General features: G+C 41.9%; 2 protein-coding genes across 2 annotated transcripts; both read left to right on the forward strand.

The window, feature by feature from the left end:
* Window positions 1-5,722: 5,722 nt before the first annotated feature.
* Window positions 5,723-58,788, forward strand: tafa3a (TAFA chemokine like family member 3a; the record flags this gene model as incomplete). Its single annotated transcript, XM_080727308.1, has 4 exons — window positions 5,723-5,834; window positions 41,082-41,231; window positions 42,544-42,668; window positions 58,670-58,788. 4 exons carry the CDS (start codon window positions 5,723-5,725, stop codon window positions 58,679-58,681), a joined length of 399 nt encoding a protein of 132 aa, XP_080583434.1. The 3' UTR covers window positions 58,682-58,788.
* Window positions 12,358-12,594, forward strand: LOC308286344 (COX assembly mitochondrial protein 2 homolog; the record flags this gene model as incomplete). The annotated part of the gene is made up of 1 exon (XM_080727341.1): window positions 12,358-12,594. The coding sequence occupies one exon, from the start codon at window positions 12,358-12,360 to the stop codon at window positions 12,592-12,594; it is 237 nt and encodes a 78-aa protein (XP_080583467.1).
* Window positions 58,789-72,089: the final 13,301 nt, after the last annotated feature.

The following is a 72,089-nucleotide window of genomic DNA, read 5'->3' on the forward strand; positions in this document are numbered from 1 at the left end:
CTTTTACCCAGATAGGCCTATTGAAGACCTGCTACTCCCTCTGTTATTCAGAGCTATAGTTTGTTGCCATGACCCAGAAAAAATTGTTGTATTCAGGTCTACACTTGTGATTGCAAACACCCTTTGTTAATGTTTAATTGGGGTGGGTAATAATATGATGGTGATGGGGTGTGCCTTTGGGGATTTGGATAGTTTTTGCAGCCAGTGGGCTGAATGACTGATGAGTGATGATCTACACACTGTGGGTGTAGCCTTTGAATGTCTGGTGCTTCTTGTGCCTTGTATGTTTGTCCTGATTTTGCAAGTTCCAGACAGTGTCCTGGACCTCTTTATTTGATTTGACATCAAAGATCCTTTCTTTCTTTCTTTCTTTCTTTCTTTCTTTCTTTCTTTCTTTCTTTCTTTTTTCCTTCCTTCCTTCCTTCCTTCCTTCCTTCCTTCCTTCCTTCCTTCCACCCACCCACCCACCGTGGTTCTTGTTCCTTCATCCGGAGTGAGTAGATTATTTAAAACAGTGTCATGTATCGCAGCATGTGCGTTATTAGTCATGACAGCGTTTGCTTGTGACCTCGTATGCAAATACCGTGGTGCCAAAGGAAAGAGAAAACACAAACACGTGAATGATTATGCAAGGATGCATAATAACATTTGTGTTTTGTCAGTGGGCACTAAATCAACAAATGTGTTTTTTCTTTGAAGAAAGCTCTGTTGTCTTCTTACCCAACATTTGAATTTCCAAGTAGTGAGCAGTGGTGGAAAAATAACTGTACTTAAGTAGCCTACACTTTTGAGTTACATTTACTTTACTTAAAGGAGTAGTTCACCACTTTTCAACCTGTCTTCATATAATAGGTCCTCACTAATGGTCATGATAAAATATCACAATTTTTTTCTACTTAGTCCAAGTCTCCTAGGAGAGCTATGGGAAGTTCAGAATCCATAGTCTTGTGACATCATCATTTTCCCCAAAAAAAATTGTATCAATATTTTTGGAAAAAAAAAATAGATTTTTATTATCGCGAGAACAATGGCTTCCACTTTAAAATTGCAACTTTTCAGGAATAGAAAGCCTGCAGTTTCTATAAGCTGGATTGGCAATCGATGATGTCACAAGACTATGGGTTTCTGACCTGCCCACAGCCCTCCTCTGAAAAAAAAAAAAAAAAAAAAAAGCTATTTTTGAGTGAGGATCAATTATATGAACATAGGTTGAAAAGTGGTGGAGTGCCCCTTTAAGGATTAAACAAATAATCATAATAATACTTACTGGTCTTAATCCAGAGCGACAAAGGTAATAAATATGCCAATACATGGCAATAGTAATCTAGGATCATAGGTAAACCAAGAATCCAAATCTACAGGTACCCGTGTTTGACGGGTGAAAACGGGCAGAATATATACCATTATAAATGTGCGGGTACGGGGACGGGCGGTGTGCGACTAAACACGGGCGGGTGACATTTTATTGTGAAAATCAGTCGACTGTTTCTGCCTAAACAACGTCACTGGAGCGCACACAGTGAGCAGCAGGACAGAACCACCACGGCATGCATACAGCACTGTTTCCGCCTAAACGTCAAGTCACACTCACAGGAGCGGCTGGAGTGCACTGCACACAGTCAGTCACAGACTCAGTGAGCAGCAGCCTGCTGCTGGCAGGACACACACAGCACGCATTAGCACGTTAGCCCATGTTCTCATCATAGCAAGGGTGGTTTAAAAGGCTATCTAAAATAATTAAGAGTGGCAGCCGACCTGGCGTTTATGTAAATGGACATTTACATTTGAGTGCGATGCCATTTGGAAGAACGTACACGGCTGTAGGCTATTTACTTTACTACATGTAACTCACGGGTAGCGGGGCGGGTCTAGTTTAGACTTTTATATAATGACGGGTAACGGGTCGGTCCACAGATCTGATTAATGACTGGTGGGGCGGGCGCGGTTGTCAAAATCGGACCCGTGCAGGACTGGTGTGTGCATGCATGCATGTGCATTTCAAGGCTGCTCAACAGCAACTATCTGGTCACCCAGCGATATTGCAGGCCAGGCTCCAGGCTACAGACACACATAGACGCATAGACACATAGCTACACACACGGTCACGCTAAGGAGACGGTGTGACCACCAATAAAAAAAATAAAAAAAAATAAATAACATAATGATGATTATGTCTAGTGGCGGTTTTAGAGGGGTGCTTTGGCCGCTTAAGCACCACTATTTTCTGAACTAGCACCAGTAGTTTTCGGGACTAGCAAAATCGGGAGAGACACGGTCAGACGGAGAAAAGTGTGATACCCAAGCGCAGTACTACTCCTAAACAACGGCACTTCTCTCTCTCTCTGTTTCTCAATGTCTGTCTCTCTCTCTCTCTCTCTCTCTCTCTCTCTCTCTCTCTCTCTCTCTCTCTCTCACCCACCCTCATCACTCTCTCTCCCATGCACGTTTGGTTGCACAAAAACACACAGGTTAAGCTACACTTTTTCCTGTTAATAATAACCTGCGTGAAATAAGCTGAATTGGGAGGTAAACGGGAGACACTTTATTGTGAAAGTAAGACAGGAAACGATAGTTGTTGCTGGGTTGGCCCTAGTTGTCGGTTTGTTATGTTAAGCTGCACTGGTTTGCAATAGCCTACTAGCGCGCAGTTTAAGTTATACATGATGAATGAATGGAGAGCCAAAACAATTTGTATTATCAGAACAGTTTAGCATACACATTAATTTGCGAACGGGGGCGGGGGGGAGAGAGAATACAGTCTGCAGTCCATTTCAGCGTCATCTTGCAATGCGCACTGACTGGTCCATGGGAAGTATGAAAATAGCCGATCTACATGCTCACAACGCCAAGAAGGCACGCAGGAGGACAACTTACAACCCATATAAAAGAAACATTATACACTCAATTGAAGTTCTTTATGAGGAGATGTTATGGAAACTGTACAAGATCACCACCAAAGCCTTTACAACTTTCCCAAAGTTGCATGTAAGAGATAGGGGCTTTTCATCAATCTTTTTCCAAAAACTGGGACTGGATAAACAGGATAAAATATGCTGCTCTGCTGTTGATTGTTGGTGAGTACACTTGACTGCTGCTGCAGCTTGCCTATGCCGAACTCTTTTATGGAGGGCAAAAGTTGTCCGCTGAGACAAATGTTAATTAAATCGAAAATAGCAGATCTAGAAGTTCACAACGCAGCGCGAAGCGACTCGTTGTGAGCTTGTAGATTGGCTATTTTCACTTCTTTTGTTTGGGTTTAGTTTCTCTTGGTTCACGACACGGGCTAAAACGTTTGGGAAGCAATACCATATCATGCTTGCTGTAGTAGACAGAGTGGTGTAAAATTAAGTGGATGAACTGAAAAGCTTTTGGAACTGAATGATTATATGACACTGGTGTTGTCTGTCTGTTGGAGTGTTGGTACCTAGCTTTTGGAACTGAATGATTATATGACACTGGTGTTGTCTGTCTGTTGGAGTGTTGGTACCTAGAATTCCATCTACTGGCTGGTGCATGTGGAGAGAGGCAAAGGGAAAGTGTTGTGTGCCGTTCCTGATTGTTTAGCAAAAAAATAAACCGCGGAAACCTTTATTGTTTATGTCGGACTTCTGCGTTGTTTGCGGCGTGAGTTTCGGTGCTATAATCAAATGGTTTGCGGATTCGGAATCACAAGAATTTTCGGCCACGGGCGCAAAAAGCTCCCTGCAGCACCCCCTGCTGCTCAGGGCTAGAACCGCGCCTGATTATGTCACTGTAAGGCCTAACAGTGGTAGGCAGGTTTCTGAAGTGTCCACATAGCCCTCCTCTGAGATTTCATCTTGAGCATTAGTTAGGAACAATTATATGAAGATCGGTTGAAAATGTGTTTAGTGGTCCTTTAAATAAAATATCTCAGTACACCACTGTTAGCGAGCAGCTATATTTGGTACATGTTGGGGGACCATGTTGTGCACGGCACACAGTGGGCTAATCTTTGACATGGCAGAGGAGGCCTGTTGTTCTAAAGCTTTTTAAATCCCTACTTTGTGATTTCGAGAGTTTACTCTAATTGACTTCCAACCATGGAATGCTTGGACAGCTTGTTGGCGTCAGCCCAAGTGCGGCAGCCTGTACATTGTAGCGTTGCAGTGTTTCTGTCGCACAAGCACCAAGACCACTTTGTTTTAATTCTCTGCAGAGCTTTAGGCCAATACATGCGCCTTCCGATGTCGTAAAAAAAAGAAAAAAGGTCCGGTTCGGACAGGCTTTCTGAACTATTTCGGAAAGTCAGGACATCCGGAGGTGCACGAGTTCTAAGGCAAAGTTTTGAGACCTCCCATCAATTTGTAGTTTAAAGCTATACTGTGTAAGTTGCTCAACTAGTGGTCAGTAGCGGTATAGCAAACCGCGGTCGCGTCTGCTTTTTTCGGCCGTTTTTCGCCGCAGACCGGGCCGTCAGACCACCACATCCGCCTCGCCTCGCCTCGCCTCGCCGAGACCTATCCATAGAGGTCTTTCGTGTCCCTCTACGAGCAGCGGTTGGGGACTTACATGCTAAACTACTAGACCAGTGTAAACACTGCAGTGTACTTCCTGAAGAGCTCGGCAGTGTATGATCTGGGCTGTGATTGGCCGGTAGGGAGACACGTGTACAGAATGATGCATATGCCGGGTGTTCTAAAACTTTAGCGATTTAATAATTAGGACAATTTTAAGATTTATTTTATTAAAAAAGTTACATAGTATAGCTTTAAATCACCTCCTTTTCCGAACAGATGTTCAGACGTCGGAAGAAGGAGCATGTTGAGCGCAGTCAGCTCATGGTTCCGCCGCTTGGAACATCATATAGCTATAAGAGACTGTCCTACATTTACATCATTTAAGCATCAACTTAAAATATGGCTGCTGTAGAATCAAACCAGTGATCACTCACTTTTTTGTACATAGACTTAACATTATTTAGCACTTTACCAATCTCTTTGATTTATTTAAATGCAACTTTTATTTTAGACTGTTTTAAACAGATGCAGAGTTTGTTTTTATTTTTATATATGTACATTTATGTTGTTGTATTGTTTCCATTTTTTGTTTGTTTGTTACATTTCAGGGACAGTATCTGTTTCTTTTTGTGAAGTCTGGTGTTGTTGTTACATTACTACGGATGAGAATCTCATTCTGACTAGAATGAGAATTCTTGCCAACTATATTCATATTGCATCCTCAACTCTACCGTATACTGATTGTGTATGTGAAACTTTGGGTACCAAACTCTGGGCTTCTTTTCTATCATAAATTATGCGTCGCAACACAGATTTAGTCTCTAAAGAGAGACTAAATCTGGCTTAACACTCATTTGAGACACAGCACACAAACAACTTTTTTCACATGCTATGTATTATTCCACATGACACATAAAACATATAGTGAGCTCTATTTTTGCCCTATGCCTAAACCTTCTCGTCATTTTTTACTATTTAGAAAAACATTTTTTGAATATTTCAAATAGCTGATCTACAAGCTCACAACGTGTCGATGTAGATCGGCTATTTGAAGTATTTCAAAATGTTTTTCAAAATAGTAAAAAAAAGGCAAAGAAGTTTATGGATAAGGGGTAAGGCATGGACAAAATGTGGGTCTAAATTCAGCAAACATTGAGGTGCCCATAGTGTTTGGGTAATCGTTCTTGGTGTATCTGTATTAAGGCGCTTGCCCATGGCCATTTTGTTTTGCCTTTTCCCCCAGAATGCGGGAGAGGGACCTGCGGAGCATGTGCAGACGGATGCTGCTGGTGACAGTCTGCTTGGTGACTCTGTGGGGCCAGCTGACCAACGCATCGTCACACAGAAGTCACATAGGTAGGATGGATGCATGAATGATTTTATTATCCTCTGTTTGTCCAGGGAACTTTGCTGAGCCTGATTTCTCTACCTTATTCACATAGATGTGCTTACAAGAGCCACAGTTCATTTTGTTGCTGTCTGGAGATTTATTCCCCCATATTTTAGCTTTCATCTTTCATGTTTATTTCATAAATGAATGCCCTGTTCTCTTCTTTGTCCTATGACATTGTCACACCAGATTAGCGAAAATAGCTGATCAACAAGGGATTGTAGACCTGCCATTTTTAGCTGTTTTTGAAAATGTGTGAACCAATAGGGGTGCCACTTTGAAAGTGAATTAAGTGTGTGTGTGTGTGTGTGTGTGTGTGTGTGTGTGTGTGTGTGTGTGTGTGTGTGTGTGTGTGTGTGTGTGTGTGTGTGTGTGTGTGTGTGTGTGTGTGTGTGTGTGTGTGTGTGTGTGTGGTTCATACTGTATATATTTAACCAGTGAAAAGCTTCTTCTAATAACAACAGCTCATTGCAGTATTGCCTCTTAAACCGATTTGTTTTATTCTTATACTGTTATATAGGGAAAGAAACTGGTTTCCTGTAATGTAATAAGAACTACAGTAGCCTATGCTGCACACATAGCCTAAAATAAACATAAGTGGGCTATCATGAATTCAATTAAGAACTTATTTATAATATTAATTCACAATATATATAGGCCTATATATGCACAGGCAAGCCATATGAATGAGTTACAGGTTGGATTCTACAGACCTCATTGGTACATCAGGACAGGAGTGTCCAAACCTTTTTCAAAGGGGGCCACTTTAGAAAATATTAAAACACCCAAGGGCCGACTATACTGTATCTCCTGACAAAATGTACTTTTGGTCAGACCATAACAAAGTCACATATACATATACATCGCAATTACAATATTTTATTTAACTATCATCATCAATCTTTAATATAAGACCTATCATATCTGCTGACCACAGTATGTTGCTCTTTCTGAACCTTGGTGAAGAATCTGCCACCATTAGCAAGCATTCATAAAGGTTCTCTCCACCAAACAGACGAATGAAGTCGGGAGATCAGTCGGTTGGAAGGTGTGGGAAAAAAAGGTTGCTGACACCGACAGACAGCTACTATGGTGCTAAGAATAGCTTATAGCTTGATGTCTTTTTCAACAACAAGCCCGCTGCTATCCGAAGGTCTACACTTCCCTACAACTTTGTGGACCCCAGGAAGAGTAGCTGCTGCTAAGGCAGTAGCTAATGGGGATCCAAATAAACAATAAACAATAAACTTGCGACCCGAGTCCCGACTCGACAGTGTGCCCACCACCAATTCAACAGCAGATTTTCGGTAAAAGACACTTTCCAACACTTACCGTCGCCGACTGCAGTGCGGTGGAGAGCTACCTTTAGTCAAAGGGCTCTGCAATCAGTGTTGTGGGAGTGTTAAGTCAAAGGTGGGCTGACCTTGACTTTCGTGCCAGGGGATTTTTTAACAGTTTACTGTGAAGAGTCAACAAAGCCACCCAGGTCTACTGGGTATGTGTGCATGTATACTAGTGTGTGTGTTTGTGCATGCATGGGATAAAGTGTGTGTGTGTTTGTGTGTGTGAGTGTGTGTGTGTGTGTGTGTGTGTGTGTGTGTGTGTGTGTGTGTGTGTGTGTGTGTGTGTGTGTGTGTGTGTGTGTGTGTGTGTGTGTGTGTGTGTGTGTGTGTGTGTGTGCGTTTGATGCATGCGTGTAGTGTATGTGTGAATGATAGAGGGAGAGAGATGGCACTCGTGCATACATGTTTGCGTGCCGTGCATGCGTGTGTGTGTGTGTGTGTGTATGTGTGTGTGAAAGTGTGCTTGCTGTGTTTGTGTGTTTCTAACTCACACATGCACACACACACACACACACACACACACACACACACACACACACACACACACACACACACACACACACACACACACACACACACACAACCCCTGTTGATGCCTACAGGGGGTAAAACCTTTCGGATAGACTTCCTCTGATGGCGAGATTATCACCAAGCATGATGGGACAGTAGAAGCTGTGACTACACATCAAAATAATGAGCCTTATTCCTCTGGGAGGCTATACAGCACACTCACTAACAGTACTGGAAAGGACTATGTGTAGGTACACAAGTACAATGTACTTAAGTACTTCTACCCCACTGCATCTCAGAGGCATATCGTCACTGTAGGGCAGAAACCTTGTATCTCGAAGTTTCAAATTTGTAAGTTTTTTCCGTAAAGTAAAGCCCTGGTTCATCACACAAGACTATTGCACAAAACTAGTGAAAATAGCTGATCTACAAGCACACACCGCGAGGCGTTGTGTGCTTGTAGATCGGCTATTTTCACTAGTTTAGATCATTTTTTAAACGATAAATACTAAACGAATGGTTTTGGACATACAAGGTTTCCACCCGACAACGACAATATTTAAAAAAATTTACTCAACTGCAATTATTCAAAAACTTTAATTACTAGTTACTTCAGATTTGTAACATGTATACAAACCCCCTATTGAATGTAAGCTAGTAGAAAATAGCACATCTATAAGCTCACAACGTGCCGTGATGCGTAACAGAATGTGAGCTGTAACAGAATATTTCTACATCTAGGTATTGCGAAATCTACTTCAGTAAAAGAAAATCCGAGGCCTGGACAGCTGGTGCAGGGGTCCAGGCACCTATAGGCTCAATTTAGCTTGTGTCGCGGGTTTGAGTCCCGATCCTGACGGCCTATGCTGCATGTCACTCCCCCATCTCTCTCTCCCCCATTTCCTGTCAGCCTACTGTCTATCCCTATCAATAAAGGCATAAAAGCCAAAAAAAAGAAAATATCTAAAAAAGAAAAATGAAAATCCGAGTACTTCTCCAGCACTGCTGACAGTTGGCTTGGGGCAGATGTCTCAACGTTAACAACAAAAACATGAACAGCAAAGGAACTTTGATAAGATATCAAAACCCAAGGCTTCAGAGACAAGCATAGGGAGAGGATAGACATCAGCCTGTGCGTCATTGCTGTCGGACGGCGGAAACCTTGTATATTACTTTTGAGGAAATGGATTATTATTCTTTTTTTCTCCCCTGTAGTTATTATTTAGTCACAAACCCATGTTGTTGATACTTTTCAATATTTATAAAACCCACAGACACACTTAACCACTATCCCTTTCCAAATGTTTTAATAATTACGAAAAGACACAATCTACAAGCACATGACGCGCCTCATCGTGCTTGTAGAATGGCTATTTTCACTACTTCTCAGCGACACTGGTACAACAAAGTAATGTTGAAATACGGAGATACAAGTTTTCTGCCTGACGACAACAATGTAGCAGGTTGTGTTGTCTTCTGGGGATGTTTCCCACCAAGGGACAAACAGAAGGTTAAAGGAAGACAGGGGGGAAGAGTAGCAGAATTCATTCAATCAACATCAAAACATTTTTTTTATTACTTTTTTTGTTTACTGCCAGCACAAATGGAAGACCTTTGCTTCACACTGCGGGCTACTTTTCTTCATGTGGGAATAACATGGATGTGTTGAATATTTTCTGTTTTTCAATTTGTACTTAGGCAGCAATGAAAACACGATGGCTGCACAATGCGAGGCATGAAACTAACACACATTTTTATAACAATTATTTTCATAATTGTTTTTTTGCTTTTGTGATTATTATTATTAGATTAATCTGTGATTAATATAGTCCATATAGTTATTGCAAACTACGGTAAGGACTCATCACAACTTATCTGAACCCAAACAGACATCTTAAAAATATTCAGTAGACAAAAACCTGCTAATATTAATATACTATAATAGTAATATTAAGACAACAACATTTTCGTACATGGTAATTGAACGATACATAACTAAATTAATTACTTCTCCTTAATTAATTATCCTGATGATTAATTGAAAAAGTTCATGGTTTTGCCCTTATATTGTAGGTAGGCCTACATCATTCTAACTTGAATCTGCTTTCTCTATGGTTACTGTATATTCTTCCACCATCAATTGTGCAACAATGATAGCCCAGGGGTCTTCAACGTTTTCAGGCCAAGGACCCCTTAGTTGAGAAATAGATGAAGCAGGGACTCCCACAATCTGTTCATAGATTCCATATAGTTTCATCGTTTGACAACACAATTATCAGTGTATGTTGGATTCATGTCAGTTTGTGTTTTCAGATATTTAACCATTTGAACCGTCAATACTTAATAAACTTGACCTTTCACTCTGTACTTAGTCTGCTCTTTTTCCCCAACACACCAAAGCTCAGAATATGGACACACTAGGGTTCAAGTGGTTAATATAAAAATATGTATATATATATATCACTCAAAGATTTGGAGGACCCCCTTTAGTAACTCTTAGGACCCCCTAGGGTCCCCTGTTGAAGGCCACTGATATTGGTGGAGAAAGCAGGAGACATCCAATCAGTCAGCCTAGAGGGCCAGCATTTCGTCGTTGTCGGGTGGAAACCTTGTATCTCCAAGTTTCAAATTTGTACGTTCTTTCGCAAAGTAAAGCCCTGCTTCATCATACAAGGCCGTCGCACAAAAGTAGTGAAAAGAGCAGATGATAAATGCAAAAGGAACGGTTTTGGACATAGAAGGTTTTTGCAACGATTTGTTGCCCGGTTGTAGTCTCCCTGGACTGGGCCAACACTTAGGCAATCATGCAGCCTGTCCCCGAGCTACGGAGGTCAAGTCAAGGTGGGTCCAGTAAACAAACCTCTTTAGCCCCTCTGTTTATCGAGGTGGGGGCCCTGGCCAGTGCAATTGAACCTTTCACCGTACGCTGATGAGAGCACACTGAGTGCCCAGCACACACATAACCCCCTGTAATAAGACTACTGCGTCCCCCAGAGCTCCATTCACATTCATTAGCTATTCATGACAGAGTGTGGAGAGTGGGAATGGGGAGGGGTTCTGGTCTGAAGAGAAAGAGTTAGAAAAGGAGTTTGACAAAGAGAGGTAGATAACGGGAACAATTAGTTGTGTTACCAGTGATTTAGACCAGTGGTTCTCAACCTTTTCAGGCCGCGACCCCCAAAATAATCATATTTTAACTGGGGACCCCTCACCCTGACGAGCACTACGAGTTGAGGCAATACATTTTGTACAACACGGTTCTATTATGAAAATAGCCGATCTTGCGAGGCGTTGTGACCATGTAGATCGGCTATTTTCACAGTTTCTGCCTCTAATATTTGACAATTTGTCCAATGTTTAATTTGTCATTTTAGCTGTATTAAAAAGTCCTTAAAATGAACTTTAGAAATGTACACATACCCTCTATACACTTTAACTTTATGTTGGTTTGTTTACTGTTAAGTGAGAAAACAATGTTGCACATTAAGGTAATCATCTGGGGACCCCTCAAAATAATGTGTGGACACCCCTGTTGGTCCCAACCCACAGGTCGAGAACCACTGATTTAGACTGATGATGCAGCACATCAGAATGTGTCCAACTGGACACATATACTGGACTATATTTTAGCATCCCAGGCTGTTACTCACTGAGGAAGATTTCCCAGTACTGTATGTGTCTGCTGAGTTGAGTCCAATATTTTTGACCTTTTACACAGTAGACACGGGCCATCTCACACTGTCTAATTTAAGAAGAAACAAGTAAAATCTCTCAGTGGCTGCAAGGCTAAAAGTTTGACTTATTGGTATTTAATGCTGAAATGCAGGAGGGGATCCTAGGTGTGAAACACACATAGCCCATTCAGGCTGCAGGCTGAAACATAACAACAACACTGTTTTCTTGAGATGAAAACGCTCTAAGCCAATAGTTATCTTTTTTTGGCTCCAGTACTCCTTTTCCCTGATGGAATCCATGTGCCTACTCCTCTTTACACGATTACAATATTTTGCTTAGAACCACACAGACCCTTTTCGGTGACCGTAAGCGTGTTGCGTCATTTTCTGTGTTGCGTTGAGATCCTCAAACGCTAACGTTAATCTTATTGCACAAGGAGCATTATTTGCGAGGTAACTGATATTAACATCAGTCAATCATAAGGATGAGCAGGTAGTCCTAATAATGTATTCACAGAGCAGAGGTGCAACGCTTATGTTGTAGATTTTTATTTTTGTACTGCATTCTTGTACTATGGCTATACGGCCCTCACACCTACATGGCACCGCCGATCCGACTGATATGCGACTGATATGATCTCTGTATCCCTCAGTTCTTGTCCCTTTTCTGCCCATATATGGAGCTGATTTGTTTGCTTTGTATGCCATGATGACATGTTGAGGTTAGACAACACACTTCATATTTGGGCGTAGCTGCATTGGAAACTCTCTTATGGTCATGGTGACATGAGCATGGCGTCAGAGGTCTGCCTGCTGACCTATCCTATATACTGTATTAGAAATGCCTTAAGCCAATTTGAATACGGTAGTTAGTGGTGTAAAGTAAGAACGTATATTTACTCAAGTACTGTCAGTCATCAATCTGTATTGCAGGAGTGGTACTGTAAACCCTTTGACTCGACATGCACCCTGACTTGTCACCTCACCTGCACACTGAAGAGTGCAATGAACTGATAACTCTTCTAAAGCAGTGCCACCAGGAGCATAATGTCATGAAGTTCTTTGGCACATGTAACGCCATGGACCGCGCTATGCGGCAGTGCCTGACGATAGAGAGACGGGCAAAGAGGGAGGTCAGTAAGCAGCATGCCCTAGACATGAGGAAGAGGCTGAAGGAGGGACCTAAAGATCCCTTCTGAGGGACATTTACAGTGGTGTAAAGCAGTGTTTCTCAAAGTTTCACATTTCAAGGTCTCTCCTCAACTCTGGCAGTGTACAATAAATGGAAACCAAATGGACCCGTAAGGGTTAATTTGGTTCCATTTGTACACTGTCAGAGTTAGAAACACTGGTTCAATTCAATCCAATTTTCTATACTTTTACTTCTACTCCACTACATCTCAAAGGCAAATATTGTAGCCTACTTTTGTGTAGTAAAAGTACAATTATTTGAATTATTTTTAGTTACTAGTTACTTTGTAGATTTTGATTATTATTACATAACCACTTCAGACCTACAGTATGTACTGTATATACTTTGGCGATTCGAAATTACAAGTTCCCAACCTGCCATTTGTGATGCGTTGTGGGCTTTTAGATCTTATCTTCAAACATTTTATACACTAGATAACCCCCCGGCTCCACCGAGCGCGTCGAGCGTCGCGTCAACGTCAACGCAGGGAACGCTCCCGTTTTAATCAATGAAGGGTGCTCCACTGCCGACGTCAACGTCCGCGTCGGACGCTCAAATTCGCCCCGGTTCATTTTTTGACGGCGTCCGACGCCGGCACGACGCCGTCATTTTGGTGGAGCCCTAGCCTAAGGGATCCTGACTAGTCCTCATGTGAAGCTTCACCAATCCTCAAGCTTGAATACGGGCATATCGGACATATGCCCGTTTATGCCCCTCTGATTGGCTACGGGCATAAACAGCTCCTCTCTAATTGGCTACAGACAAACAGAGATTTGGCTAATTTATAGATAGATAGATAGATAGATAGATAGATAGATAGATAGATGTGAAAACCTTTGAAATGGGACCTTTTACTTCTGATGCCAAAAGCTACTTTTGTACTTTTCAGACTATTTCTACAATGGGGTTGTTATTACATACCCAAGCAGAAAATAAATCCCACTCGGCAGCCATGAGCCACATACTGTATCATGTTCAACATTTTATTCAATAACACAATAACAAAGTTTGACAATGTTTTATCATTAAACATAACAGTGAAATCCACGTGTTCTCACGCACCCACTGTAGTACCTCTGTGTACCCCTAAGGTATACCCCCATTTGAGAAGCACTGCTCCAGCCGGTGGACTGTGTCCTGGAGAGATTGGAAGAAGAAGTACTTCATAGTTAGAATGTGTTTAAAACAAGATCCTGTTCTATTCTCTCTCTCTCACACGCACGCACGCACGCACGCACGCACGCACGCACGCACGCACGCACGCACGCACGCACGCACGCACGCACGCACGCACGCACGCACACACACACACACACACACACACACACACACACACACACACACACACACACACACACACTCTGTGCTGCTTTGTTAATAAGTAAAAATTGTGCACAGCCTTTATTTGAATTCTGTTGGATATTTCCATATTTACTTTCATGCCTCTGGGGATTCTTTTTTCTCTCTTTCTTTCTTTGTATTCTATGCAAATGGAATAGATTTTACACAGTGGCCGAAGGCCAAGCTGTCTAGAACTGGTTGTACTCAAAAGTAGACCAGTCACAACTCGTACCAGTTTAGGCAAAAAAATACTGTTACTGTTGGTTATTAACTTTATTTTAACCAACATTAAGGAGATGGGCAAACACACAATTCAATTCAATTCAAAGGAGCTTTATTGGCATGAGAAAACATACGTTTACATTTCCAAAATGGGGAACATACCGGTATATACAGTTGGAGGGGGTACAGCATTGTGTAAACAGAGCTATGTCGCATTGTGACATTTTATATATATACAGGGTACAAATAGCAGCATTATTTTCCTCAAAATGCATTTAAAGGTATCAGCTCTGTTTCATACTGCAGACCTACTGCAGTAGGTCTAGATGTCAATCCATGGTTTGTAGTCCTATAGGGTGGTTGTGTTTCTAGCCTTCTTTTGTCTCAACAGTTCACAACACAATAACTATTTTTATCGTGATGTGTTGTGACTCTGTATATTGGCTACTTTCGGCGAACAACATTGTCATAGTCTTCCTCTTCTTCATGTGGCTAATTAATTCCTATCAAGGGCCACCACAGCAGATCTGCTTCTGTTCTCTGTGTCCTCCTCAGTCACTCCAGACACCTCAGCGCAGCCATAAAGCTCTTTGGTCTCCCTCTTCTCATCTTGCCTGGCAGCCCCATCTTCAGCATTCTCATCCCTCCTCTGCAGTCTGCACATGTCCAAACAATCTCAACCTTTCTCTTCTTCTAACCTGGGCTGTTCCTCTAATTTAGTGATTTCTGATGTTGTCCCTCCTCATCGCATTCTCAATTCTGACACCTCCATCTCATCCATCTGCATGCATTTGGTGCATCCCTCTGTTGTGTATTCGGTGCGTCTCCATAGTTGAATTTGATGTTCCTCCCATTTTAGCCTCAACTTCCTGGTGTTGGAATCCTTTGGAGTAAAAACCAGCCACACTCTTTAGAGCAGGGTTTCCCAAAGTGGGTGCCGTGGAACCCTAGGGTGCCATGATGCCAGTCCAGGGGTGCCACAGAATTATCTGATAACATTTGGAATTCATCAATATCACTACATCAATATCACTTCACTATGCTTAGTAAAACAGACCTGATTTGCACTGTACTTGATGAGTTCTTTTTCCATCTACGGCCAACTCTCTTCACCCAAAATAGCAGATCTACAAACTCACATTTCGTCAAAATGTGACGCATTGTGAGCTTGTAGATCGGCTATTTTTGGTGAACCTTCCCCCCAGAATAGGGATGCTGTGGTTCAAATGGTTAAACGTCAAGTTTAAAGTTATTTTCAGTCAGTTCTGATGGAAACTGATATTTCTCCAAGATGATGTAAGAGTCAAAAACTTAGCAGTGTAATTCAGGGGTGCCGTGGATGAAAAGCTTATTTCAGCCGTGCCCAGAGTCAAAAAAGTTTGAAAAAGCTAATGGTAGCCTACAGTATAGTACATGCTGCAGTCAGGACAAGTTAATGTTGTTTACTACTAGTCGTATATGCGGTGATGCTTCTGTTGCCTATTACAGTATGTCCATTTTGCTGCACTAGGAGGAAGATTGACAGCTCAGGCAATTGGTACCGACATAAAGCACCAAAATCTGCGTTGCCATTCGGCCTGGTAGGCAGTGGTGTAAAATAACTAAGTACATTTACTTAAGTACAGTTTTGAGGTACTTTTACTATGCTGGAGTATTTAACATTTTCAATACTTTTACTTATAGTCTACTCCACTACATATTGTACTTTTACTCCACCACAATTATATGAAACCTTTAGTTACTAGTTACTTTGTAGATTTGGATTATTATTACAAAACATACATTAACCACTAAAGTCCTATATACATTTCGGCCATTTGAAACTAGCAGATCTACAAGCTCACAATGCGTCGCGATGCAATGCAACTTAGTGTGAGTTTGTAGATCTGCTATTTTCAAAAGATCTTTATGCATTTTGAACGTGTGAAATGGGACATTCTTCACAATGATTACTTTTACTTTTGGTACTTTATGTACATGTTTGTACCAATACCTTTGTACTTTTACTTTGAATTCCAGACCTTTGCTTATAAAGGAGTACTTCTACAATGCAGTATTGATACTTTTTCTTAACTCATCTAGTGCCATTTGCGTGATGTCACGCAATAAGTACTAGAGTACGTATAGTGCCAAATGCGCGATGTCGCGCGAAAAGTAATATATTACTGTAACGGCGAGTAAAAATACCTAGTACAATGGCCGACGCTCCGGAGACGAAATCCGCGCTGATTTGTCATCATCACGGCTCCACGAGCACACAATAGTCATCCCATAACATTGAGGTGGACGGGCCGCCTCATCTTTAATGTCCATTATCTCAAAACTACACTTTAGAAGCGAAGATGGAGGCAGATGCTCGCTTATAAAACACATGTATAAACGCTACGAGCCGATCCAGCATGGCTCCACATAAACAATGATCGGTTCAGTCGAAGGATCCGATGACGTCAGACCGGAAGTACTTCCGGTGGCCTTCAAAATAAGACAAAATAAGAGAACGGCCGTGAATGGGGGGGGGTGGGAGGCACTCTGGATATTATAATCCGTTAATGTCTGAGGCTTTTAATGAGTTAAGTAAAGAATGTGAATGCTTTTTCCACCACTGCTAGTAGGTACTGTGCCAGTGCCATAGTGGAATATAATTACAGTAGCCAACCCTAGTATTCATGGTAGAGATTTTCTTCTCATTAGGCTCATCTTTAGCAAACAAATGTACCAATTCCACTTCTGTGTGTCAAACCTGCGAACCCATCAATTATGCTACCGAAAAACATGAATGTTTTCTGCCCCAAGCCCAGTTGAAATACGGTGTTGTCCAACAACAGGCACAGGGCATTAGGCAGAGTAGGAGTGGAAAACAAAGTGAGAAATTGTGGCGAGCAGTCACAGAATACATGGAAGGACACAAACCAATGGAGAGGTTGCACTTGGCCTCTTCCGTGGGTCAGCCTTGAGCCTCATTTGTCAATTCACCTATATCATTTAAGCTGATGAAACCTAAATAAAGGAGCAGGGCATTTTGTGTTAAAACATTCCATTCCAGTTTATTCAAGCCACTGCCTGTGAATTTTCCAGCCCATTATTTCCCATAAGTAGCAGACTTGGAGCCGGTGACAGCAGATCCTTCTGGTTTACTGGTTTATGTGGTACTCTATGTACACAGGGTTCAAGGTCGAATGTATTATCCCTACTGGGACTTTCTGTTTGTCCACGGCAGTGGAAAAAAATACAGGACAGATACATTATTAATAGCAAATAACAAATGATTTAGTAATAAAATAATATACATAGCGCTAGCACGCACTCGCACACACGTTCAAAAGTCATGCATTCAAAGAGTCTAGTATTTTCCCTCACTGGGACCACCTTGGTCCATATTTCTACTCTATAGTAATGTTGGTACACATTCACACACCACAGCAGGTCATCTTCAGAGGCCGTGTCCAGGAATGTATGACATTATACTGGGCAGCAGCAGAGCGGGTCACCCTCTCCTTGGGATGGGGGGGGGGGGGGCTGATGGATATGGCTGTGAAGCATTTTGTCTGACATTTGGAGAGCAGGTAAATGACACTATGGTGCATGGCGATATAGAGAGACCAGAGGGAGATGGAGATGGAGATGTCATTGCTGCTGTTTGAGATGCACTGCAGGGATGACAGGGGTCAGCCCGCCCCATCATCCCGATGGCAGCCTCGGAGATTAGAAAACCGTCAAACGTCCTGTGCTATACACGTCTGAATGGCAGCTGTATGGACGCGAGGTGCCCCGACGATCACCGCACGCCGCTGTGTGGAGAAGACGGTCAACTGTGTACAATCTGCCAGAATGCCATTACTTTAACAAGCGGTGGCTTTGCATGCTCGTAGGAAATTAGGTTTTGTAAATGACCCGCCGGGTCTCTTACTGAAGAGCTCGTTATTAATGTATTTTTATTCATATACCACGCCGTTTTTTAAACATCATTATCAGCGCTCAGCTAGCATTGAGAGTCAAGTGGCGTCGCGTCCATGTGTTCAAGTGCACAGTCATTAGGCTAGTGGTTTGAGGGAAACCTCTCTAAATGTTCCATTGTGGCAGCGGACCCCTGCTGCTTTCCAGAGAATCAGATACCTTCCAAGTCTTCCATCTCCATTCTAACTCTAATTACGGTGCCAATGTAAACCCATTATCCCTCGCCACATTATGAGTTACCCCTAGCTGTACCGAAGCACCGAGAAACCGAGGGATTTTGGGATTTTGATAGAAATCGAAGGAGAGCCTTGGTGATAATGATTTGAGCTGATGATTGCAATTAGTGGAGGAGTTGCTAACAGCACAGCTGTAATTGGGTCTTGCACACAGAAGGCCTGCCCTTACCCAGCGATTAGAACAAAACCTCCTTTAAAGTTTGTTGTTAACGGTCTATGCTCGGTTGGAGCTCGAAGAGAGGTGTCACAGTGTTAGATTGCTACTGCTCTGTAGCTGCACTCATCATTCAATGCTGGTTTCAAGGCTCCATTAAATACTTAATGTGTTGAAGAAGTTTGAAGACATTAAGTTACAGATGATTGCCATTACATCCTCTTAAGCATATATTATAGAACAGTGTTTCCCAAACATTGTAAGCCGTTTTTATCGGTTGCAGGTACAGTACTGTAAATATCCAGTTGTCTTCTTCTTTTCAAAATGTTTCCCTGAATTTTTTGTTTCTCTCAAACTTTATATATATATTGTCATGCAATGCCGCCCTGTTTCATCGGCTATCTTCACTATTTTAAAATGCTAGGGTTCATCCTAGAGGTCTTCACGAGGGCCCGACCCCGAAATTACCCGAGGACCCGAGAGACCCGTATCTGGTTCGGTCAGTGTTTTATCATAGTCACTCGGAGCCGGGTTGGAAACGGTCGCATTTCCCTCGGAACACGGGACCGTAATCATCATGTGTATAACCCGAGAGGACCCGATAGGACCCGTACTGTGTGTGTGAGTAGGAATAGGGTTTAACCTGTGATGTGATGAAAAAAAGTGATGACTAATCAAAAGAAGTGATGACTTATCACTTTTCACAGTTTTGTGGGGTCATTTTTAGCCCAAGGAATGTTTTTCGTGCAAAACAAATGCTTGCAATGAATTCAGAATCATGAAAAACCTCTAGTTTGACCCCTCGCATGCTACTTAAAGCAGATTCTTTCTTTTTTTTAATATTTTTTTTCCTGTGTACTGAAGTCAATGGGACAGTGAATATACAAATGGCCATAACTTTTCGTGATGTTTCCAGCAGAGCAGGCCTTCTGTGGACCTTAATTACCAAACTAATATATAAAACAGAAATAAAAAGTACGGCATGATGACATCACAGGTCATCTCACATTGTGGGTGACTGGATCCTCGTCTACAAGGACTCTTCGACATTAACTCTGGGGAGCCTGGGATCATTTCGGGAACCCTCTGTGTTCCTATGGCTCAGGGGTAGACTGCTAAAACAAGGGACCCTCCCAGTAATCTTGCAAAACGGCCCCACCCGCTGGTGGACAGTCTCAGTCAGCACACAGACTGAAATGTTGCTACAATATATCTTTACAGAGGTGACTTTTTGTCCAGCCACACACAGTTTTCTTTTTACCCTCAATTTAATTTCTACTGTAATTGCAGAGGCTTGCTATAAAGCTCAGTAAAGTGCTGGTGTGCCATGGGATCAAACTCATGGTTGCATTTATTTACATTTATTTAAATTAGCTTACATTTTTCGTTCTTGGTCAGGGGAGCAGTAGCAGAGCTCAGAGCTCAGCAGAGTGCAGTCTTGTTTTTTGCCTAGATTTTGAAAAATATTTCTTGCATAGCCTACATTCACATATTAGAAGCAATAGGCTACAGGAAAGTGAATGATGTGAATGCTTAGTTAACTGTACAGGAAGTGGTATTCACATTTATAGTTTTGTACAAATATTCCTGTATGAGTATTTGTTAGGTTGGTATGTAACAAATTCATAGTACCAAAAGTAAAAATACAAAATGTTTGAAAAATAAACCCACAACCGCAACGCTTGTAGATCTGCTATTTCCACATAGCCATGGTATAAAATAGGCTAAAGTGATTCATGTATGTTTTATAATATTATATCTGCCAAGTAACTTGTAACCAAAGTTTTCAAATAAATGTAGTACAGAGTAAAATTACAATATTTGGATCCGAAATGTAGTGGAATGGAAGTAAAAGTATTGGAAATTGGAAATACTCAAGTAAAGTACAAATACCTAAAACTGTGCTTAAGTATTAGTACTTGAGTAAATGCACTTAGTTACTTTACACCACTGAGAGGCACTTACAGTATACAGTAAGGGGCCAGGGGCTCAATGTTTCTGTCAAGGGGACTTCATGTAGGTCACATGGCTGTTGATTGATGGGCTCTAACTCCTGACCCTTTGGGTACAGTTCTCTGTAACCTCTGGATCACATTGCTACAGTGTTAACCAGTCATACACGCACGTAGTACATACTGTACTCACAATGCGTTGCGAGCTTGTCAATCGGCTATTTTCCTGCAAAAGCTTTTCCCACAACGACAAAAAACAGAAATGCCTTCAGGGCTTTAAACCTAGTATAAAGCCTTGAGGGACTCCGGTCAACTATACAGGGTTTTTTAAGTGGTTAATTTCACAATCACACATGGCTGATTTAGAGGGGGGTGATTTCCCCGGTGTTCAGTGAAAGGACATTGCTCTCAGTTGGACTCACAGGATATTTTGATCAGGCTGTGATGATCACAGGATCCTTCATGGGCCGCTAACAAGTGTTGCAGCCATGCCTTCATTAACGCCAGTGGGAAAGCTACCAGCAGGGTGCTAGTAGGGTGGCTTGTCTCCCTCTGATACGGCAAAGTCCTGTGCAAGATGGCTCAGAATATGTCAGGAAGGTTTAATGTCCTCTCTAAACACTAATTCCATGTACTTATTACTATTACAGATTGGCAGTCCCCTAATCGTAAATTAAACACATTTGCTTTAATAACTGTCCCCTGAAACCGTGTACAGGCGCAGTTAGATAATATAAATCCTAGCAGACATTTATGAGAGCTCATCTGTAACCGGGCAATGTGGGGAAGGAGGTAGGAGAGATACTCAACAGTCACACAGCCTTGGGTAGTCCCCCCTTTTCTTTTCTCTTAAAGTAATGCTACGCTATAGCCCAGTAGTTTTTCACCAGAGGCTGAATGCTGACTGAATAAAGTGAAATATAAGCTTCTAAAATGCAGTCCATCAATCGCCTCCGCGTTTCCTTGCCTTGCGGCTCACGTCTCGTCAGGAATGAAGTGCCATGCCGAGTGTCCACATCGGACCGTAAAAACAGCAACCAAGGCTGAGCATCAAGTTTATGTGAATGGACTGGAGCATAAAATGTAATGGGAGGAACTGTTGGAGTTGTCCCGAAATGGCTTTTTTAAAAGGTTTGTCGACATATTTTTCAGCTGGATGGTCTATTAGAGAGAGCTGCATTTATATTGAGTTGTCAGCGGGCGGACAGGTCAGGCACTCCTTTAATAGCGTCCTCAGGTGACCAGCCATTCACAGTTGATGAGTCTTGGCTGCTGTCGCCCCGCTTGCCAAATAATTTCATTGTCCAGGGCAAAAGTGTGATTTAGAGACCCAATACAGATATCTATTATGTGTCAATTAGAGTAAGGGCTAACAGAAACCTATTTGTTTAGTTGTGACTAATTGTCCATTTGTTTCTGCCTTTTTTGCTCATTGCTGCACTTTTAATGGAGTCTGTGTGTTATGAAGAGATATCTGTCTGCTTTTAGATAATTATGGTTCTCCCATCTTTGCATGGTTATGAACAGTGTGGCACTACTGGTGAAAAGAGGACCGGTCTCGCCCTGAAGCTGCGCCACTGCTGCCTGTCACTCAACTCCCACTTTTAAAGGCATTAGTGGAATCTGCTTAAGATGAAAACATGGGTACTGTAGCAGCCGACGTGGCAGCCATTTAGAGAAGACCTTTTGACAGACACACGTACAGCAATGTGCATGTCATGAAATCTTTCCTGCTTCTCTGTCTGACTTTCGGTCAGCCTCTCTGGAAGCTTGTCATAAGTAGCTGAGCATGGACCGCTGCTGTAGACAAGACTTTGAGAGCATGTGCTGGAAGTTATGCAATAAACTCGTTATAAGTTGGACCGCTCGCATAAACCTGCCATATGGGGGTGCACAAAATCTGTTGTCTTCTCCCGTCCAAGCCGTGAAATGACCTCACCTCTCTGTCAGGACTGCAGACTCTCTCCCCATTTCTGAATTCTCTATTTCTGTTTTTGACAGATGCTAGTTACTTTGTAGCACATTTGTTTTTCTTGCATTCTACTTACGTGACCATTTGCGTGACAACCGTTTGTTGAATATGGTTCATGTTGTAAAAGTGGATAAGAGCATCTGCTTATTCTGCTATGTCCCTAAATTGTAATAGTGATTTAACTCTGAAATGGACAAAATAAATGGACCATTAAGGGTTAGCATGATAGAGAGGACTCACTAGCAGGTAATTGGTCCTTTGCTCTTGTGAACCAGTGACTGAAATATGGCAGGTATCATAACAATTATTGCCCGCTACTGCGGAACTGTCCCTCAGACCTTACTGATGAAATGCCTAGAAGCATAGAAGCCAGGTATTCTTGTGTGTGGCATTACAGTACTGCACATTAAAAGTAATTGTGTGGTGTTTTTTTTTTCTTTTTACAGCAGCACAACAGAAGTGCTTTAAGTCCCCCCCTCCAGTGGGGAAAAAAACAAACAAAAAACAAAACAATGACTGATCAACTTCCATTCCTTTGTGAATCTTAAAGGAGTAGTTCACCATCAAAATTACTTTTTTTCTATCAATTACTCAACCCCATGGAGACTTTGAGTTCAATAATATTGTGGGGGTTTTGTCAAATTCCTAAGACAATAATTGGATTATAATTAATGTACCCCCATTGATTCCGGATGGGGACCCAAATGCATTTGGGTACTCATCCGGAATCAATGGGGGTAAATTTATTATAATCCAATTATTGTCTTAGGAATGCAACAACAACAACAAAATATCCATGAATTCAAGTGTCCATGGGGTGAGTAATCGATAGCAAAAAAAGTTATTTTGGGGGTGAACTACTCCTTTAATTCCTACAGACTAGAGCTAATATCTCCACACTGCATAATCCAGTGTCAATTCAACTCTGAGTGTCAAGAGGTCCAATTTTACAGAGTCAAACTGACACTCAGGATCTTATAGATGTGAATGTAATACGCCTGTCAAAGAAGTGACTGTACCAAGACACTATACTGTATAGTACATTCGTGCACGTATTATTTGTGTCTTTCCTCCTTTCCTCTCTCTCTCTCTGCTCCGCTGCTTCCGCAGCCCCTTAGATTTAATAACTTTGGTACCCGTTCAGATATAAGGGTGCATGATTCCTCGAGGGAGCCCGATTGATCAGTCAGTGGTGGAGCTCCAACGTTGTGGCAGCCAGATGAATAGCGCTGCCACGGACTTCATCTAACCAACTAAACCATACATCCAGAGAACGGCAGGGCCGACTCATCTGTTTTCACATACTTTTCTCGCAAAAAGATTGTTCTGTGCGAGGAAAGCTGGGGAAAAAAACGGGAGTTCAGCTCTTTTTATTATTATTTTATTTTTGCTACTGATGTAGTATGGGAATCATGACTGACGAGCAAGCAATGCTCATACGTCTTTGGCCTCTTGCATGCTACGAGTCTCAAACGCTTCATGTTGTTGCCGGGCTGTGGTATGGCTGGATTCTCTCACCCAAAACCTACTGAATATTAGCATACTTAACAGCTTCCCTGAGACCTCTGTGTGTGTGTGTGTGTGTGTGTGTGTGTGTGTGTGTGTGTGTGTGTGTGTGTGTGTGTGTGTGTGTGTGTGTGTGTGTGTGTGTGTGTGTGTGTGTGTGTGTGTGTGTGTGTGTGTGTGTGTGTGTGTGTGTGTGTGTGTGTGTGTGTGTGTGTGTGTGCGTGCGTGCGTGCGTGCGTGCGTGCGTGCGTGCGGTGTAGATCGGCTATTTTCAGTGTGTGACACCCGCATGCAACTCAGGCTTTAGGTTTAGTAGTAAAAATATATATGAAACTGCCATCCTGAAGTGTGTGTGTGTGTGTGTGTGCGTGCATCGCCCTCACTCTGATGGGGGTTTATTTCCCGGGCATTGGCATTGCCTTCTTGGCTGTGATTGTCACCTCAGCAAGTCTACAGCTGGGGAGAAATGAGTCAATCTTTTCTGAATACCATAATCCAATTAAACACAGGTCTTGAGAGAATTATCTCTGCGTTGCTCACAAGGGCTGAGGAAGGAATGTTTCATAAAACAACACCTCAGTGCTCAGTACCTCCTGTCTGTGGTTTGGAGGTGTTAAAATGAAAGGGTTATATGTGTCAGTTTATATGGCGTGGCTCTGAAAGAGGCTAAAGTCATCTATGAGATGGTCTGTCTGTGTATGTCCGTCCGTCCGTCCGTCCGTCCGTCCGTCCGTCCGTCCGTCCGTCCAGAGCTTATCTCGCAAACTGCTGGACCGATCAACACCGATCTTGTGCAGACTGCCTTAGAATTCCATAATAACGCGCGTTCTCCAGATATGGGCATAAAATGAATGCCCGTATGCGGAGCTGATGTCTGACATCAGAGTTTTCAGCAACCGGTACTGTGTGTGCAGAGATCTCCATATATGGGCATAAGGGGACAAAGGCAAACAGATGGTCAAAACGGGTCCATATATGTGCATAAGGGGACAAAGGCAAACAGATGGTCAAAACGGGTCCTATGACAACAGGTATATTGGGGTTTGCATTAAAGAGTGGGGCATTCATGGGGTCTGCTCCAAAAAAGAAAAAGAAAATAAAAGAGACAAAGACAAACATAAGACAAGCAACAAAGCGTGGGACTGGGAGGATGACTTGAATGATGCAGATTTAAGCAGGCTGCGTATTCTGCTTAAAGAAGAAACAAACAAAAAGCAACAGAGATCTCATATATGGGCATAAAATGGACGCAGATTAACAGATATCTCCATATATGGCATATATGGGCATAAAATGGACGCAGATTCACAAAGATCTCCATATACGGGCATAAAGGGACACAGACAGACAGATACAGAGATCTCCATATATGGGCATAAAATGGACGCAAATAGACAGATATCTCCATATATGGGCATATATGGGCATAAAATGGACCCAGAACTATATCTGCAGTGATCTCCATATATGGACATAAAATGGACGCCGACAGATAGATACAGATATCTCCATATATGGGCATAAATGGACACAGGCAAACAGATGGTCAAAACGGGTCCTATGACAACAGGTATAATGGGGTTTGCATTAAAGGGCGGGGCATTCATTCCCTATTTACATCGTTCCCGAGTTGGCCAGGTCGCCGACTAGACGCTGGGCCGCCCAAAGCTTCTAGTCATTCTAATGGACATCATCTATATTGTCCAATTTTTGGTAGGAATTAGAAATGTAACCCTCTACTCTTGCATGTCACTCCCCAACTCTCTGTTTCCTGTCTCTCTCCTGCCCGCTATTCGTATCCTTAATGAATGTCTCTGGGTTTAGCTGTACAATAGGCTGCAGTTGGTACCGGTGTCTCCTGCACATGATGGGGGTTGTATCAAGTCTGCCTGAACAACATCAAACGGTAATGACTCATTCGAGTCATTACCAATTCATGTGTGTGTATTGTAGATTCCATCACCTTGTTGTCATGGAATTTGGTGTTTCCCTGGTCTGGGACCGTAGCCAGAATGTGACTGCGTTTTCAGTGGTTTGATCTTCCCCCGCAAAGTTGGACTGAAAAAAAGAAGAAGAAAAAAAAAAGAAAATAGAGAAAGCATCATGGCATGCATGAGGAAAGATTGGACTATAGGAAACTCTCCCACTCTATTTTGTGGCAAAAGCCAGACTCCGAGTCTTTGCGCCTCAGCGGACAAAGAAGTTTGTTGCCTGTCAGGCAGACACAGCTACTGTTCATGTCAACAAGACAGCCAGGAAATAGCATTTGATTTGACGTTAATTCGATGGCACGTTTTCATGCAGCCGAGTCGCCTCCCATCACTGGTTAGCAAGGCCTGTCAAGTGAGCTTGTTTGAGCCTTCCTTTTGGCATCCACATGGCCAGGTTCTTCATTAGCTTGCAACAATTTCATAACCGACATGCTGTAAATTGGTGCGTGAATGCCTGAGTAATTGCTTCGCCTCTCTCTAGTACTTCTTCGAGAAAGCTTTGATTTTGGTCCTCCTGCACAATCTCTGCTCTCTGGCGCTGTGTGAGCGATCGCGGGTACATGCAGAGGCGTACGAAGCTGATAATCATATAAATGGATTAAACCCTGACTGTGATTCACTGTATATTGATTCCGCAGCCGTACTGCAGAATGTAGTCATTAATAAAGAAATCATACTGTGCCTCATGTTCTTCCCTTGCTCCAAGGCATTGTGCTGCCTTGTTTTAATGCAGGGGTCTTCAACAGGGCGCCCGGAACCCCTAGGGGTCCTCAGAGTTACTACAGGGTTACAGAGCCTACATTAAAGTTGACTATATTGAGGGTTTAAAATAAATGGTTACATTTCTGAAAATACACATTAACATGAATCCAACATATTAGAAAAGGTCATTTGTCACACACACACACACACACACACACACACACACACACACACACACACACACACACACACACACACACACACACACACACACACACACACACAGTACTGTTTATATACTGTGTGTGTGTGTGTGTGTGTGTGTGTGTGTGTGTGTGTGTGTGTGTGTGTGTGTGTGTGTGTGTGTGTGTGTGTGTGTGTGTGTGTGTGTGACAAATGACCTTTTCTAATATGTTGGATTGTGTGTGTGTGTGTGTATATATATATATATATATATATATATATATATATATATATATATATATATATATATATATATATATATATATATATATAAAAAATGTGATACAACACTGACGATAGTGCTGTTAAACAAGTCTCTTAAAAAGTTAAATCTGCAACACAATTTAATTCAATAGTGGGGGGTCACATCTTTGTCTCTCTTAGCCTCCAGATCCAGGCATTTCATTCAAGAAAGAAAAGCCGGGGTAAAGCCCCCAGAAACTGTGGCTCAGCCAATCTCAAGCCACGGCCGTCAAGGCATCGCCTACGGACGCGCTATGATCTTGTAGATTGGCTATTTTCTATGTCTGCGTGTTTTCCTAGGACACAGAGATAACCACCCTGTTTCATCCTAGGAAGATCTCGCGCCCCGTACAACATTTTAATTGTAATTTTGTGCATATAAAATATATGTAGCCGTTCAGATATCTTATTTTACATCAATATTGTTCATGTGAACTGGTTTGTTTATGTTTATTCATTGTAATGATCAAAATCGCTATGATTTATAGTTTTCCACTGCGGCTCACTTCCTCGTTTACTCGATGCGAGCAGCCAGCAGCAGCAGAACAGGCTGACGGTGGCGTAAGGAGCAGACAGAGGGGGGTGGGGGGAAAGGTCCTTCTGAACCAAAGAATGACCACGCTCGGCCAGCTTACTCTCAGCTAAACTAAGGGGTTCTTGCCGTAAAAACTTTGAAGACCCTGCCCTGTTCGGATGTCATCATCTGAATCTTGTCACAGGTCCTTAATTATAACCCAAACCCAAACCAGTGGAATATTTTGAAGAAGAATACCCTGTAGTGCTTACAGCACTGCTGTCTGCAATCAATGCATCATGCTCCCTCCCTTTGCACTGTGTAGTATACAAGTCAATGTTGTCTTTGTGTGTGGCAAACTGTGGATCTCTATAACAAGCTGTTTTTAAAGTTGACTGTATTTGGATTTGTTTCTGCACAATACAACTGAAAAAGAAAGAAAAAAAAACACACACAGCAAACATCCTGTGCGAGACACAGTGGTGGAAAAAGTATTAAACAGTTTTACTCAAGTAAAAATATCAATACTGCAATATAGAAATACTCTGTTAGGGTGCCCTCAGACCAAAATACCTACGAGAGTGGAATCCGCGTTCCGCCAATGCATTTCAATGATAAGGGAGCGTTTTTTTGCAGAAATCCTCTGCTGGCATGAAACCGCCTCACTCTCATTGAAATGCATTGGCGGAACGCGGATTCCACTCTCATAGGTATTTTGGTGTGAGGGCACCCTTAGGCTGCATCCAACCCAAAGTATGGTAAGTAGACTAAGTACCAAAAGTAAAAGTACAAAATGTTTGAAAATTGCCGATCTACAAGCTCACAACGCGTACGTGAGCTTGTGGATCGGCTATTTTCAAACAGCCTAGGTATAAAATAGGGCTTAAGTGCTTTAGGTATATTTTATATAATATTATAATTTATATCTGGAAATTAACTAGTAACCAAAGTTTGAATATTGGATCCAAGAGTTTGTGGAGTAGAAGTAAAAGTATTTGAAAATTGGAAATATTCAAGTAAAGTACAAATATGTAAGTTCAGTAAAGTAAGTACCAAAATTAAGTACAGTACTGTACTTAACTTAAGTAAATGTACTTAGTTACTTCACACCACTGACTGCCGAGACACTTGGTGAATAAAGTATTTCTCACTCCGATTGTGATCCGTCAGCCTTGGAGTGAACATCATGGCTCCTTTTCATGCCGCCATGCTGCTGGAACTGTATCTTGTGCTTGACTGGTCAGGTGAGGCTTATGCACACGGCCACGCGGTTGACAGCTGGAGTGGAGCTGTGTTGTTCCCGATGATGACTCCCTGCTGGCTTAGGAAAAGAAAAAGAAACGATTGCTGTAGAACTCATTGGCAGACTGTTCCTGTAACATTTGATTAGCTCTAGAACAAAGGATATGATGAGGCGATAAGTACAGTAGCTACCAGAGGCACTGTAGAACCATATTCGCGAGGTAGCCATTTTGCTCTTACTCAGGGATGGTGTGGGTTTTTGCCTTAGGCAAGCTCTCCTTTTCTCTCTGTGTTTGGTGGAAAATGTTCCATTTAACTCTATGGTGAATTTTGTATTCAGTGCATCGGGGTAATCTGAGGTTGCATAATTATTGGCAAGTTTCATCACCACTTGGATAAATGTTGTTTTCAAGGTTTTGTTTAATATACGTAATCTTATCTCTCATTTGTTTTCTACATGCAGTAGGCCTACCTGCATGTTGTAGAACATTACTTTTTCTGTGTTTTTCATTGTCCACTGTTAAATTAACAGCATAGGTCTACTGTTTGTGATCCACTATGAATGAATGTTCACAGCCAACCCATAAGGGCTTAATGTTAATGTGTTGTCAGAAACCATATTCATTGCTTTACATCGTTTATTATTGGATTTAAGAAGTGTACTGTATTCTAATTCCAAAAAGCCTAGCCCCACTAGTGCCCCCTAGAGGCCTTGCTGTTCCTTACACTAAAAGCATTTGAAACAACCATCAACCCTGCATTCATGCATGTGATACGTCAAGATGTACTATCACTCAACAGAATGTGATATATGTGCAGTTGTTTGAATTAGTGACATCTATAATTAGTTAATAATAACTAGAAATGCACTCGGGCCAACTTGCGGAGCGCGCTGTGACGTGCGCTCACCACTGGCATCACCGCTTAAAAAAAAAAAAAAAAACCCTGATGTGGGTAGATAACCATATATGGGCAGGTCAGCTATAGACACTGAGGTGTTACAGAATCGTGGACCTACTGACAGAATGTGTCGCTGCAACCTTAACTCATTCTGTGCCAAATGCCAAAATGGCTCCAAGGTAGCTGTGCCAGGATTTTTTGAATTGTTTTTGAATTTTTTTGAAAAAAAAAAAAAAAAAATCTATACAAAAAACGTCAAAACCGTCATTGGCACCCAGGGCTATTGAAAAAAAAAACGTCATTGGCACAGAATGAGTAACAATAATAATAATAAAAGGTTATTTTGTCAAATGCATCAGTATGCCGTAAATCCATGTTTCATGCCCGGTCTTGAATTCAGCTTCTTGTTGCTTGACGTTTTGCCTGCTTTATGTAATAGTTTCCTAATGTGAAGGAAAGAAAAAAGAAAACAGCCTACCCATCTGCCAAACACATCACAAATGCAAATTTCCTCTGTGAACAGATTTCACTAGTAAACTCAGGGGGAGGAGGGACTTTTAAAGTCTTCCATTTCTCATCATGTTAGCAAACTCATCATGAAAGATGCACTGAGCATCAAGTCAAAGAGAGAGTGCATTCAGCAATATGACAAGTAAAATAAGCAAAGTGAAGGGAAAGTGCATCCATCAAATGTTCCTTTTGTACGCTCTGAGCACGTCTTATTTATAAATGCCCTATAGCCTCACAGAAAATGACAGGTTTATATTTTTCCATTTTCAGAACCCCTTACCAATCACAGCATTAATGCAAAACAACAAAATGCTTCTGTGAAGTTCATAGAATTTGACATGTACTACTTACACATGACAGATCTTCTGAATTGGTTTTGAAGAGGTGACTGCTTGTCAGGGTTGTTGTTTTGTATCATTTATATTTGAATATAAGTTAGCTTGTTTATCATAATAGAGCTGTTTACTGCAGTATCATGTATTGCTCACAGGGGCCGTACTATTTCAGTATATAGCGAATAGTCACTATTTGTTGAAAAATTGTTCCTAATAGAAGTTACTTTAAAACTAAAACTGTGTGGAGAATAACCCCACATGAACCACATTTTGCCTGCATAGATATATATTTTTTCATTTAATAATAGAAAAAAAGGTATTTACCATATACATTATATTCGTCATTGCATTTACCAATCCTAACTATTAGGAGAGGGTGCTATTAATACAGTGCTCAGGGAGCATTTAAGGGTTAAGTGTCTTGCTCAGAGCCTCAGGGACACACTGACACATAGGGGTTGGCTGAGGGGCAAATCAGAGCCTCACCATTCCCACACGGTTTGCATTATCTATCTACCCACTCTGCTACAGCCGCCTCTTGGCACATGGGCTGAAGATTTTGAGTGGCATGAAATGGAAGGCACATTTTTCCTCCTAATGTTAGCTCAAGGAAAGAAGGAAAACTTGCACACATGCCGACGCTTTAAAGACCCAATAATGCTTTATTGCAAGCAGACAATATGGATAAAGACATCCCCAGTAACAGGCCAGAGTCTCTCTCTCCTGTTCCTTTCAGCAGCTTGCATCTTCTTAGCCTTTCCTAGTTCCACATTGGCACTTATCAATCAGGAATCAATGAATATGATTGTGGAAAGGAGTGCTGCGCTTTAGAGTGCTATTGATCGGCTTAAAGGGTCAGGCTTCATGCCAGTCCTCATTAGCGCTCTCGGAATCCTTTACGCTTTCTCCTCGCTCTCTCTCTGTCTCTCTCACTTTACCACCTATCCTCCTTGCTGACGTAGGCACCTGGTGATGCTAACCGATGACAGTCCTAAGTGCTTTAAGTGAAAAATATTGATTACAGGTGTTGGGAGCCATTTACACAGCTGCCTGGACACACACAGGCCAAAGAATACAGACAGCTTCTATCCATACATTAAGACGTCACCTTCAGTGACAACACCCGCAGTCATCCTCACTAACACCACATAAACGGTCTGCTTGTGGGTGGAGGAGATGGGGTGATTTGTTAGATAGATAGATAGATAGATACCTTTATTATCCCAAGGGGGAAATTCAGTTGTCCAGTAGTAGCACAGCAGTATACAGTTATTTACAAAGTTACAGAGACGTAAGAAAAGATAGATAAGAGGGAAAAAAACAAAACAAAGACAAGAGCAGTACAGTACCAATAAAGAGAAGGTGCATCAATAGAGGGGGCGAATAATATATAAGTATATATACATAAAGTGTCTTGCAAAAGAGACCATAGCAGTCAATGCTAGTTAGTGCAAACAAGTATCTCACTGTCATTGTTAAACAAAGCAAAAATACTCAGAAACTACCAACACTAACAACCTAATAGTGCAGTGTCAAAAATCAGTGCGAAAAAAGAAGAAACTAGGAAGCGTGTCACCGCAAGGCGCTTGTTCGGCTGCTTGTTCGGCTGCTCAGTCCCTCAACCCAAGTGTCATGAGTTTGAGCCAAGTGTGAGCCTTGACCCTGTCTCCCACCTCTCCTACCTGTTCCTGGGGCACTTTATAAAGTATTGCAGTATATGTGATTTCCTACACTAATCCATTTTATTCCCCCGTCCCATCATGTCATCATCTTATCTCATCTCCAGCATGACTTGAGTGAGCATCAGCCAGCAGTGCTGGAAAGTACTGTCATTTACTGAAGTACTTTACTGGAGAGTTCTTTCCATTTCTTGATACGTTCTACTCCAATACATCTCGGTTTCAAGTTACTTTGTTGATTTAGATTATTATATGAAAAATGAAGCATTGTGTTACAGTAGGTTATGCAGCGCATGGGCAGTGTTGGGAAAGTTCACTTTAAAAACAAACTAGTTCAAGTTCAAGTTCAGAACTTCTAAAATGAACTAGTTCATTTCTAGTTCATAATTCTATATTTTGAACTAAAGTTCATGGTTCCCCAAAATGAACTAACTTAGTTCTTTTTCATTCTTTTTTTAACCATATTTTTTTTATACTTTTGGCTATTAACACCTTGAGGTCCGAAATAGAATGGTGGTTGGTAGATTAGCCGTGAAATTTCTATTATTGTATTGTGATCTGAGACATAATATTATGTTTATAAACATGACCCCGCAGCCCCTCCATCTTGAACAGCGCCGCTGTTTTTTCTTTTTTTTTTTCCCCAGGCCAGTAACTCACCATGATTTTCTCGATTTCCGTTGGGATAGAATGGGGGTTTTGGCCGATCGTCGATGTCCCCGTGCGTTTCGCGTGCGCGATCCTTTCACGTAAATGTCCCCGCAAATAGTCCATGTGTGACTGAAGAACAGAACTGAAAAGTTTCGCTAGCATAGCCCCAAGCATGTCTGCTGTAGGAGCTCGAGTGTGCAGACAGCAAACGGATGGCTGGGAGTAGCCTTGGAGAAGGAGAGGCGCTGACGTCACCTCTGCTTCATGCACGGTCTGCATGAGCTATCAGTGCACGAGTGGTGACTAGGGAAGGTTAGACGATCGCCGATTTTCGGATCAAAAGCTTTTATTCCGGTTTTAAAGACAAAGTCCGGGAATGTACGACGTGGCTGAGAGTCCCTGGGGGGATGTGCGATATAGTACGGTTTTAACATTAAGGGGCTCCCCGTGGCTTAGAAGGTGTTAAAATAAATAAATAAATAAATAAATAAATATATATATATACTGTGTGTATATATATATATATATATATATATATATATTAATGCTGTCCAAGTTAACGCGTTATTAACTAATTAACGCATCAAACTATTAACGGCGTTAATTATTTTAACGCTTAACGCAAACAAAAATAAAATAAAAATATATATATATATTTTTTTGCCTTTTTTTTTTTTCCCTTTGAGGCTTCCGTAGCGCTCCCTCTGTGCTCCGCATCTCAGAGTGTCATTAGCGTCAACATTAGCGTGGTGAGCATGGTGGTGAGCCCAGAGCAGAGCTCAGGAACGGAGCTCAAGCTCACTGTGTGTGAGACCATGATTGTGTGTGTTTGTCTGGAAGCTGGGTTGAATGAATGATGAAAAACACAGTGGAATTACTCATCTACAGGTGCCTTTAGGATGCAACCTTCCCCTTCGCTAACAGTTAGCCTCCAGATAGCCAGGACTACTGTGACTGTCTGTAGTAGACTACTGTATGTTAGCGGCAGCCCCCAGCTGAACACTGTAGGAACGAAATGGTGTGTGTGTGTGTGTGTGTGTGTGTGTGTGTGTGTGTGTGTGTGTGTGTGTGTGTGTGTGTGTGTGTGTGTGTGTGTGTGTGTGTGTGTGTGTGTGTGTGTGTGTGTGTGTGTGATTTAGTCAGCATTTGAGCCACAGACCACCATTTGATTAAAGATCTATAAGGGTCCATTTGGTTTACCAACTCTCCATCATTTAGCTGCAGTGGTGGAAAAAGTACTCACATATTTTACTTAAAGGAGTGGCGACACCGGCCGAAATGTAACATTATGATACAGTAGGTCACGTGGTGTTTCTTCAAACAGTCTGAAAAGGAGGCGGGGCCGTATCAGTTAGTAGTGAATGTATACTTCGTCCGTCGTGCGGTGCCGCGCAATGTATACTTCGTCCGTCGTGCGGTGCCGCGCACAACGTGATGGCTTGTTGTTAGCGTGTAGCCCGGCTAACGCTGCACCGCACGGCTATTTGCGAGAGCTATTGTGTGTGTGTGTGTACACACGCGCGCGCGAAAGCACACACACACACAGGCTACACACACACACACACACACACACACACACACACACACACACACAGAGTGTATGAGCCACGGACCTCAGTCCGGCCGCTGTGCTCCGTTGAGACAGCAGGACATGGCTTGCTCCGGTCGGTCTGGTGCTCCAGTCAGGTTAGGGCAAGAGACAGCAGGGTATGGCCGGCAAAACCGTCTCATAGACGGGGAGAAGCGTGTTGACCCTCGTACACCTTTTTTGACACCTTTTTTTGAAGAAGACATGTACTTTTTTATCGGTCTAACCATTGATTTTATAGCGAATGCTATATAATTTTTACCCCTAGAACTGATAGTTTTAAAGTTGGTTTAGAAAGTCGGAAACACACCTCGGACAGCTTTTTTTGGGGCAGTTTCAAAAGATAATGATATGGATAATCGACTCTGCCCCTTCCCCCATATTAGCCCAATCAAATTAATGTATTGCCGTTACTGTACAGAAAGTACTACTTTCATTACAGTAACTACAATAAATTAATTTGATTGGATAATTTAACATGACATCATTAAAAAAATTTGCTAATTTGATAGCCATAATTAGCTGTTTTGGCCGTGTCACGCCCCCTTTAAGTAAAACCAATACTACAATGTAGAGATACTCTGTTTCAATTATAAAAGCCCAGAATTCAAAATGTACTTGAGTAAAAGTATGAAAGTGTTGAAAATAGCAGATCTACAAGCTCACAACGCGTCACAATGCGACATGTTGTGAGCTTGTAGATCGGCTATTTTCAAACAGCCTAAGTATACAACATGGCTAAAGTGGTTCATGCATGTTTTCAAATATAATATATATCTTAAAAGTAACTAGTAACTAAAGTTTTCAAATAAATGTAGTGGAGTAAAAGTGCAATATTTCGATCTGAGATGTAGTGGAGTAGAAGTATTGGAAAATTGGAAATACTCAAGTAAAGTACAAATACCTCAAAATTGTACTTAAGTAAATGTACTTAGTTACTTTACACCACTGTTTAGCTGGAACCCCCTCAAGGACCACTGGTTGAAAACCACCACTGCCTTAAATTATGTAGTGCAGAGGGGTTATAATTTATAATATAATGAAATAAATAACATTGAGTTTATAATGTATTGGATACATATAGTATAATTATGAAAAATACATTTATTTGGATGCATCCTGCACCAAATATACAACATATTATGCAAGTTTGAGCCAATAAAAAATATATTTTTACTATGCGATTAATCGCGCGATTAACTACAGAAATCATGCGATTAATCGCGATTAAAATTTTTAATCGTTGGACAGCACTAATATATATATATATATATATATATAGGTCTATATATATATAATATAAATGTTTAGACGTTGCTGCATGCTATTATTTGTCAAAATTATTGACACAGCCCATATAGAACCACACACAGCAATAATTTCATCCAACTTAACATTGAGGTGCCCACAATATTTATGTGCCCACTGACCAGTGCCCAGTCTTCCTGCACCCTTATTGTGAAGGGCTGAAGGCAGACGTTTCTAAACCTGGCGCACAGCATGTTTCCGCGTTGGTTAAAATAGCTGATCTACAAGCTCACGTTGTCTCGTGGATGCGACACGTTGTGAGCTTGCAGATCAGCTATTTTCGCCGTGCAACACACATCGCCAAAGTATAGTCAGGCAGGCTTGCGAGACGTAACGAGGAGGAGATTCACAGTGCAGCTGCAGAGTGCAGACAGCACCGCATATCAACGTTCATGAGGAGCTGCATGCAGTGCGTGCTATTGGAGCATGTGACTGAAAAGAGAGACGAGAGGACAGACGACGAGGCGCGGACTGCCATATGAACGGCCGACGAACGCCGACGAACGCCGTTCATGGGCGTCAGAATGACCGCGTTCGACAATATCGTTCATCAAGCGAAAACAATTACGTTCAGTTCACGTTCGCCCAAAATATGAACGTGTTCATGAACGATCGTTCTTTGAACGCGTTCGGGTACAACACTGGGCATGGGAGTCATATACTCCTCCAGCTGTAATCAGCTGTCAGTCGGCTGATTGCTTTCAATCAGCCACGCTTTCCTACACACCAATCACACCTCATTCCCTCAACAAGGCAGACCGTTTAAATAAGCCTCCCTCCTACACTGGATCCCTGCTTTTCAATTGCTGCCACGTGCTGCTGCAATTAAAGCTGGCTTCCACCACCCCAGCCTCCACCTTACAGAGTACTGCGTTGAATGTTAAACTTGAAATTCAATGTTAAACGCAGTTCAACTCAATCTTTATTTCAGACCCAGGAAGATCCATATCACAAATTCACAATTAAAAACACAATAATGTTTTCGATGTTCTATGGCTTAAAATGTTAAACTGCATTCAAGTTTGCATGACTCAAGTTAATCTGATTCAATGACTTGCTATGGGCTTGCTTTTATACCTTTTTCATAGTTTTCCCTGATTTTGCTGTGGGTGACATCTTATGTAAAGTACTTGTAACAGAGTTTTTTTTATGTTGTGGTATTGCAACTTTTACTTAAAGGTAAACCATACTTTTCAAAATATATGTTTTATATAAATATTGGTCCATAATACGGTTTTATACAGGTTTTAGCCTTAACTCACTTAGCGCCGAGCGAGCCAGATTTCAATATGAATCTGCGCTTATAACGCCAGGAAATAGCTATATTGAATCCCCAAAATCACATTACATAAACAGGTACACGTGCCTGCGGATGCCACAAGATGACCACTAGAGTGAGCCATAGCTCATAGACTTTCCATGGTCCCATGTTAAGTCAGAATAAAAAACAAGGTTCATGACATAACAGGATGGTACAATGACATGCTCTCCATTGACATTCAATGGACAGGCCGCGGGCCGCCATTTGAGCTCAATACTGCTCAATTCGTGCTTGATCGTCTCAAACCACCATTGGTATGGGCATCGGAACGTATATAGATGCCACACAGAAAGTTTCCGAATCAAAATCCGACCTAGTGAAGCTACGTGAGGGTCGGATGGTTTGCATTGAGCCTAGCGGCTAACAGAGGCCTACGTAAACAGGAAGCTATGGCTTAAAGGTGACGTCATAATCGTATCCTTTTTTTTCACGGTTTTCATCTGTATGCTAGTCGAAGGTAAGCTAACCGTTCCGCTCCGTCTATCAACCCAAATTAAAAGCTTAAACAATGCTTTTATATAAAAGTCGCTCCGAGTCGCTCGGCACTAAACGCCATCATTAGTTAGTCGCCCCGAAAGTCGCTCGGCGCTAAGTGAGTTAACAACCACTCGGATATTTAAATTTCATGTTCTGTCTGTCTCCAATTCCAAGCCATTTCAGATGCAATACCAAAATGCCCTTTGTTGGCAACGGGGCGCTGTCTTTGGGCTAAAATTGGAACGACACAGAGAAGATTAGCATGGTACCACGATGAGAACCATGTAGAGGCAACAGGGCGCTGTATACTTGGCTGTCATTGGGCTGTCTTTGGGCTAAAATTAGAACAATACAGAGAAGATAAGCATGGTACCACGTTGAGAATGTAGAGTCAATCCATTTTAAGACCATTTTAGTACAACTTTAGCTCATGGTGACAACTCATATATATATATTGTCAATAGAATATAGCCTCCCAAAAAGTACCGCCCCCTTCTCGAGGGGGCCCAATAGGAAATGAGCAACTTGGTGACATAAAGAAGGGCTTGTGACATAAACAAGGGCTCGATTTCAAAAGAGTACCGTTCAGACCCGCCCATTCAGAAAATCACTGAAATGAAAGGCAAGGCTTAGAGTTAATGAATGTTTTTTTTTTTTTTTTGGGGCTGGAGGAAACCAAAAAACAAGAAAAAAATGAAAAATGTGAAATTCATGGTGGGGCCCCTTTAAGTACAGCAAAAAGATCCGAGTTCTTCTTCCACTGTCAGCCAGGCACTTGTTTCCCACAGATATGGTTAGTTACCAGTGAGGTCGTCACCCCTCTGCTCATGTCTCTGACCTCTGGTCCTGCTCACACAGCATGGTGGTTTTGGGCCCAGTCTGGAGTCGCTGACCCTGGCCTGCAGGCTGGGTTTCAATCAGCGGGTTCACAAAGATCTTTCACATGCACACACACACATGCACGGATAGACAGACACACACGCTCGCATGCACACACGCACGCACGCGCACACATACGTCTCTCACTCACACACACACTCACTCACGTCTCATTCACATGCATGCACGCACGCACACACGCGTAAAACATAATCAGTTCACAGTCTCAAGCGAGGCAAAACTTTAGTCTGTACCATATACCTCTGTCTGTCTCGCCCTTCCCCACCACAGAGAGCACAGCGGGTGTGCTCAGGGCATGAGATTATTGTAATTGTCGTCTCTGAAGTTGTCCTGTTCGCCTGCCTTTTAGGCCATCATTCAGCCCCACTATGACTATGCCTGCACCTCCTGGTACTCCAACAATAAAATGCCACGGAAGACTACGCTCCAAAACTCCCAAAACAAATTGATTTGACTACTTCTCAACCTGGGGCCCATGTACCACCTCTCCTCCACACATTTTGCGAGCCTAGGATGGCTCAAAGTAGAAGACAGGGTTAAACAACTAAAAATGGGACAGACTTTCAAAATAGTCAATGCAAATCTGCCCTCAACCCCCACAGTGCTCGCATATCTGACCAAACGCCTCCAAAAGGTTAGCAACACCCACAGCTACAACACTAGAGGGAGCGCACAAAAAGATCTGATAATACAGACCCATAGTACAAATATGGGAAAATTCTCCTTTTACAACACTGCCACTCAAGTGTGGAATTCCTTGACTATTTCCCTTAAAACATGTAAATCGCTGGCCTCCTTCAAAACGGCCCTGAAAATTCACCTTTCAGGAGGCCAGAGGAGATGGTAGGCATCACTTCTCCCATAAGACAGGCAAGAAGTGAGACACCCCCCCTTTTTAACTTACACCTACCCCCACTCTCTCCCTGCGCTGCACATATACATATAGTGTATTTTTTTTAAATGCAATGAATGTTATTTTTGTTATTGTTGCTATGTCTGCATGTAAATTGGGTTAACAAGACGTTAAAGGCCTGTTGGGCAGGATGTTCTAACTGTACCTCTGCCGTGCTGCATCTCAAATGTCACTACTGTACATGTGATGTTGTTCATTGTGACTAATACAATATTTAATCAATTAATCAATCAATCAGATGTTGGCATCAAAGGCAATTTATGATGCATTATTTTGTTTCATTTTTTCCCTTCTTTTCTTTTGTCAGCCACTGGGTAACGGAGAGATTGTCTTTTGTTCCCTGACTGCACCTCTAGTGATTGCTGATCGCCCACTCTCACGCGCACACATGCACAGCTTAAACAAAGTTTGAATATTCTATCCAGGCAATTCGAACTTTTGAAATTAACTTTGACCCGGGGGCGTGCTGGTGGCTTAAAGATAATCACATCATCGGTAAGGACCCTGACCTGTTTGTGCATCAGTACGTTTCTGTTAGCTGAAAAGCAGTCAATCGGCAATTGTTGTCTGGCCTTTTGTTGGAATGTGAATAGAACCTTATTGATTGCAGGCAAAATGTTTTAATGTTGTAGATGAGATTTCTGGATTGCTAAGTAATGGGTAGATGGAAGCCCATTTCAATCCATTTTCACGTCAAGTCCCAAATTGAAAATCTTTACACACATAATTAAGTTGATCTGAGAAGAATGCTGAAACTTTTAAATGTGTGTGTTTTTGCAGGCATGCTGCCTTGTGTGTAAATACATGATGCTCCGTGAATTGAGATAAGTCTAGTTAATGAAGTAATGAATATAAAATAGACAGTGGTATTGATATTTGATCCAACTAAATGAGAATGAGGCAGCTGTAATTGTAGCATAATTTCACCTAAGTAAGTACAAAATATGGAAAGAGAATTAACGTGCCCATTGCATGTGGTTGTTTTAAATACATTCGAAATAGTCCTTTTGGGTCTTTTTAACAAGGAGCTAAATGAGTATGCCTTTTTCGATATCTGGATTAAATTGATGATTCGCTAGCTGTCTGTGGGAGCGTCACAGCAGACAGTAAGAATCTCTCTCATGCCATAATGCGATTTCTATTGACCATTCTCACCGCTGTGTATTCTATACTGTATGTAGTACTCTCATCTTTAAAAACAGCCTCCTTGACTCTCTATGCATAATACATAAGTGGTTGGCAAGGAAAGCCCCTGTGTACTGAGCATTCTGAGCATGAACACTGGAGATTCATGTGGGAAGAAGTGAGTTGCCGACTACTTTGCTGCATCAGTAGAGATGGATAGGGCAGACTATCGACAACAACTCTGAACCTCATGCAGTTCCTCTAAGGTTATCACTTCATAACAAAATAAATCCCATTGATTATTACTGGTCTGTTGATGAGGTGTCTTAATCTGACATTATCTACTACTGGCAAGATGAATAATTGAAGAATCGGTGTACAAACACAGAAAAGTAATGGCTAGTCTGAAATCTCCTCCATTATTGTTTGTCCCCAGTTTTGTTGGCTGTGCTGAGAAACACTATTACCACACATTCTTCATTTTAAAACCATTGTGTATTTGTCTGTGTCTCCAGTGCATGTGAAAGCAGGGACCTGTGAGGTGATTGCCGCCCACCGCTGCTGTAACAAGAACAAGATCGAAGAGCGATCCCAGACTGTCAAATGTTCCTGTTTCCCTGGACAGGTGGCGGGGACGACGAGAGCTGCTCCGTCCTGTGTTGACGGTACACTTTTATCATTATTATTATTATTATGTTCATTCAAAAGTGAAAGTATATTTATTAGTGAACGTTCCGCATGAACCTTTGCAGTATGATAATATTATGTGTGACTATGGCTGTCACGATTATGACATTTTACATGACTATTAATTGCCACTCAAGTAATTGCGATTAATGATTTAATTGTGTTTTTGTCGTTGACAATTACATTTCTGTTTGGCTTTTAGGCTTTGAAGTTGCACATGGCAGATATGACACATTGATAGTGGAAATAGCTGATCTGCAAGCTCACAACGCATTCCATCGTGAAAATGTTGAAAATGTTTGAAAATATATGAACATTTTTCAACATGGAAACGATTATGACGAGTATGACAAAATAATTGCGATTATGTCAAATAATTGCGATTAGACGATTAGGCCTATGTATGACATGCTTCCGGGGCCTATTTCAGTGTTTCAGTTGTGTACTTGGCCATGAGCCAAGCAAAGTTTATATTCAGGGCCTCCGATTCCCAAACCCTACAGGACTTGTTCTCAGGGGCTCCATAATCTTTTAAATCGAATTGGATTGTCAGTCCATCCATCCAGTCCCTTTGTCTGCGGTTGACTACGAGGCGATTGGTCCTCGTGTTCAACGGAGCAGAGAGAGAGGGGGCCAGGTCATTTAATATCATGTCAACAGTGGCCTCTGTTACAGGTGAATCGATTCCCCTCTCTCCTCCTTTCTACAATAATGGCTCAGACAAGGAGCTTCCTCCATTTTGACAGTCCCCCGCCACACTGTAGAAATGTCAAGGGAAGTTGTATATCGCCCGTAGGCCTCCTCAGAGCAAGTTAAGACCTTGACGCTCCAACCTCTGCTGTTCGCTTTATTACCCCCTCCTACACACACACACACACACACACACACACACACACACACACACACACACACACACACACACACACACACACACACAGACACACACCCACATATATAGCCTACTTGTGTCGCTGCTCACACTGCTCGTAACAGTTATGAGCTTGACATTGACCCACACACTGTAATTCACTCACTGCAAATACATGGGGACAGGAGTGACGGATCTCCACTGTCAGCCGACCATCAAAAGAACCCCCCCTCTACTCTCCCTGACATTTTAATATAGAAACCAAGAGCTCATTTTCTTTTTATTTATTTGTATTTTCTTCCATGGGTTCTCTTTCTTTGGTTGATACACAACGTTACAGAAAGGACCTCTTATTCATCTCTCGTTCCTCTTTGTTTGTCTGTCTCCTCCATTCCGTCTCTTTTTTTTATTTGTTGCCACAGCATCTATAGTTGCACAGAAGTGGTGGTGCCAGATGCACCCCTGCATGGACGGAGAAGAGTGTAAAGTGTTGCCAGACTTTAAAGGATGGAGCTGCAGTACGGGAAACAAAGTAAAGACAACCAAGGTGCGTGATAAGCCAACAGTCATCGGCATACAAACAGCACAGTGCAGTATATCGTCACTGTCGGGCAGAAACCTCCTATCTCCAAGTTTCAAATTGTTGTATGTTGTTTTCATAAAGTAAAGCCCTGCTTCATCACAAGCACACAACGCCTCGCACCGCAAGGCGCTGTGTGCTTGTAGATCTGCTATTTTCACTAGTTTAAATCATCTTAAACGATAAACACAAAACTAACAGTTTTGGACATACAAGGTTTCCACCTGACAACGACAATATACTAGAACTGCACGGCTCATTATACAAACAGTAGAGGCCTTGACACTGCGTTGGGAGTATGATGTCGACGGACGCTCTCTTCGCTCTGTATGGTGCTTTGGATAAAAGCATCCACCGAGCGGCGTGTACCGCGTTAGCACATCAAACGCCCCCGTCAGCTTATTGCTCTGCGATCACTGAACTTATATTTTCTACAGTGAACCCAACCAGAAGGCAGAATGTTCGGCGGTGTTATTACTCATGAATATATATATGATACGCTGCCACATTAATATATGCAACAAGACATGTCTTGTTTCACCACAGAACAGCTGTGTCGTTTCAAATGAAGCGAAGTCCTTGGGTGGAGGAAGCATGCGTCAGAACAACATAAGATCGAAAAATGCACTGTTCTCTTGGGAAAAAATGGAAATGACAAAAAATTACATTGATTTTGTTAATGTATAATTATTTTATTGGGTAGCATACTACCTATTGCGTACGTTCTTCAGAAAGAAATATGAAAACATGAAGAGTGAGGTATCGTGAACATTAGCAGCATTTCGGAGTCAGTGCTATTGCAGGAAGCCTTACCAACACACACAGGTCTATTGCTTCCATCCAGTGGTGGAAAAAGTGTTTTTACTTAAGTAAAAGTATCAATACTGCATTATAGATGTACTTTGTCCGGAATTCAAAATGTTCTTGAGTAAAAGTACAATTGGCATAAAAATACTTAAATTACCAAAAGTAGAAGGATTTGGGATCACGGTGTACTTTGCAAGCCAAACCCCCAAATCAATCCTTCAGTTCTAGGCATCACAGAAGGAGGAACCACTCATATTGAAAATGAGTGGTTCTCCCCTTTAAGTAAATGTACCTTTCTGTGTGGTACCCTCACAAACAACATGCAGTAATCCTGGTCTCTATACTGCCTCCCCCTGGCCAGCTGGGGCGCCTGATGGAGGGGAAAGGAACTGGTTGGAATAACGTGTTCCTTCCACGTGCTACGTCCAACCGGGGAAACTCCCCCCTGTCAGGTGAAAAGAAGCGACTTGGACTCCTCATGCATAAAAGGAAGCATGAGGTAAGACCGTTTTCTCCCCAGGTTGGCAGAGGGAATGTAGCACCCAGGATTACATTAGATAATTGACACCGGGTGATAAATGGGTTACAAAATCGTGGGATAAAAATGTAGATGTAAATTCACTCCATCTGACCCACTCGCCTTTGCCGATAGGATGAGAGAGCTGTCTTTGGGTCAGGCTCTAGAGTTGAAAAATAAAAGTGAGTGGTCTTGGGTGCTGCCTCAAAAGTGTCAATGAGAAAGCAAAACAAAGTGGCGAGCAAAGGGCAGGAAGCAAGGCAAAGAAAAGAGAACAACAAACAAACAAACAAACATGCCGCCAGGAAGCTGAAGAGTGTCACCAAGGTAGTATACTGTAGCTGCTCTAAAGCAGGGAGGGGAGAATTCAGCCTGTGGTGTGGCACTCCCAGAGATTAATCGAGGTTATCCACTCCTGTGTTGTTGTTTTTTTGGGGTAGTTTTTGGGGTTGGGTAGGTAGACCTGTGGCTGCTGGAAGGTAGGGTAGGGGGGCAGAGGCGTGGGTGGTGGGTGAGGGGGAGAGAGAGAGAGAGAGAGGAGGGGGAGGCCCGGGGGTGACACAGTGGGCCCTGAGCCATCCATCACGGCTTCGTGTTTGACTCACCAAACGCCTGTACTTGAGCTGCCTCCTCCATTATTCATGGCTACGGGAGGCCTGGACGAAGGCAGAGCTTTTTATTTTAGCCGGGTTAATAATTCATGCCCCCTCTCACACGGCCCCCAGGAAAGGCAGCAACAGAGAGGAAGAGAGGGAGAATGCAGGCAGGGGTTCCAGGTGGCTGCTAGTACTGTAGGACCCGTCAGAACCTCTGCTCCTTCTTCTTACTTTTTTTTTTTTTTTTTTCCGTATTCCAAGTCTCCGCGGGGGTTCCCTGCCATGATCGCTGCCCTGGCCGCCTCCCACTGAGAGGCTAGAAAGCGAAGGGTCAGTGTTGCATGCCAGAAGGGCTTTGTGTCGTGGCTTCATCATTAACATTGACCTGAGGAACAAGTTGCAGCAGTGAGGATGACTTGAAGGGTCAAGAGCTTGCATCCACCTGGCCTTCAGTGGCATTAGTAGTTAGTACAATGATTAAAAAGAAGAAGAAGAAAAAAACGACAGAGTCAAATAGAGCGGGGGCTCCCCTGTTCAACTGAAAAGGCTAAATTAATTATCAGTTATCTGGCTAACTGGCTTAAATCCCGCTACTGTAGCAGCTACTGTACTACTGTACTACTGTACTGGAGGAATTGCTTTCTTTCATCCTTAAAAATTGGGCCACATACATGGATGATATTTATTCATTCAAAATGAACTCATTCTGAACAGAGATTCATACTAGGGGTGTAGCGATTCGATACATATCACGATACATGGTTGACGATACGATACATGGACGATATTGGTTCATTCATGGCGATACGATTCGATTCGATTCACTGATTTAAAATCGATATAGTAACTATTTAGCAAAGAAATTAAATCTGTGTGAAAGGTGTGGATAGTGCAGGTTTTTAAGGGAAACATGTATTATTATGGATATAAATAAGTAACACTGTGATTATCTGCCAAATACATGGACATTGTATATTGACAAACGTGCACCTTGACATGAACCCAGAGATTACACACATTTATCCATAGACCAGTGTAGCTATATGGAAAGGAAAAGTAATTAAACCCCTCCTTTACATTTTTCTTCTTAAAAATGCTAAATACAATGCACAAGTAGGTAGTATCGATACAATCGATTCTTTGCACTGCCGATTCGATACGATACAAAATAAAACGATACGATTCGATTTTAGCTGTTTTCATTTCGATCTACTTCGATTTTTTAAGTTAAAAACGATATTTTCGATGCAGTTACTATATCGTTACACCCCTAATTCATACCCAACTGTTTACATACAACCTGAATAATCTATTCTGATTCAAACGGAATATACCACCCCTCAAAACCCAAATGAAAATTAATTCGGAATGGAATGGAATATTCTATTCCATTCTGAGGTGTTTACATGAGCATTTTTATTCTGAATGAGCAGTCATTCTGAATACAAGTGGAATATACCTGCCCATGTAAACGCAATATGCATAATATGTTGAACAATGCGTACCCATCACCTATCAGTAAGAAGCACTAACGTGAGCTTTGTGTGCCAACATTGCTGAGCTGTGATTGCCTTAGCAGCGTCAGCGTCACTGTACTGTATATGTGCATGACACGTGGTAGCATGGTCTTATTATATTGAAATGGATACAGAGATACAGACAAACACTGTTCTAGATGTCTGGCCCCTTCAGAGCCACGCAGTACAAACTGTATGTTATGCTGTAGAGAAAGATTTCTCAAAATCTACAGTGGAAAGTAGTTGTATTTGACCTACTGCAAAAACATTTGTGCCAACAAAAATTAAACTATACATTTCAAAATAATATCTGGTAGCTTTAGTCTTTGTGTTGTGAAACCATGAATGTTTTCATCTTTATGTCTTTATTAAGGCTTTGTTTTTTAAATAAGTGATGCAGAATATTGGGAAAGGAACCTTCAGTTCCATACCAGCATACCTGTGTTCAATAAATCCTTTCCGATATTTGGCCATGACACGCTTGACGAAGAATGATGGCGGGGATTGTCTCACCTCCTGATAAAGTCACGTCAATAAATCTCCCTCTGAAACCTCCACAGCCTCCTCTTTCTCTGACAACTTCAGCCCCACCCGCTTTCTCCCCACTTTCTCTGTCAAAGAGCAGCGACAGTTCTATAGTAATAGTGTTAAAACCATTTTAGCGATTTTAACCATTTTGATTTCAGTGGGTGGGGGCATGCGTACAAGTGACTAAATATTTTAGTCACTTGACACAATAAGTCCATTCCCAAGATGCACCGCAATCTTTCATGGGCAGATGTGACTTATGGGGGCTAGTAGTGTTACTGTAAATAGTAATAAAGACATCGCCAGCTTATTGTGTCTAAAAATACATATTTAGTCACTTGTACGCATGCTTGAAATCAAAATTGCTAAAATGGCTAAAACGATAGAAAGCAGTAGGCCTAAATGAAATCTTTTTAACACTCGCTAATTACAATCTAGAATATGAACCCTTCTTGTAAAAAAACAAATCCTTTAAGCTATTATCTTCCCATTTGTTCTCCAGCCGTGCCCCCACACATTTCCTCAAATCACGTCAACAGGCTAACTGATTATGCTGATAGATCCGGAGTTCAAGGTATTGTGCATGGCATATAGGAGGCAAAGCTGTATAACATCAAAACCTTTCCAAGTGGTTTAAACTAAAATTGGCCTAAAAAATCTATGTTGTTCCAACACCAAGACTATGAAGCTCAAACAGGGACTTAACGAAGCATATGGCATGTCTACAGATTCTCCTGTTTACCCTGAGTAAATAACTTTATAAAGGTTATGTGAGGAAAGAGTCTTAATACTTAAAGGGCTAAAAGATAACGCCCTGATGTCCCTATCAATAATGGTGGTCGATAAGTGCCCTGAAAGCGGTGCTAAATCATTCTATCGGCCATTGATTTGTGTCTTGTATGGTCCATTAAGACACGGCCTGAGGCTGGAATTCACCCTGCAATTTGGGCTTTTAGGGCGTTCGTGACAATTGTGAAATGGGATCGTATACACCTCAATAACTCAATAACTTTGTTGGAGCTGTCAGAAAGCATCGGACAGGATGCATGCAGCCAAGACAGTGAATGTTCAGAGACTTGAGCACTTAAACCTATATGCTTTTTTATCATGTCAAATGGCGGATATAGCCGAGCCACGCGGCGTGAGCTCGTAGTTCTGCTATTTTTGCCAAATGTTCACCTACAATTACAACTACAAAGTTGCCATTTAGCAGATGCTCTTAATCCAGAGCAATTTACACTAATCAAAGTAAACATACTGTACATCAAATGCATAGAGACCTATGACCTAGGTCTAGGATCATTGTGACCGAAGGTCGCAGTATACCATGAGAAATCTCACTGGCCAGTGAGATGGCCCATATCTGCGTGGCTGGTTCAGATATATGTATGGACAGATATGTATGGGCATAAAATATATTGTATGTATATGGATACATATTATTATTAATAAAGGATAAAATAAAATAGAAAGTCCATACATGGTCATTCCCAGAAATAAAATCTCTTATGCCCATATATGGAGATTTCTGTTGTGATCAATCCCAGGCCGAAAATGTTAATATTAAGTCCATATATGTATATGGATATATATTAACAATTTTGCTGCCATTTTAAACTTAGCTGTAGTAAGCAGCTGCCAAATTGTCCTTACCTTTTAACGTGGGCACGCGCACGCATCGTGCACAATCTGTGCGCGACTCATCTAGTAGACTGTAGACTCGGTGACAAGTTTTCGAATAAAAAAAACCCCATTGAAATAGACATATCCGTTGCCACGCTGTATCCCTGCTTATCCGCCAGTGTTTACATGAAAAAACATTGAAAAAAGCCAACTGTGCGCTATGGTAACAAGTGGACACGTTCGCGCACAAAACGCACGATATGTGCGGGGATCAAAATCCGATTGAAAAACGAGTGTTCCATCGCCGAGTAGCTTTCTCTTCTGTTACACTGTAAACCAACGGAGGCGGGACTATGGCCCAGGCTCAGACCGGATACGGAAAGCTAGATCCGGTCCAGACCGGAAATGACCGGATACAGTTAGGGGGGCGGGCCTAAAGAGCCAGAATCAGCGAAAATCTGCGATAATACTTTTAATCCTTTCATAATGATTAAAGCTAATTAAACTTCCGGGATCGACGGGCATGGCACCGCGGTACAGCGGGAAATCTACGGTTTCTACGGGGATCGCCCAGAATGAGTTAATAAAGGATAAAATAAATAAAATGTCCATATACAGCATATACAGTATGGGCATTCCCAGATGATGCCCTGTTAGGGTACCCCCTTATGCCCATATATGGAGATCCCCAGGCATCAAACCCAGGCCCTAACTCGCCAAGGCCCTGCTTGGCTTTACTAATTAACATGTTTTATGCCCATATATGGAGATTCCTATATATTATCAATATTAAGTACATTATTAAGGATATTATGTTATCAATATTAAGGACATAATTATCTGGGAATGCCCATATTTGGTAATGCCCATATATGGGCATGTTTTGACATAACATTGTTGACTATCTTGCAGGGGTCTCCATATCAATTCAATTCAAAGAACTTTATTTTCCTTTCAGAACTTTGTTTGTGCAGTGGTTAAAAAAGACAACACAACATACATTCACGGTACACAAAACATAAATGTTGCTACAATAAAAGCACTATGTTTAAAAACTAGTTCTTTAAAGCATAATATAAAAAATATATATAAGAGCAATGTATAAATAAGTAAGTAGGATACATAATGTCTAAAGTCCACCTGCAGCTCCTTGGTCTTACTGGGGTTTATGTCCAGGAAGTTGTTTGTACACCACTGCTGCAATCATCGGTATACAGCGTGAACAGTACTGGTGAAATCACCAAACCTCTCCCGCTTGACAGGTCACGCTCGCAACCCATTGTGTTGTGACAAATGCCTTTTTAAACCCAATATCCGTCTGTTATGACATGCCCAGAATAGGGATTCTAGAGTTAAAGGTATATTCAGTGATTGTATTTCATTCAAATAAAAATATAATTGGTACATTTTTCATTCATTCTCCTCACTAGAATGTGTGCTGACCATATAAGGACTTCCACCATGGCGAGCATAGCTAGATTCGGTTTTCAGAGGTGGCCAGCCAGTCCTCGACCAATCAGGGTAGAGTATGGCCGTAGTTATGTTATGATGTTTAGTTATGGTCAAAATGAAGGTTTTGAGAACCACAGTCGCTCTGAATTAAGAACGTCTGCTAAATGTCTAGATTGTAAACTACTGAACTCATGAAATGCCACAGTCTCGTAGTAAATCAGTATCATACATATCCTGAAGCTGAAGCTGGAGACGTAGGCCTACCAATATTCAGTGATTGGGTCTAATGATCAAAACGAGAACATTATAAGGGTTTATTACCCAGCTTGTTTGAATGCTTGATTCTGATTGGTCGAGCGCTGAAATCAGCGGTGAATTATGAGCGTATAATGACCGCTCCGCTCTATAATTCACTGCTGCCTAATCAACGGCTCAGAGCAGCTGCAGCATTCAGGCTGCACTGCGTGGATTTAGTGCCGTATCCAACATGGCAGCCATGTAAACAAACACACAGCGTCATTTACAACCAAACGTTGCTCTGAAGAATGTTTTTAAAAACATTTTAGGCGAGAAATAGACGACGCAGTAACCGAAAATGGATTCTATTTGATCAGCACTTCCTTGTTTTCCAAGGCGACCGTGTTGCGCTCGGGGGGACGCACTTTCAGCCGTCTGTAAACAAGGAAATACTTTGTTTTGATTTTAGTTTTGAGTCAAATTATTAATTTTATGTATTAGCCGGGTAATAAGTGCCTCGGGGAATTATCAGCCCGTCGTGTCCATATAAGCCATAATGACCGCGCAGCAAGACCTTATCGCATACGTATAAAATCTATAAAAAACTAAACATTTCCACGCAGTAAGGCCAGTAAGGGACAAGATGACCCCCGGTCACTTTCATTATCACTGAATACACCTTTAATGTGGTTAATATGACTGAATATCCGCAACGCACGCAGGCATGCACGCAGTAAAAGTCTCTCCATCAAAATAATGGTCAGTTTGTCAGTGGGACTGACAGCTGACCTGTGAAATGTGACCTTTCATCCTGCTCAAACAGTACATCAGATCCTTAGGAGACTGTATGTTCTCCTGATTCCATTGTATGCTACTGTAATTGCTTGGATCTGTGTATTTTAATAATCAAAAGCCACATATCCAACTGGAAGCATATAACCTGCAACAACAACAACAGCAAATTGTTGTTGTCAGGTGGAAACCTTGTATGTCCAAAACCTTCCTTTTTTTGTTATTATTATAAAAACGATTTAAAATAGTGAAAATAGCCCTACGAGCACACAAGATCTGCTATTTCACTACTTTTGTGCGACACTCTTTTATGATGAAGTAGGGCTTTAATTTACCAAAGAACATACACATTTGAAGCTTAGAGATACAAGGCTACTGCCTGACAGTGAGGAAATAATAAACCAACCAAACAAACAAACTTATAACGTAATATTAAGAGAATTCTATGGTAAGTATGAAACTTTCCTCTTTGGATAAGGTCTGTTCTTTGGTGAGGGTCTGTACCACTACTAGACATCCAAGAACTTTTACAATTACAATTTCGGAATTAAGCAGAGGCTTTTCCCAGAGCGACATAGAATGAACTGTATGAACCTTATTATAAAAAAATAACAGCTGTCTAAACAACACGATAAATACCATTCTTAACAGTGGTCAAGAAACAAATTAATTAAAAATCACACCCAGTGTGAAATGACAAGTGAGCAGTGTTATATGAGTTAATTTCATTAAGCGTCCTGCGAAGCTTGGCCAATGTGGCAATGGGTGCACAACAAACTTTGGACAAACGGTCAAAGCCAGATGTTGGAGCTTAGCTCCTTCCTGCAGCACCGCTCAAAAAGGGTCATAGGCAGACAGATCTGGTCTGTGTCAATATGCCGACAGGCCAGTGTTCCAACCACCTAACCCTAACCCTAACCTCAGTAAAACTAACGCTGGTGAATGCTAACCTGGTGAAATACTAACCTGCCGAGTCGTGCGGACATTGGTCAATGCTAACCTGGTGAATGTTAACCTGGTCGGACCAACGGGTCGTCGAACCAATGCTCAGTCCCCGACAGATCAGAGATGTCCATATATAGGCATAAAATGGACAAAGACAGACGGGTACAACAGGTATTCTGACAACGGGCACAACGGGCATTACAAAACCGCTTGGGGCATGCATTCATAACGGCATCTTTCCCGGGTAGGCCTGTGTTTGAAAAGGAACATTTTTCAACATGGAAATGATAAGTCTGAATATCTCAAATAATTGCGATTTGGTGATAATGTAATAACTGTGACAGACCTATTTGATTCCTGTCTGAAACCCATCTGATGTGAGTATAAAAGGTAAAATAAATAAATAAATAATAATAGATAGAAAACATAACCGATCTTGGATCATATTGCATCTATAATGAATAATCTGAATAATCTGCATGACAATAACAATCAGCTCAACTTTTACATGCATAGTATTCAATGCTACAGTAGGCTCCATATCTTCATATTTGTGCTGTATTGTGTAGTATTATTGCACCCTCATGTTTTCTGTTGTTTCCCATGTACTACAGTATATTGCCAGCAGAAACTTGCGGAAGGACACAGCTCATAGCTTAACAAGTTGGTTTTCTGCTAATGCTGTGACAGAACCACTTGGCATAAAGTTCTTATTTATGTCAACACCTTAGTTCTCCAGTCTGCTGCTACCAGCATCGGGGGGACCACACAAGTTCCTATATTGTGGCTCTCCGCCCACTGATTCCCAAGGATTGTCACATTGAAGTGAAGATTAAATTGTGCCTCCCTGAACAGTGAGCACTGTGCCATGCTAGACAACAGAGGAAAAAATCTAATCTGCTGCAATATTAGAATTGCTCCTTCAGAAATCTGGACAGGGTGGAGTCAGTCCCAAATTTTAGACAACCGTGACCCAGCCAACTGCTAATGGATGCCTGTATTCAAACAGGACCTCCTGTGCGCTTGTAAGTGCATGTGAGTTTGTGCGTGCGTGTGCGTGCCTGCGTGTGCCTGGTGTGAGACTCCTCTGACAATACAGCATAAATCAGAGGGCATGCCAGAAAGTTCCTTATGTTCCACTTTTAAAGGGCAAGATAACAAACAAAGGACACATTTCACCCACTGGTGTATTTATAGGACAATGCTAAATGTAAAGGGTAGCACATTCTGTGTCTTGTGACAATCTGTTAGATTAATATTCATGAATACATACACCTAAAAATACTTATGGCAGCAGAATGCCGTAGTGAATAATAATGTTCACCAACAATGTCCTTATGGTGATGAGCAGCTGTGTGCTCCAAAACTACATCAAATGTTTTCTGTATCACAGAATTTACAGTATGACAAACTCCATTCAAGTGTAATTTAGTTTTTGTCACTTTGTCAATTTGTAAAGGTATGAATATCTCAGAATTAAACACAGGCATCACATTGCACTACAACTCTTAAATGGATCCCTGGCTAATATGACAAATATGCCTCAAAACATTATAATTGTCCTCTATAACTACAATGTAAAATTAAAAACACCTTAATTATTTTATTTCTTCTAGAAATAGCTAATCTTTCACTCAACAGGGGAAATGCCCGTCGCAATGTGATGATGTCATAAATGTCATGTGTGATCTATCCCTATGGAATGTATGGCATGCATGTGCATATAAAAACAAACGTAATACTTCCTATGGTTAATATGAGCATCAAAACAATATTTCAAATGTGTTTTTTGCACATGCATGCCATAAATTCCATAGGGATAGATCACACATGACATTTATGACATCATCAACTTGCGACAGGTATTTCCCCTGTTGAGTGAAAGATTAGCTATTTCTAGAAGAAATAAAATATTTAAGGTGTTTTTAATTTTACATTGTATATAGAGGACAATTATAATGTATTAAGGCATATTTGTTGTATTAGCCAGTGTTTTGGCTTAACCATAATGTGGCTATTGCACCGAGTGCATTAGGAATGAAGGAAATGTCCCCTGGGAATATAAAAACTTGGAACTAGGAATACACTTTTGATATTTGGGGCAGCAGTGGCTCAGGGGTTACGAGTGGCTACACGGGGATCGGAAGGTTCCCGGTTCGATCCTGAGGTCCCACTGTGTTACTGTCAAAGTGTCCTTGAGCAGGACCCTGAGCCCCTGACTGCTCCAGATGAGCAGGTTGGTGCATTGCATGGTGTACTCCGTTGTGTGTGTGAATGGGTGAATGTAAAGCGCTTTGGATAGGTGTTGTATAAATGCACAGTGTATATTACTCAGTGATGTAAAGTAACTAAGTATGTTCACTTAAGTACTGTACTTAAGTAGAATTGTTTGGTATTTGTACTTTACTTGAGTATTTCCAATATGTTTACTTCTACACAATTATTGTACTTTTATTCCACTATTTACTACACATTTAGTTACTAGTTACTTTGCAGATATACCGTACATTATTATCTTACAATAAATGCGAGAAGTCTCTGCGTGCGTGCGTGCGTGCGTGTATGTATGTATGTATGTATGTATGTAATCCGCGTATCTCGAGAACCGTTCGTCCGACCGGCCTCGACCCCACCCGACGCGCGGTTTTCCCGAACCGGTGCGAAGCGTTCGGAATCTCCGTATGCGGAACTGATTGTTGACATCAGGCTGTTCCGGAGGAAATCGGCGCAAGCGCTGACTCATTATGACATCATTTTACAAAACATCAGGCTGTTCTGGGTGAAATCGGCGCAAGCGCTGGGCATCTTACAATAAATGCGAGAAGTCTCTGCGTGTGTGTGTGTGTGTGTATGTAATCCGCGTATCTCGAGAACCGTTCGCCCTACCGGGTTCAGATTCGGCACGAAACGTTCGGAATCTTCGTATGCGGAGATGATTGTTGACATCAGGCTGTTCCTGAGGAAATCGGCGCAAGCGCTGACTCATTGTGACATCACATCATAAAAGGCTCTGACATCACATACACCACATGAGTCAACTAAAAATGCCATGGTGACGTATTGAATGTCATCAGTATGACGACAGGCAAACATTATGGTCAAAGCGGCTCTTATGACAACAGGTATAATGGGATTTGCATTAAAGGGTAGGGCATTCACAGAGATCTCCATATATGGGCATGAAATGGATGCCCGTATGTGGAGCTGATGTCTGACATCAGAGTTTTCCGGATACTGTGTCTGCAGAGATCTCCATATATGGGCATAAGTGGACAAAGGCAAATAGATGGTCAAAACGGGTCCTATGACAACAGGTATACTGGGGTTTGCATTAAAACCTATGGTCATGAAGTGTGGGTCATGACCGAAAGTATAAGGTCGCGGGTGCAAGCGGCTGAAATGGGTTTCCTCAGACAGGTGGCTGGTATCTCCCTTAGAGATAGGGTGAGAAGTTCAGTCACCCGAGAGAGACTTGGAGTAGAACCGCTGCTCCTACATTTGGAAAGGAGTCAGCTTAGGTGGTTCGGACATCTAGTACGGATGCCCCTAGGAAGGTCCTTGATGCGCGTCCCACTGGGAGGAGACCCCGTGGCAGACCAAAGACCAGATGGAGGGATTATATCTCCAAACTGGCTTGGGAACGCCTCGGTATACTCCCTGAGGGAGTAGAGGAAGTTGCAGGATAAGGAAATCTGGAGGTCAGTTGGAACTGTTACCCCCGCGACCCGATTCCGGATAAGCAGTTGAAGATGGATGGATGGATGGAAATGGATGCAGGCAGACAGATACAGATATCTCCATATATGAGCATAAATGGACACAGGCAAACAGATGGTCAATACGGGTCCTACAGAGATCTCCATATATGGGCATAAAATGGACGCAGACAGACAGATAACTCCATATATGGGCATAAACGGACACAGGCAAACAGATGGTCAAAACGGGTCCTACAGAGATCTCCATATATGGGCATAAAATGGACGTAGACAGACAGTATCTCCATTATGGGCATAAATGGACACACGCAAACAGATGGTCAAAACAGATCCTATGACAACAGGTATAATGGGGTTTGCATTAACCCTGCAAGACCCGAATTAATTTCTACTGGCCCAAAAAAAGTTGTAGGAGTCCTAATCACAGGAAAATGTAAGCCATAAATCATAAATCATGCTCTAATTTGCATTTTGGGGATATTTTTCACAATAATAACATATGTACATGTTCTAGACATTCTAATGATCACGAAAAACAATATTACAGGCATTTTACTTATGTTTTAGTGAGGAATAGCTTCAGTTAAAAAGTGAGATGTTGTTCGTCCAGACGCTGGAATTTCAACTTCGCTGGGAGGTGTGAATGTCATTCTCTGTGGGAGGTATTTATATGCAAATATCGTGGCCAATGGCATTGTAATACTAAACAATAGGATTTAATGGTGATGTTAATGTGAAAAAAGAACAGGAAAACTAATTATAACATTTAAAAAAAAAAAGATTTAAAAAATGTTGCCAAAAAGCAACGCTGGGCCTTGCAGGGTTAAAGGGCGGGGCATTCATTCCCTATTTACATTGTTCCCGAGTTGGCCAGGACGCCAACTAGACGTATTCTAGTATTATAAAACATACTGTAAATCACTTTAAACCTTTTTTATACCTAGGCTATTTGATAATAGCTGATCTACACGCACCCTATCTACAACGCATCACAATGTGAGCTTGTACATCTGATCTGCTATTTTCAAACATTTTGTGCTTTTACTTTTGGTACTTTAAGTACATTTTGATGCCAACACTTTCATACGTACACAACACAAGTACATTTTGAATTCTGGACTATTGCAGTATTGATACTTTTATTTAAGTAAAATATGTGAGTACTTTTCCCACCACTGAATTGGATTTGGTGATGGTGACTACATTGTTGCAGGTGTGACAGGAGCATAACCCTAGTCTGATTTTTGTAGTTTGTTTTCATGCTCAAGTTAAAAACTACAGGGCCATAACATGTGAAAAAATGTGAAATGACTTTGAATTTGTTTTCCGGAAGATGAGTGCATGTTAACACATCTGGTGCCAACCCCGAGTTTTCCGAGTTTGTATTGGTACCAATGCTGTGCCAACTGCCAACCCCGAGTTTCCCGAGTTTGGGACTTTTTTTTTTTTTTTTTTGTTTTCAATTTTTTTTTTCAAATATTTTTTTTGGACCTCCAGAAATGTATTAGGCATGATCGCGATCGCGAAATTGCATGTTTAACCCCCATACCAACCCATTCTTTCAAACATGGCAGCCATGTTTGTTTACATCTGAAGAAAACATAATGGCCCATAAATCATGAATGCTTGAACGGATTTCCAAGCGGATTTTTTTGTTTGAAAGCTGTGAACAGTGTGCACACACGTGGTGCATCAGCTAGGCATGGGCGTGCACTTTTTACACAATTGCGCAATTACATGGAAGTCTATGGTAACCATGGCAACGTGGGACATTGAATAGAAAAAATCATAGCAACATAAGTGTTAAATTACTTATAACACTATAATAAAGTATAAAAAAAATATTAAAAACTACAGCATTAAAAACATGGCTGGCTAGTAAGCAACGCAGGTGCAGCTAATAAAATTGGTGTTAGATTTATGTGTGCCCAGAGCCATCGGAGTGCAACTGGTCAACGCTTGCACATTCACACACCTAAATCTAACACAGCTATTATTCATCTTATTAGCTGCAGCTGTGTTGGTTACGTCACGGCATACTCTGTCTAAAGGTTATATGCAGCGCTCCAGTGTCGCCATTTTCATGCGACACAGATAAAAGTGTAAAATAGGGCTTAAAGGAGTAGTTTGCCCCCAACATGAAGTTTTTTCTATTGATTAGTTACGCCATGGAGACTTGTGATCTTAAAAAGATTATAGTAAATGCATTGATTCTGGATGGGGACCCAATGCATGTCCCAGGAGCTGGGAACTTCTCATTTGGTCAAGCCATTCCTGGGACACTTGGCTGTGAAGGCACAGTCAAGTTAGCCTGACACTCAGCCAGAATTGACATTTCGTTTCACTCCATTATTCAGTCTGAAGTTGCTTCCACCCAGGGCGATTGCTGGGATGGGTGTTGCCAAAGAGGCAGTCTTCTGCGATTGGTTCACCGTCTGACCAACACAACAGTAGCAAAGCAGATGACGTAGTGTTGTTATGTGTGGCTGGCGAGTGGCTAGCCTGTTGCTTGCTAGTGCTACTTGCTAACCAAAGAAACAGGCAGAATAGGAGCACTATGAACTAGGAATCAAACACAACATAACATGCCTGCTACTGGTGTTTCATAGCGAGATCGATACGATCGCATATTACTGCGACGGGCGACGCGATGCGCGGTACGGTATGGCAGCGACGCTTGTTTACTTGGAAACGCACATGAGTTCTGGGAAATCCCCACCCACGCTGATCACAAGACGCTGATTCACGACGCTGATTCGCCGTACGGATTTTCGAACGAGGAAAGCCTCTTCAATGAGAGCAATTCTAGACCCCTGAATCGTCAAAACAAAAATTTAAAGGGGTGTGGCTAGCGATTCAGGGTCTGGAACTAGGCTACAGTCAAGTGCCAATTGTAGGAGAATGGGATATTTGTTTACCCTCTTTCACTAACGCTGGGTGAAATTCACCTGGACACCTGCCTGTAGGAAAAAACAGGGATGGGGGCAGGGAAACACCTACCTTCTATGATGTCACTGAGCATCCTGAAGGTGCCCAAGGAGCCCCACCCACCTCAGACATCTGCAGTAACATTATGAAAATAGTTGTCCTGGTGAAAATCACCCGGCATTAGTGTACTAGGGTTAAGTGGTTAAATATATGTTGGCTTGGCACATGTGGTGGTCATTAGGTGAAATGATTTGTTTCTGTTGCGTAACCCAGATTTAACCATTTTATTTGGTCCCCTCTGTTTCAGGTTACCCGATAGTCCTCTAAGACAACCGGATTTGGTGCCAGGCGAACCCCAACACTGACAACCGACACCATATAGGACCTGTGGATATGATGTGGGGTTTGACAAATGGTGGAAACTAGGGACCAATAGGGACAAAAACACTGACATTCCACCAGGCAAATGGAGAACGATGATCACCGGACAACCACACAAGACTGTTCATCTTCCATAATGGACTACTGGTGTCTTTAGACTTCAACAGTAGCCTTCTCTGAAATGTACTGCCCGCCAAATCTTCTCTTTTTTTGTGTCATAGTTTTCTGCCTATCGACACAGAGGCTTAATGCCTGAACTTAATATATTGACTGAATGACTGTGGATAACACATGAAAAAAAGAAGAAGAAAAAAAATCCCACTGTAAAACAAAAATCATGTGACGTGATTTTTTTGTGTTATTCTTTCGCCACAGTGAGCCATGGGACTCCTGATACATATCTACTGTACGTTGAGGACCTAGTGAGATCATGAGCATTTTCATTCCTTTCCGCCTTATGAAGCAGATGTCTCTTTTTTTGGGGGTGAAGGTGGAGGACTTGAAACAAACAAGTGTTCGGCTCTTGTAAGATTAGAGCGTCAAGTCTTCTTTTCAAAGACTTGATGCATCAAAAGGAGATTGCCACAACAGTGGAGGAAAAGATTAATGTTATGATGTTTGACAAGGCACCATCGCGGCTCAAAACCACAGTTTAAGGTGATGTAAAGCTGTGCTCCGCCAAAATGTTTTCGTGACATCTGTTGTTTTCAAAGCCTTGTGACAAAACATTGATTACAAATGTCAGTATTATCTCAATAAATCTATCTAAATGGATATCATTGAATCAAAAATGTTTGTATCGAAGATGGCACTGAAGGTAGAGATCATATAGGTTGTGTTTATGATGGAGTGCAAAGAAAGCTATAGGAACAAAGAGCTGTGTTTCTAAATGAGCACAATTCACAGGAAGATACCTGAAATCTGGTCTGCACAGCAATTGATAATTAGTTTCTTTCTTCCAAAGAAACACCTCTAAGCCCGTTTGATTCATTTAAAAAAAAAACATTGTCATTATCTAAACTGGCATTTATTGCGTTGTTAAATGAAAGTGCCCGTCATCCACAAAGACTTGCCATTTTTTCTGTCTGAGTGATTTTCTGTTAGTCGCTGCCTGAGAGAAATCCCAAAGCGCTGTTAGTGCATGTCATTAAAAGCTTACAGAAAAATAAACCGACGCTGCGGTTCAGTGTGCGTCGTGTCGCATTGAGTGGGGGTGGGCGGGTGAAAACAGCTTGAGACAGAGACCCTAGCGTGGTGGAGCGGGATTAGTTGGCTCCCGGTGGCCATACATTTGTGCTGCCTGCCTCTCTAATCTGTGTGGGCCAAGGGCGAATGGCACATCCCTCCATTTCGACATGGATATGTACTGTGGCCATTATCATTTCCGATATTCTTATCAGCATGCGGCTCCATTCCTCTTCCCTGTCGAAAAACCAAACACAGGTTATAGGCAGGCAGCCCTGTGGAGGAGCAAAGATAGAGGAGGGCACAGGTGGAGATCTGCTTATTCACTTGCTTATGACATTCTCACCTTAGGGACAGGGCGCTATATAATGTGTGTGGCCTTACCTCTGCAAGGATAAACAGGAATATTTCTGAAATTTAAATGTAATGTATGTCTGTCATGGTGGTGAAGACACAAATCAGCACACCATCAGACCTGCAGTGAAAGAAGTCTTTGAGCAAACCTTGCAAAATAAATTGCTTCTGCAGTAATTGTGAGCTACAGTATGCTAAAATACTTTAACATAATCAAGATGATTTCTAGAACCCAAAACACGTCAATGCATTGTAGGGAATTTCTTCTTTTGTATGTCAATTTTACTCTGTAATTGAAATGCAATGTTCACAATGGAATGCTCCTATAATATCCATAATGAAGTAAGCAAAAAAAAAGAGGAAAAAACAATGGGAAGCGTATTGCCAAAGATCAGACCTAAGGGACCAGTGCTGTACGGGGAGGCAGGGGTAGAAGGCCCCTACAGTTAGCGAACCAGTTTGCCCCTTGTTTGGTTAGAAATCATTAAATTACAGTAATGACTAATTTCTCATTGCTGTGCACAAGCCGCCAGAGACCACCGCGGATTTAATAAAGACCCAGCGATGAATTACAAACACGGAACGGTGGAGAAAAAGGGCTACATGATTATACAGAGTAATTCAAAAGTGCATTAATAAAACAATAGAGAAACATTCCTAAATCATTTGAGATAAAGGCTATTTGCATAATTCATTAAGATTAATCAGGGTAGCAATCAACCACAGTGCTCAGAGGGAAAGAGAGAGAGTGTATGAATCCAGTCCCTCTTGGAAAAGCCCTTTCAATCTACAAACTATGAACCAAGCTACCCTTGGATCAAAGAATTAACCTGCGTGCCCCCTATAGCCCCAGCAGTGTTGGAACACAATTGTTGCAATTCACCTTTTACGTGTGCTAACATTCTATTAATATTGAAATGTCTTTTCATACCACAGAGTCCTCTGGGGTGGTTTTGCTGCTTGGGCACAAAAGATCTCAAAAAGTCAAAGTTGAATGGTAATGAATGTGGTGTGTTTTGAAAACCACAGTGTGGATCTAAAGGCTCGCTGTGTGACATTTCTATGTAGCCTCGGTGCTTCATTCTCTGCAGGCAGATATGTTGGGGGAGAAGGAACCCGCTGGGGATGTGTATGGCACTGGTCACGCATCATGTAGATAAGTCACCTGTTGTGATGTTACACCACCTGTACTCAGTAATGTTCTCTATCTCGGTAGAGTTGCGTGACTTTACACAGCTTTGTGAACTGTACAAGCTATGGCTTTCAAAGAGATGTTTTTGAAGCTTGAATTGAGTGACCATGCATATAAAAAAGATAATTGGTTTTCTATTTTTATAAATAAGCCGTTCAACAGCTCCCATCCCAAAAATAAAATGCCATAACAAATAATAATAAACTAAACTAAGAATAAAGCAAAACAAACAAAAACAATGGGCATATTTAGATGTGGATCAACAAAAGGGTGCGCTCTATAGAAACAACAGTTTTCCATTACACAAACACCATCTGGAGGGTCTACCAGAGCAGCGCCTTAACAGGATGAGTTAGTTTGAAAGACTGTCAGCTCACCACACAAAATTAGATTTTCTCACTTGGTAATGAAAGCTGACAGAGTGTAATGAAAAACCACTGGATCTCGAAAACACCCAAGATGAACTGTAAAACTCTTGCAGGAAAAAGTTCCGCCGCTTGTTTATCTAATTGTGTTGTGCTCTCCATTTTCAATATCTGCGGTATTTCCCATGCCCCAAATTGGATGTTCTCTAATTCACTCTGGGTCGTAGTTTGATGTTATTTCTGACTGCGGCTCGTGTTATTTCCGTCAACCCTAAGCAGTTTATTTCAAAGTGAGTTCTGCCTCTCTATCATGTGTGCACCACTGTGACCTGAGGCATAATGGGATTATCCTGCTCAGGGCAAGACACAGACGCATTGAATTTTAATATCAAAGTATCCCTGGCTGTACCTGACATCTCCCTCCGTCCTTCTGGTTCTCCTGCCTGGCTCGGATGAGAGGTGATTAGCCTAGCTAGCATATCACAACACAGCTCCCTAAAATTGCTACAGCATTTCAGTCACACTTCCTAGATATAGCTCCCCTTCAAAGCTTTACTCAGTGTAGCATGAACTGTGTGTTTCTATGCTCTCTGTGATGAGATGGAGGAGATGGGGATGTCACAATATGCCTAATCCACGATTCGATTCAACTTTCGTTTCTATGGTCATGATTTGATCCGGTTTTCGATATATATACGATATACATTTTTTTTAAAACCTCCTTTTTTCAGCACTGACTCCCCACTGACTATATGACTATTAATTTAGCCTATTGTCTTGATTTATAAAGAAAAACACTTGTTTCTCAATAAGTCACTTTTATTGAAATTTTTATTTGAATAATAAATGAGAATGAGTATAGCAAAAGGTTTAACATAAACATTAACAATATAAACGTTGGGTTTTATGCCCTAACAACTGACATTTTCATACACGGAAGTGAATCGCGATTCGGGTTGTGATTTCGATTCACTGAGTCGAACATCAATTTCGGTTCGATTCGCGATTCGAATGGGAATCGTGACAGCCCTAGGAGATACTGCAGGTGCTGCAGTTGTTGCACCAAAAGGCCTGAAGTTTGAACCCCCAGCAACACCAAATGCGTGTCCAGCAAACAACCATGATGTATCCTGTGTCACTGAACTGCAGGACATTTCGATAGTCTGACGTCCCATTGGTCCGGCGTACAGTTAGGGTTAGTGTTAGTCATTGGGGAAAGACGGGCGAACTTAACGCCAGACAAATGACATTGTAACAACACTATGCACCCACTGAACTGTTGCCTGATTGCTGCCTCGCATAAGAGCCTCGGCAAGCAAGCGACGTCTCACTGCAAGGGCTTTTCTCGACCAACGTGGGTTTTAGCTGTGATCAGAACTGCTGTGAAGAGAATCCGAATGCATAAGCTCACCCAACAAGCCCGGAGCCGTGCAATATGCTATATAGGTGCCTGAGTCCAAGTGTGCTGTTGTCAGGCATTAGTGCAGGCCAGTGCATCTGCTCTAGTCTCTCATCAGAGGCACGCTCTGCTCCCACACTGCATTATCACAATGCCCTGGGGTCAACAGAAAGGCCTGTTGTAATTTGAAAAGGAAATTATTTTTTTGCCATACTTACTCAGACAGACGGAAGGAGCTGAAAAAAGAATGGGAGGGAGAGAGAGAGAGAGGGAGTGCGTGCGTGCGTGTGTGTGATCTGTCCGAGTCAGTGCTCAGTTTGAGGGGTGGTGGAACGGTTGATCGAAAGGTGGGGAAAAAACTACTTTTGAACAGGTTAATGGGAGTGAGGTGTGGAATGAGCTGATATCTATCGGAATGGATAGACACACACACACACACACACACACACACACACACACACACACACACACACACACACACACACACACACTCACACACTCACACAAAATGACATTCTGATGGATTTCCAAATGGGTTTTTTCTCCTTGGCCCCATTTCTCAGCACGTGTGCATTTATTTATATATTTACTTATCCTCCCCCCCCCTCCTGCTGTAAATAGCCTCTGGAAGGGGGAGCTGGTTTTGTCTAATGGACAAGTTACACAATGCCATGAGTTGGGTCAGGCCCCAATAAGGTGTGTGATGAGCTGAAGGACAGGTTGACGATGCCAGTGAAATTAAAGTATCATTCTACGTTTGCCCGTCAGAGGAGGTCAATGGAGCGTTGATTTGTCGAATGGGAGCCCCACCGATGTTTTCTCGCAATTTAGTCATGCCTGTCCGCAGCTGCAGATGGGCCTGTTTGTGTGTTGTCTTCCCTGTCGTCAATTGTCATCGGTCCCTGAAATTGATGATTATTAGATATGGGGGGGGGGGGGGGGGGGGGGTTGGGATAGATCAAGAAATCCAATTTGTGATGGTATGGTTCCCATGTCGGCTGCACCATGCTGAACAGCACAACAGGCATAATACAGTATGGTATTTGTGATACTTGCTTTGGCAATGTAAACGTATGTTTTCTCATGCCATTAAAGGTCCTTTGAATTGAATTGAATTGAATTGGTATCATGCACCAATACCACTTCATACAGCTCCCCCGTTACATAAGCGGGAGGAATCAGGGAATCTATCGTCTATTGCTTTTGATGCAATTTGCAGTGATGGCACATGTCCAGATTATAAACCAAATCGACTGCATGCGCATGAGATTAGATTACCCCCGCGTGGTTCATTTTTTGAAAGGCTGAGATGAGTGATCAAACTTCTAAAGGGAAAACAGATAAGGTCCGACAAGGTCCAGACTTGTTCAGAAAATGTTTAATTTGGTTCTATCTCTGATCTATGCTTCACCAACGCCGTCGCTGGGAATGATTAAAGTTCATGCGGCACTATACTTCACAGTGCCATCACAATCATATAGTGGTGTACAGGTGGAACTTGGTGATTAACAGAAATTATTTATCAAAGTCAATAGCTGGAGCTGTTCTTTCAGTGATTTAAGATCTGTGGCCAACTGAAGAACAGGGGGTGGAGGGGATGTGGGGGCGTCCTCCAACAGATGTTCCTGACTAATTATCTATTGTAGCGTGGATCCCAGAACCCCTCCGTTCCGCTGTGCTCTTCCAGTGGGAGCTGGTCATGTGTGTTTCATATCCTTACCTGGGGCACTCCTGTCCATCTGTGAAGGGACCAGGGAGCTACACACGGGCTGGCCACCAGCAAGACAGCATTACCATACACACACCTTTAGATGTCGTGTTCAAATGCAAACATCCCGGTCCTGCCGTTTAAACTCGATGGGGGAGGAGTTATATAAAGTGCAAAAGTCAACAGATGTTACAGTACGGTTTGTGTGCTCTCCACAAAACCAACAGTCAGGGTGTACAGTATGTATGGTGTGGACATTTAAAGCTACAGTCTGTGACTTCTTTAATGAATACAATTTTATTTGAACCAATCTGTATGGTAGAGTACTGTATGTTAATACAATATACAAGATGTTCATCATCAGTGGTTTAGGGCAGTGGTTTTCAACCAGTGGTCCTTGAGGGGTTTCCAGGTGGTCCCCAGCTAAATGATGGAGAGTTTGTAACCAAATGGACCCTTATAGATCTTTAACTCTTGAGGGTGTGAAATGAAAGGGGTTTCATTTTACGCTCTCAAAGTTCAATTGTTAAACATCTGCATTACTTAATTTACAAGAAGTCTAGAGAACGTAGAGTAATTGTTATTTTGATCAACGTTTGCCTGTTATCTCTCCTCTGGCACCAACATCAATGAAATTGTGGACAAAGTCTTATCCAACAACAACAAAATCTTCTAAGTTTTGGGTCTGAGAGGCTACATCTCATCAAATGGTGGCTCTGTGGCTCCAATAAATAATGGTCCTTAATATGAAAAGGGTTGAAAGCCAATGGGTTAGGTGCAAAAATGTACTTGAGTAAATCATTTATACAGTGCCTTTATCCAAGGCGCTTTAGATAGATTTTGCATGACATTCAACCATTCACACACGCACGCACGCACGCACGCACGCACACACGCACACACACACACACAGCAGAGGAAACCATGCAAGGCACCAATCTGCTCACCGGGAGTAACTAGGGGTTCAGAGTCTCAATGACTCTTCTACGACTCTTCTACACTAACTCTGGGGAGCCTGAGTTTGAACTCTCCGGGAATCCTCCGTGTTCTAATGGCGGTTTCTCTACCCCTATAAGCCACTGCCGCCTTGTAAAAGTAAAGGTACAAATAGTATCAAACTTATACTGTAAGTACTCCTTTATGACCCAGGCCAGAACAGACCTTTTAATAGCTTCCAAAATAGCCAATTTACAATCTTGTGGTGAAGAGTATGCAATATAGTGAAGTAATGGTGTAGACAGGCCTGCATTTAGGGTTGTGGAGAGTCACTGATTGGTGATTAGGCCCCACAGTACCATTTATTTTTTTTAACTAAAACTACCCAAACTAGGAATTAAGACACATACATATTATTGGCATAATTTAAAGCACATGAGGAAAAAGCAAGGCTGTACACTGAGAATGACAGGAAAAACTAATAATATAGGGCATTAATGACTTTTTGCAAGTCAACTTGTCTTTTGATTAACCAAAAGATACGTGGGTCAGTTAATATAATGGATAATATGGGCCAAATAAACCAAAACACATATGGGCTAATTAACTATATGGCAAATCTGGGCCAAATAAACCAAACCACAATCGGCCCACATGTGGCGTGCCATCACATAAACAGTGCCGTCATTGCCAGACCTGGCCCACATCCGGTTCACATACCACTTGCCGAAGCCAGAGGTAAGCCAGACATGCCGGATTGCAGCCACGTTTGGCCCAGACCCCTCTGCTATGTGGGTGGTCTCCCTATACTCTTCCATGGAGATATTTTGACCCTGGTGTTGGTGGGTAGGGCACAGACGGGTTGACAATGTCAATGAAGTTATATGAAGCCGATGGCACTGCCCCTGGATCACATCTCCCTACAGACCTCTTACATGTTCCTCCCCCGTGCCCTCTCCCTCTCAACTTGTCAATCTCAATAAAGAAAAATCACTGTGAAGAATAAACAGCACTCTAATTTCTATTTATTTATTTGATTTCCAATGCAATCATTTCAAGACTGCAAAAAGTATGCAACTGAAAGGTATAATGCAATATTTGATATGCCTTACAAGTTGAAGTGATTTGACTCAACACCTCAGAGTGCAGTGCTGTAATGCCACGTGAATCCATTTTCAGAAGGAGGATCTGAGACAAAGACATTTCTGCTCCCCAACTCCATTCACTGTGATGAGTATGTTGGCACATTCACCATAATGAATAATTTACCAAAGGAGCATTTACAAGGAGAGCAAATTGAAACAGTGCTCATATACTGTACTTCACGCAATCACCTTCTGAATATTTCAGCAGGGGTAGACCAGAGAAAAAACTAAAAAGTGTTTTTAGCTAAATGACATGAAAAGACAGAATAGTCTGCTGTCTGTCAGTAGTCTAAAAACCCTTGGTCCAAACTTCCGTTTTCCATTCAGGCTAATGGACTAGATTACTAGAAGGTCGAGAGGTCCGCTTCTCCCTCCTACAGTATATATGAACAGAACCTTGGCACCTGAGACAACTCTGAGTCAGAGCAAGAGAGCAGAGCTAGAAAGGATTAAGATATGCTTAACTGCCTTTCCCTGTCATTGTAGGCTGGGTGTTTGTAGTGAACAGATCACAAACACATGGAAGGTCATTGCCACTGGGAAATGAGGCAGTGAAAATATTGTCCTGACAAGATGTAGAGTGACTTCTGCAACCCGGGGCTTGAGTTTGAGATTAAGCCGTGTTGGCTTGGAGAAGGGGGGGAAGTCAGAGGATGTATGAAAGTCTAGATTAAAAGTGTGCCACTGAAGTTCAAGACTGATCTTGAACTTTGTGCTTATATGATTTTATTGGGAGCATGTGCCCAAAACAAACTGGTGAAGAAGTATTGACTACAACTTCCCACCTACCTGGTAAGGTTAGCCACTGGAAAGGAAATAATAATGGTCAGTTATTTTGAGAGAAATGAAAGGCTATTACTATTCAAGCCAGGGTTGTGCTAGAAGGGGGAATGGGTATTTAACCATGCACTTGAACCCTAGCATCCTTATTCTGACCAAGGCCCCCAATGTTTTTGGATAAGCGGAATGAATTTGGCTGTGTTAAGGGATTACTGTTTCCTTCTCACAGTCCAGTGCTTGCATTCCCTAGGAAAACACATGAGTAAAAATCTACAAAAAAGGGACATTGTTATGGAGCTATCAGAGGCGATATTCAATGAACCAATAAAGAACTGACATTTTCGATTGGCAATTTGATAGACCAATCAGAGTGCGCTGGATGCTCCCCCTCTTTTGGACCTGGAAATCATAGATGAGCTTGTGTGGAGGTGGGTAGTTGGCAATGTGCTCAAAGCATGATGAATAGCTAACTGGATAACTGGATTTGCCCAACATTCTTGCCATGTGAGAAAAAGCCAAGGTTTTGAAAAGCAAATTATAAAACAGGCAAAAGGTAAAAGAGAGCAAGCACCCAATCTGTTTTCCTCACAGGAAATCAGAAACAAGCTTTCTTGTCACTAGGGCAATGCAGTTTTTGTTTTCCGTCATTTGTTCATCCAGCGTAACAAAACATTGTAGCAAGCAGGAGGTGGGCCTGAATGGTGGCGAGGAGGAGGAGGAGGAGAGGCGAGGAGCGGCCTGATAAGACAATAAACGCTACATGAACCCCATTAACCCTCCTCCAAACACTCCCCTTTATTTGTCAGTAGGTGAAGGAGACTGAGAATGGAAGCTGACTTTGTAACATGCATGGCCAAAGTGACCTACGGTGTACGCACCCAGGGTGCTTAATTTACTTTCATTGACTAGCATGGGGGGGGGGGGGGGAAGAGATGGTCCATTTTATTGCACCATGCCAATCATTTGTTCCCGTTTCCAATAACTGCAGAACAGTTTCAAATGCATTCCTGTCAAAGCATCGAATCGCATATTCCCCCCCAGCTGTACGCGAGTTGTACCTCACATCTCACTGCTTTTGTTTCAAATAGTGCCACTTTGATGTCCATCAGAAAGAATGTTCCTTCGTTGCATAATTCGTTGCCGTTCCTATATGTGAAATCCGGATCCCCTGGTGGAACGGTGTCCTGTGACTATCAACGTTATCCCAGGAGATCTCTTGTCAAACAATACAAAAGAAGTCTTTCTGTAGAGTTGTTTTATATAATGAACTTAATCCAATGACTTTGATGTACATTGCTGCCTTAAGATATTCGTGTGATCCAAGCTCCTTATCTCCTGTGACTGCACCCGGTTCTTACTGACGGCCTCCTGGGGACGACAGATAGAAGAGTGAGGGTTCAAATATGCTGAATACAAAAGATCTGAAATGTAATTTTAGTCAAGCTAGTGGAGCATGGAATTTGGCAAAACTAAAAATCACAAGGCACACGTTAACTACAGCAAATACATAGATGGGAACCCTGTAATGATCTGTTGTTAATTGGAGCTCATGCTCAAACCAACATTCTGAACCCTGCTGGAGCACCATGTTTTTTTTTTTTTTGTTTTTTTTTTTGATTAAGCTTATTGCTCATTAAACCTGCCCGTTATGGAACCATCTTGCACTTCCCCCTGTTTACCTCTGTGTGATCTGACAATTTAGGCGGTGTACTGAGTGTGTCCAGAATGGCCACAGCAGCACCTTCCATTTGATTGGCTGATTCGGGGTTGTTAACCATATTTAATTTCCCATTAGACTCACAAAATATCTATTCATGTTCCCTCTCAGGTAACTCATTAATTAGCTGTGATGCATGTGAGATGGTTAGCATTTTGTGCGTAAAAGAAACACAGAGACTGGAGCAGATGGTTACATTAGGGACTGATATTCACACGGTCCTCTGTCAGTGTGACTGTGTATGTGTATGCATGAGTGTATGCAGATGCATGCTTATGAGTTTCCTTGTGCGTGTGTGTATTTGTGTTGCATAAAAATCAAACAGCCACAAACATCTGTACATTTATGTGTGTGAATCTGTTGGACCAAAAGGACCCAAACCAAAGTAATGGTGACATGTGGATATTTCTTTTTACCAGTGCTCTGTTGTCTAATATGACATACTGGAAGCACAGAGACTGAATGTAAAGATTAATACTGAAAGATGCATCGACTCTGGCACGGTTCAACTGTGTTTAGACCAGAGAAAAGGGAAGCAGATGATTGGCTAAAGTATTGTACATTTATGGCCACAGTGTCAGAACTGGTGAGGGCCAACAGAAGGGCTGCTTAGCCCGGCGCGGCAGGACTTCACTTTCATTAAACTCCAAGTGAGTCTCAGCATGTTTGCCTTTGTTGAGGCTGTTCTCTGCAGTGTTGCCATTTTTCACTCCCTTAACTGCTGTTTACAGTTGGACCTCCACTGACACAATTCTCACAAATCCACAGTGAGGCAAGTTGGTTCCCAAGCGGATTGAATTTGGTCAAATATTGTCACTGGAAGGTACTGTATATTGTTGCAAGAAAAGTATTGACTTGACCCTTGTGACTTTAATAAGATAATCTTGCTCAAATAATCAAAAACTAACTTCACCTGATAATTATGTATTTAACTTTGGTATATTGTTTGCAAGTTTTGCCATGCAAACTCCTAAGTCACTTCATGAGTAGTTTCGCTAATGTCTCCTCAAGTTACTCAAAAGCTTTCATTCTGCAGAAGATCTATACGTGTCTGTAGAATAGAATAGAATGACCTGCACGAGTATGTAGTACACGTGTAGAATGACCAGCACACTGTCTACACTTTTGTTATAAATGCAATGTTTTGGTCATGGACCGTCTTCAGGCATTGAGTCCATGACCGAAGCGTTACCTTTATAATAGACAAAAGTAGTCTTTTTGTCTTATTTTATTCTATACAATACTGCTGAAACTGCCAGAGCGGTATTACTAAGAAACAAGAAATGGCTCACAACTCACTTTCAATAGCTCCAATATTTATTTTAGACGACAAGCATAAAATAAATATTGGAGCTATTGAAAGTGAGTTGCGAGCCATTTCTTGTATCTGTAATAGGCAACCACGCTAAAATGTTTTTGGCTATTATCATCACGTGAGAGGTGAAAAGTGCCATGATGAGGACACTTTATTCTTTACTGTATGTCGGTGTCGTGTGTCAAAAACAGAATGATCTACAGTCTCACAATAATACATTGAGGATGTGACATGTTGTGAACTTGTACATCAGCAATTTTTCATGAATTAGGAATTATGTCAAAAGGCTGACTTGCTTTTAGACTTGAATGCTGGAAAATGAAAATACACTCTTAAGGTGAATTACTGTATTGCATTCGATTTCACATTCAAAAGATAATTCCCTCTGAAAATAAGTAATTTGTTTTTTTTCCCCTCCTAATGACCAACCTCCTTTAAACTTAAGAGACCAAGGACAACAGAAAAATGAAATGTGAAAATGGTAATTTGGCACACAAAAATGAAATACAAAAGAAGCAAAGAGCTCTCGTGGAGAACCCTCCAAGGGGCTGGAGACATTGCAATTATAGAAACTATTGACTTGTGTTTCCCAAGGTATGATCAATTGCAGTGAAATAATGACATCTCTGTGTTGTTTTGACCCATTCACAGTGCAGGCAATTTATTCTGTGTGACAGGAGGCTTGCAAGGGACAACTCAGCTGATACATGCCAGAGATGAGAGAGGGGAGAGCTCTCACATGACATAGACAGGAGGAGCAAATGGGAGGAAGGTCATTTCTTGATACTGTGCGGCTTCATTCAGGATGTGCAAAAAGGAATGCAAATTAAAAGCTAGTGAGCCACTTTAATCTTTAGGGCTGAAGGTTGATAATAATGTGTATTTCTGTGTATCAGGCCTCTCCATGAGAAATGTTAACAATGTGTAGAATTTTGAAAGTGGATTGCAATAATGTATTCATTTCCCAATGCTACAGTTTTGCTAGCAAATGTTAATCAATTGACCAAAGGTGTTATGCTGAGTATATAGACTGAGCTCTCTCCATGGACTTGCTTTGTAAGTGAACCTCTTTGCTGGAATTGGCTAAGAGATTGAACTGATGATTGCAGAAGGGTCGTTGTTTCCACTGAAACCCTCTTCAAAATGAACTCCTCTCTCACACCAGAGTATCTGTATTTGGTTGTGACACAGACAAATGGCAAGGTTGGGGACAGTAGAGAAAAGTACTCTGAATCCTCTCCCCCTGTGCA

This window comes from Nannobrachium achirus (genome assembly GCF_963921795.1).
Source record: "Nannobrachium achirus genome assembly, chromosome: 6".
Classification (NCBI taxonomy): Eukaryota; Metazoa; Chordata; class Actinopteri; order Myctophiformes; family Myctophidae; genus Nannobrachium; species Nannobrachium achirus.